Below are 61,077 nucleotides of genomic sequence, written 5' to 3' on the forward strand. Positions count from 1 at the left end.
TCCAGTGTCCTCAATGTCTTTACAAAAACTACTATCTCAGGTGATGTATAAAACGTTCATGAAATAAGATTACATGACCCAAACATATGTCTTTATGATTATCTATCTATTCACTACATGACCAAAAGAATGTGAACACCTGCTCGTTGAACATCTCATTACAAAATCATGGGCATTAACATGGAGTTGGTCTCCGTTTGCCTCTACTCTTTTGGGAAGGTGTGCTAGAGGGAAAACCTGCAGGAAGGTTTCGCTCCAGGAAAGGGGTTGGTTTCTTTCACCAGCTACCACAGCCACAGCCACAAAGTCAAAGTTGTATATATGAAATCAGCTTTTTGGTCTTAATTTAAAGGTCAGGGTTAGGCACAAGGTTAAGGATACGGTTAGGTTTAAAATCACACTTTAAATAAAATAAATTGTAGAAATAGGCGGGGGGGCTCTGGTAACTAGTGACGACGCGAATCTATTTACAGTAACAGCGCTGTCCACTAGTCTAGCGGAGAAAGAGAATGTTGCAATAAACTTGTTTCCTTCACCGATACAGTAATAAAACCAAGACGTGTATATTTACGTGTTCGCTCCGGTAACTAACACGCCTTTGGTAATTATCGCTTGTTTAAATCAATAGAATTATATATAAATACAGCAACTATTTGTCCACAAACTGTAGAGTACGACGTTGAAATCAGACTACTGCCCCTCGCTAACACCGCATCCTATGGTATGATTGGGCGACATCCTAGCCCCAGCCAATAGCGTTCAGACTACTGTCAACCCAGATATAGGAAAATAAGAGTAGATTGAGTAGAAAATCCTGTCTTTGTCTGGTTGAGTAGAAAATCCTGTCGAAGTCTGTCACATAGTCACATCCTGAACTCTGTGATTCACATAAACCTATATCCATTGGTCACATGAATGTAGTCTTTATTGTAAATCAAAACAGACAATGCATCATTTAGGAGATTTGTTTTATTTTTATTTTGTTTTATTTCGTCTGTAACAAATGATCTCCATGACAAATCAGACAAAATTCAATGTTTTAATTGATTAAAGAAACATTTGAGTACAAAGATCTTATAAAACTCAACCACTATTTAATTTCCTTGTGCACTGACACACTAATAACCTCTATACAACTTCATTACTATACAATAAGTATGCCCTCATTTGCTTTATAGATGGAAATCTGTAATAATACAATAATAAAGCATTCAATCAAGCTGAAACATTGAGATGCTGTGAACAGGTCCCATTTTGGTCTTAATGATATATATCAATGCATGCCTCATCCATATTACTGACTATCAAACCATTACTATGGACTACAATATATGTACAAATATACTTCCCACAGGGCAATATAACATCAGTTCATGGTCAAGAGAGAACCTGAAAATGATAAATGAAATACAGAAATAAAACATTAACTGACTTTATAAATATTTCCTGTATATAGTACGCTTACTAACTTGATCGTGTAGTTCATAATTCCTATTCTTATTTCTCGTGTTTCTTTTCTATTAATACATTGTTATTGAAAGCCCATTGTTGGGTTTTGAGTTTGCAAGAAAATAATTTCACTGTGCTTGTGCATGCGACATTAAAACTTGAATAGTGTTTGATTTGGGTCTCAGCCTATAACTGAACAACCTATAAAGATGGCCCATAATGACACCAGAATGTGAATAATAAGGTCCAGGGGTGAAGGTTGCTGAGAAGAAGGAGAGTAAAGTTGCATCTGTGTGTGATTGTAGGAAGCAGGACATCAAAACTAAGCCTGTAGACCATGAAGACAGGAGACAGGTTGATAACATATTGAAGTCATTTAGGGTTCAAACCTAAAGCTAATGGTGAAAGAATTGCATAATCATAATAGCTACTATAGTAACGGTCTTGTTGTACAACAACTGTCCTTGTGTGCAGTTGAGATTGTCTGAAATCATTCTGACTGATTATCATCCTCACCTTAACTCTATTCAGAAATCCTCTAATCACCGTTCAGCTCTCACTCTCTTTCAACAGAGATACATCATAAACAGTTGTCCTGTTCAGAACAACTGTGCATTTTAACACGTTCAATACAACACAATGATAGCTTAGAACATTTGTTATCAAGGTAGCAAACACACTAACCATTTAAAAAATCTTTCTCTCTAGAAGCATCGTTTCTTACAATTCCCTTTCCAAAGACCCATCAGAACTTAGTTAGCACATCCTCTCCCCTACAGTCTGGATCCTGATTAGCACCATAATCTGCTCAGTATGGACTGAACATGAACCATGCAGTTTATTTGTAATCTGTTCAGTATGGACTGAACATGGACCATCAGTAATGCATTTTATTTATAATCTGCTCAGTATGGACTGAACATGGACCAGCACTAATGCATTTTATTTATAATCTGCTCAGTATGGACTGAACATGGACCAGCACTAATGCAGTTTATTTATAATCTGCTCAGTATGGACTGAACATTGACCAGCACTAATGCAGTTTATTTATAATCTGCTCAGTATGGACTGAACATGGACCATAAGTAATGCAGCTGATCTACGATCTGATTTGGACAGTTATTTGGTCACAAATATGAATGAGAACCAACATTTGTACACCCCACATTGCACAAAGCCTACTGTCATTTTCTGAAACTACTCTCGACTGAGATGTTTAACGAAATACAAAACTGAATCTAGAAAATTGCACAACGTACAACTTTGTACAAATTTTCCCATGCAAAAAGAAGCTGATCAGTACCCAAATATATAAACAGAAAGCAAACTGAAATATAAACAATACATAAATATCAATACAAAATATTACTATTTGAGATTTAACAAGATCTATTGAAGTACATACACACCAATGTCTTTGAGCACTCTTGGTCAAATATCACTGGCAGACAATGTGGCAAAGTGTACTGCCAGAGAGTACTATAGCTGAGATATGGTCGAATGATGGTTATTGCCTGTTATGAATTTGTTCATCACTTGTAACTCTTTACTCAAAGCCAACAGATTAGATATGTTATATCTATATGACACATTGTCAACAGATTCAAAATGGATGATAGTAAGTCAGGATCATGTAGAGTCATATAATGCATTGACTACATTACCATTATCCCTGTTAGCTCTAAGCAAAGTGTACAAAGAAACGATCAGTGACTGAGATGAATAACCTTGCAAAATAAAAATACAACTTCTAATGTATCAAAATTCTCCAAACTGAACACTGATGGTTTGCTTAATGAAGACATCTGATTTACATTCAAGTAGTCTTCTTAAAGAAAACACAATTGAATTCATAGACGTGGCATTACATTACACTGCATTAAACAAGGTGGAAACGTCATACTTATTTCTAGCACCATTTGGAATAAATTATACATTTTCAAAAGTGCAGAACTTTCATTGCTAGATTTCACTTTTACTTCTCTAGCTGAGACAACGGACAGCCATTTGTAATTTTTCTGTGCATCAAAAGTTGAACTGAGTTGACCCTTTGACTTATAGACCGATGCTTAATGTGTTGTTGATGCGTTTCATCCGTCTGTCTGTCTGTGTGTGTGTGTGCTGGCCCAGGGGTCGGGCCCTAAGCTTGGCTTTCCAACAGCACTCTGTGAATCTCCTGGAAGGAAGGCCTCTCCTTGGTGTTCCTTCTCCAACAACACAGCATGATCTTATACAAAGAGTCAGGACACAGCACTGGCTGGGGCAGGTAGATCTACAACAGATAGACAAGACAATCAGGTACAATACAGTAGAACATAGGCAGGTACATCTGCAGCAAAAGAGAGTGAGTCAGTTTGAGTGTGTCTCTCACCTGTCGTTTCTGGTCCCTGAAGAACTCCCCAGTGTTCTCTATGACCTGTTCATCAGTCAGCTGGGAGTAAGGCTGCTCCTTACAGAAGGTCAGGGTCTCCCACAGTGTCACCCCAAACGCCCACACGTCACTGGCTGTGGTGAACTTACCCTGGGAGTGAAGAGGCAGAACAACAGACATTAGGCTACATGCGTTATTGAGTTTAGATGATTTGTAGGGGCTTAAAAATGGGATAGTTCAACTGATAACCAAAGCCCTCATTCACAGGCCCATTACAGTAAACATACACTGAGTATACCATAGATTAGGAACACGCCCCCCCTGCCCTCAGAACAGCCTCAATTTGTCAGAGCATGGACTCTACAATGTGTCAAAAGCATTCTACAGGGATGCTGGCCTATGTTGACTCCAATGCTTCCCACAGTTGTGTCAAGTTGGCTGGATGTCCTTTGGGTGGTGGACTATTCTTGATACACACAGGAAACTGTTAAGTGTGAAAAACCCAGAAGCGCTGCAGTTCTTGACACAAACCGGTGCGCCTGACACCGACTACCATACCCCGTTCAAAAGCACTCAAATCTTTTGTCTTGCCCATTCATCTTCTGAATGTCACACATACACAGTCCATGTCTCAATTGTCTCAAGGCTTAAAATGTCTTCTTCAACCTGTCTCCTCCCTTCATCTACACTGATTGAAGTGGAAAAAACATTATGAACAGACTATGTTTGATCCCACACTTGGGACTCTGACTCTATTGGTTACACAGACTTTTGGCCTCCCATCCTGTTCTAACCACCTCTTGTCGGCTTAGTATTCATGTTACCTGATGAAATTGCTGTACAATATGATCTTGTTGCCATCTAATGCACATTCAAAAGTCATAAATCAGCACTGCAGAGCTCTTCCTGTCCTATGCCCTGCCTTGATTCATGTCTGGAAATGTGCATGTACACCGTGGCCCATCTACTGTTGCTAGCCTCAATTCTGACTTGTGGTCTGTGTTAACCTTTCTGGTTCGAACCTTTTCCGGCAAGACAGATCTTCCAAAGGTGGGGGACTGGCAATCTTAACCAAGCATCACCTTCAGTGCTCGGTTGTCTCCACCAAGTTTGTCCCCAAACAATTTGATATGCTGGTTTTAAGCATTAAACTTTCAAATAGCTCTTTGTTGACTGTTGCTGGGTGCTATCGTCCTCCATCAGCACCAGCCTGTACCCTACCTGCCCTAAGCTCTCTCCTGGCCCCTTACACTAAGTCTGAATTTGTCCTGCTAGGTGACCTAAACTGGGACATGCTTAAACCACCTGACCAAGTCCTAAAGCATTGGGACTCCCTAAATCTTTCTTTAATGAGCAAGCGTTCCTTCATGATCTGGCCTCTGTAAATGGGAATAGAATCAGCTTGATCCCCTCTGTTTAAGACACTTGGGCCTTCTTTTTTTGGATATTTTCAGCAGTATTATTAACAAAGAGGCCCCCATAAAGAAAATTAGAATTAAAAACAGGTTCAGCCCCTGGTTCGACCGGGATCTTGCAGAGTTACTCCACCTCAAGAATTGCATTTGGCGAAAGGCTCGGCACACACATACTCAGGGTGACTGGCTATCGTTCAGGCAAATGAGAAATAAGTGCACTCAGGCTATCCGGAAGGCCAAAGTTAGTTACTTTAAAGGAGCAATTCTCTCTCTGTGGGTCTAACCCCAAGACGTTCTGGAAAACGGTTAAAGACCTGGAGAATAAACCCTCCTCCTCACAGCTGCCCATGTCCCTTAAAGTTGATGATGTGGTTGTTACTGACAATAAGCACATGGCTGAGCTCTTTAATCACAACTGACCACATTAAGTCAGGATTACTATTTGACTCAGCCATGCCTCCTTGCAGGTCCAACATTTCCTCATCTCCCACCCCTTCTAACGCGACTAGCCCCGATGCTGCTCCCTCTTTTTCCCCTGCCCCGCTCCAAACCTTTTCCCCACAGGCGGTCACTGAGTCTGAGGTGCTAAAGGAGCTCCTTAAACTTGACCCCCAAAAAACATCTGGGTCAGATGGTATAGACCCTTTCTTCTATAAGGTTGTCTGTCTCTCCTCTCTGGGGAGGTTCCCATTGCTTGAAAGGCAGCCACATTTAGTCGTTTATTTAAAGGGGGAGATCAAGCTTATCCTAACTGTTATATGCCTATTTTTATTTGCCCGATTATCAAGTGTTGGAAAAACTGACTCGCTTTCTTGATGTCTATAGTATTCTCTCGGGTATGCAATCTGGTTTCCACTCAGGTGATGGATGTGTCACTGCAACCTTAAAGGTCCTCAATAATGTCACCATTGCCCTTGAATCTAAGCAATGTTGTCCTGCTATTTTTATTGACTTGGCCAAAGATTTTGATACGGTAGACCATTCCATTCTTGTGGGCCGGCTAAGGAGTATTGGGGTCTCCGAGGGGTCTTTGGCCTGGTTTGCTAACTACCTCTCTCAAAGAGTGCAGTGTATAAAGTCAGAACATCTGCTGTCTCAGCCAGTGGCTGTCACCAAGGGAGTACCACAAGGCTCGATCCTAGGCCCTACGCTCATCTCAATTTACATCAACAACATAGCTCAGGCACTAGGGAGCTCTCTCATCCATTTATATGCAGATGATACAGTCTTATACTCAGCTGACCCTTCCCCGGATTTTTTGTTAAACGCACTACAACAAAGCTTTCTTAGTGTCCAACAAGTGTTGGACACTAGTGTTCTCTTAGTGTTCTCTGCCCTTAACCTTGTTCTGAACACCTCTAAAACAAAGGTCATGTGGTTTGGTAAGAAGGATGCCCCTCTCCCCACCGGTGTGATTACTACCTCTGAGGGTTAAGAGCTTGAGGTAGTCACTTCACACAAGTACTTGGGAGTATGGCTAGACAGTGCACTGTCCTTCTGTCAGTACATATCAAAGCTGCAGGCTAAAGTTAAATCTAGACTTGATTTCCTCTATCGTCATCGCTCCTCTTTCACCCCAGCTTCCAAACTAATCCTGATTCAGATGACCATCCTAACCATGCTAGATTACGGAGACGTAATTTATAGATTGGCAGGTAAGGGTGCTCTCGTGAGGCTAGATGTTCTTTACCATTCGGCCATCAGATTTGTCACCAATGCTCCTTATAGGACACCTCACTGCACTCTATACTCCTCTGTAAACTGGTCATCTCTGTATACCCGTCTCTGTAGACTCACTGGTCGATGCTTATTTATAAAACCCTCTTAGATAGGGGGAGGCCTGAGATATTTACTGCAGCCCTCATCCTTCACATACAACACCCGTTCTGCCAGTCGCATCCCTGGGTCTCTCCTCTTTTCAGTTCGCTGCAGCTAGCGACTGGAACGAGCTGCAACAAACACTCAAACTCGACAGTTTTATCTCAATCTCTTCATTCAAAGACTCAATCATGGACACTCTTACTGACAGTTGTGGCTGCTTTGCATGATGTATTGTTGTCTCTACCTTCTTGCCCTTGTGCTGTTGTCTGTGCCAAATAATGCTTGTACCATGTTTTGTGCCGCTACCATGTTGTGCTGCTGCCATGTTGTGCTGCTGCCATGTTGTGTTGCTACCATGTTGTGTTGCTACCATACTGTGATGTCATGTGTTGCTGCCATGCTATGTTCTTGTCTTAGGTCTCTTTTCTGTAGTGTTGTGTTGTCTCTTGTCGTGATGTGTGTTTTGTCCTATATTTTTTTACAATTTTTAATCCCAGCCCCCGTCCCTGCAGGAATCTTTTTGCTTTTTGCTAGGCCGTCATTGTAAATAAGAATTTGTTCTTAAATGACTTTCCTAGTTAAATAAAGGTAAAAAGAAAAAGTGAACTAAGGTATCTATTCCACATAAGACCACCAGGGGGCCACCACGTCTCACCAGCTTCTCCCTCCCTCCCTCTCTCCCTCCCTCAGTCCTACCAGCAGTATGCTCTCCCAGGACATCCATCGTATGGGCAGCACGGCCCGACCCTGGATGCGGTAGTAGTCTCCACTGTACAGGTTCCTGCTCATGCCAAAGTCAGCAATCTTGATGGTGTAGTTCTTCCCCACCAGACAGTTCCTCGTGGCCAGGTCTCTGTGGACAAAGTTAAGCGAGGAGAGGTACCTCATCCCTGAGGCAATCTGAGTGGCCATGTAGCGCAGGTCACTGTAGCTGGAGCAGAGGAGAGGCAGAGATGGAGAGAGAGAGAGTCAGCACCAGGAGAGGTGAAGAGATATACAGGATTACACACACACCCCTGTCCCAGCCTCCATCCCCTTTTCCCTACCCGACAGTGGTTACTTTGCTGATGAGTGCTATCTGTCCCTCAGGTTCATGGCGGGACAGGAACTGGTTGAGGTCACCGTTCTCCATGTACTCTGTGATCATGCAGAGGGGGTCGCTGCAGATACACACGGCCAGCAGACGGATGATGTTGGGGTCCTTCAGACGTGACATGATCTTAATCTCCTTCAGGAAGTCATTCCTGATTATAACACAGAGGTCAGTGGTTAGAGGTCAGTAGGGAGACTGAGAGCTTTGAATGATAAATATGAATTAATCCCAAAACACACACATAAAACATGTGCTGGAAAAATCACTCAAAACATGTCTACGTTGTCAATACATTTGGGAGCAGCAGAGGCAGACATTCACTGTGTTCTCTAATCAGGAGTGTGCTTCCCCCTCACCTGGCGTTTTTGTTAGCATCTGCTCTGAGCATCTTAACAGCAACCAGTACTGGCTGGTTGTCACTGATGTTGAAGGAGAAATCCTCATCTATAAACTCCTTCATGCCCTCTGCCTCACACAAGTGGACCTGTAGGGAGACGGAACATGGAGACTCTTATCAACACACTACATCTAGTGGTCACTAATGATGGTTCTAAAGAGCCTGGAGACTCTGATCAACACACGACATCTAGTGGTCACTAATGATGGTTCTAACAATGGTTCTGAAGAGCCTGGAGACTCTGATCAACACAAGACATTTAGTGGTCACTAATGATGGTTCTAACGATGGTTCTGAAGAGCCTGGAGACTCTGTTCAACACAAGACATCTAGTGGTCACTAATGATGGTTCTAAAGAGCCTGGAGACTCTGATCAACACACGACATCTAGTGGTCACTAATGATGGTTCTAACGATGGTTCTGAAGAGCCTGGAGACTCTGATCAACACACTACATCTAGTGGTCACTAATGATGGTTCTGAAGAGCCTGGAGACTCTGATCAACACAAGACATTTAGTGGTCACTAATGATGGTTCTGAAGAGCCTGGAGACTCTGATCAACACACGACATCTAGTGGTCACTAATGATGGTTCTAACAATGGTTCTGAAGAGCCTGGAGACTCTGATCAACACACAACATCTAGTGGTCACTAATGATGGTTCTAACAATGGTTCTGAAGAGCCTGGAGACTCTGATCAACACACTACATCTAGTGGTCACTAACGATGGTTCTGAAGAGCCTGGAGACTCTGATCAACACACGACATCTAGTGTTCACTAATGATGGTTCTAACGATGGTTCTGAAGAGCCTGGAGACTCTGATCAACACACTACATCTAGTGGTCACTAATGATGGTTCTGAAGAGCCTGGAGACTCTGATCAACACAAGACATTTAGTGGTCACTAATGATGGTTCTGAAGAGCCTGGAGACTCTGATCAACACACAACATCTAGTGGTCACTAATGATGGTTCTAACAATGGTTCTGAAGAGCCTGGAGACTCTGATCAACACACTACATCTAGTGGTCACTAACGATGGTTCTGAAGAGCCTGGAGACTCTGATCAACACACGACATCTAGTGTTCACTAATGATGGTTCTAACGATGGTTCTGAAGAGCTTGGGAACTCTGATCAACACACGACATCTAGTGTTCACTAATGATGGTTCTGAAGAGCCACAAAGGTTGTGCAAGATTTTTCTTCAGCCTAAATCACCAGAATAATCTAATTAATGACCCTGATCAATATTGTGCATAAGAAATGAGAAGTGCATAAGAAATAAGTTGAATTAATGTAAATCAAACATGGCATTGATTACTATGTAATGTCCAGAGAGCACAAACCTCTCCAAACTGTCCCTCGCCCAGCTTCTCTTTGAAGGTGAGCAGTTTCCTGGGGAACTCTTCCACTGCCACGTCCTTCCCTGACAGCAGGTCCATGGTTAAAGCAGGGACCGCGTACGTGTTGCCCCCGGTTACGCCCTGCAGGTTGACGATGTCTGCCTCTGCATAGTGAGGGACTCCGTCCTGGGCAACTGTTGCAGTGGGAGCCTTGGAGGCTGTCACTGCTGTGCTGGTCGAAACTGATGCCAGAGAAAAGAGTTGAAGGTAGATTCAGCAATATGACATCATCATACACAATGGGGTGACTTCATGCTTACAGAATGAGCAGACATGATCATTTTTCAACCTCCTTAATTCAACTCTCTCATGTCTTTTCTGGTCATTTAAACTCTGCCTTGTGTGTCTGGTCTACTCACCGGCATCCTTGGAGGTGTGGGAGAACTCAGGTAGCATGCGTATGAGTCGTGATGGTTCCTGGTAGTCAGGGCCCAGGGGGAAGATACGCTCGTAGGTGGAGCTAGACTCCTGCTCGCTGGGTGCTGACGATGATGTTGGGTTGTTGTGGCTGTAGGCGAACGTCTCGCTCTGTAGTGACAGACTAGCAGTTAGTTCATCGTCCAGCATCCGCCGCGAGGCCTAGAATAAAGGATGCTGGGGTAAAGAGACACATCTGACCAGCCTTGATTGATCAACACGTGGTAGGATTTATTTACCCAACTTTTAATAATATTTTACATTTCCGGGTAGTAACAAGCAGTCACAATAACTAACGTTCACAATTCAGAGAAATGGAGCATCAAAATGCTTTTTTGACTCAGGAAAAACTCATTTGTATGTATGTGTGACCAGGTGGCATCTCTCACCTTCTCCAGCATCTTCTGCCAGACCTGCCTCCAGAGGATGATGACAATGATGGCGACAAGGATTAGAATGATGGCCACCAGGCAGACAATCAGAATTCTGGTGTTGCTGTCATCTATTTTGTGGGTGGGGTCATCCCCTGGGGAGGGGATAGAGGAAGACATAATTTGATTGGATTACATAATTAAAGCAGGAAATGCTTTGCATGAAATGCATTGCTCACGGGTGGGAGTGTGTGTTACAGCTTGTGTTTGTGTGATGCATGTGGAGTGGGCACTGACCTGGTTGAGTGCTAGTGGGGGGGCTGCTGCCGGTCTTGGGGGGTGCCAGGGTAGTATTGTACATGGCTGTGTCTGGAAGAGCAGAGACAGACGTGAATCACAACAAAGAACAGATAATAGTTTACAGATTCATATTGAAAGGGGTGTTCTCTATACATGAGCTGGAGGTGATCTGAGGTGTGTGTACCGGTACACATGTTTACCTGACTGGAAGGTGATTTCGCTAAACATCATCCAGGCTTCAGCAAAGTAGAACTGGCACTTGATTGCGCTGGCCATATGATTGGCCAGAGAGATGGTGACGAAGCGGGCGCTGAGATTGACGTCATCCACCACGGGACTAAAGGAAAGGGGCGTGGCCTCCCAGTCAGCCTCAGAACGGAAGTAACACACCACCTGGCGGAATGCCTTGACATGCTTCATGAACATGTTGTTACAGTGCACCTAGAAACAGAGAAAGAGAGAGACAGAAAGAGAGAGGGGAGAGCAAGAGGGGTATATGTTGTTACAGTGAAACAGGTTATTACAGTCAACCTGCAGGAAAAACGTTTTAGGGCGATGGAAAGATTTGGAAATGCAATGCCTGTTATTTGGGAGGTGGTGAACACTTGAAATACCAGCTGGAGTAGCAAGAAATGGGACTCCCGAGTGGCGCAGCGGTCTAAGGCACTGCATCTCAATGCTAGAGGCGTCACTACAGACCCTGGTTAGATTCCAGTCTGTACCACAACACGCGCACAATTGGCCCAGTGTCGTCCGGTTTAGGGTTTGGCTGGGGTAGGCCGTCATTGTAAATAAGAATTTGTTCTTAACTGACTTACCTAGTTAAATAAATAAATAAAGGTTACATTTTAAAAAGAGGTTGTCTGCCTCCCCCCAATCCTTTCACACACACCTTCATGGTGGTGAAATTGCGAGTGCGGTCAAACTCGAACATGATCTCCACGTATCCATTGGGAAAGCTCTCATTGGTCCATCCCACGTAGTCGTAACCAGGCCACACATTGTAGACGTGGCTGTGGGTGAAGTCATCTAATCCACACATTCCATCAGTCAGCTGGCCCAGGCCCTCCGTCATACTGGGGATGGAGAAGGAGATAGGAGATGAAGATAGAGCTCAGTGTTGGGAGTATTTTGCGGTAGTCAAAATACAAAGTAAAAATCTCTAGAAAACCTTGTTTCTGTGGTGAACAAGAGAGTCTGTGGCTGAACTATCCTTTTAAGGAGACCTGGCGACATGTAAACAACTACTTGACAACCTTGCTTCCCTCCACCCACCACTAGGTGGTAGCATCATATTATCCACCACCCTCAATATCTCATCTTGGCTGTGGTATCAAAACAGCCATTTTCTCTTCTTGGACTACTTTAACAGACTCAAACTCAGAGAGCGAGAGGAGAAAGAAAGAGAGAGAGGGAGAGAGAGAGACTTCCTGACTACTATAGCAGAGACAAACTGATGGCAGTGTCATGGAGGATATTGTTTAGCACACAGTGACTCAAACACTAACACAGAACGGAAGGATACCCAAATAGTCATTTATGCTCCCAAGAAGTCAGGTTTAATTCCAAAAACACTTAATCAAACTCTCCCACGCGTTCATGGATCAGAAGCCATCCGTGGGTGTAATTGTTTGTGTGTGTGTGTGTGTGTGTTCCTAACACTCCATTGCATAATTGCACAGAGAAAAATGACGTGTGTGTGTGTGTGCGTGGCATAACCACAGTGATGCATGCCACGGTCTACATCCTGCCAGAACTATGGCAACCAGGCAACAACAGGGCCAGTGTGGAACCAAGGCTCAGAGGTTGGTGAAGGAAAGACAAAAGGAGGAGGAGGAATAACAGAGAATGAGGTTGGATGAACCCGAGAGAGGAGGGATATATTGAGAGGCGGAATGAGAAGGAGGAAAAAACAAGGACAAGGAGATGAAGGAAAAGAGAAAAGAGGAGCAGCAAGATGACGAGGGAGGTAGAGAAGGAAAAGGAGTTATGCACACCCACCTGTAGATGACGGCTCCATCATACACCGAGTCATTGAGGTGGACAGGCTGGCCCTCCAGACTCATCTGTTCTCCTGCTGGGGCGTTGTAGGACACCAGACCATCTGACATAGAGAGAGACTGCATTAGCCCACTGAGCTAAAGCCTAGGCAGCGAGTTTGCCCAACTCTGTCTACCCATGGCTCAGAGTAGGGAGCTCCTCCTCCTATCCCTTTCTCCTCTCCATCTGTCTTACCAAGCCACTCACAGCCGTAGAGCTCTACCCTCATGCAGACGTTCATGGAGTGGTCTGAGACGGGCATGAACCTCACGAAGCGGGCGATGATCGGAGGCTCCAGGTCCTTCAGCACAATGTCATATGCATTCCTGTTTCCCTCTATCACCTACAGCCATGAATCAATCAACCAATTAGCCTAAATAATAAGAAATAAATCACACATTCCAGTTCCCCTTAACCACCGGAGAGTGACGTCACAAATCACCAAAAGTACCATTATCAATGTATTAACATTTTTATATTCCTGTCCTCCTTGTCAATCATTAATCATGTAAATCAATAATCACCTGTTTGCCCTGTCTGTTCCTCCAGGAAATCCAGCGGCTGCCGTCACGGCTATATTTAATCTTGTACATCTGGGCGAACTCGTTGCCGATGCCCCCTGCATGGCGGCCCTGGGTGCCCACCAGGGTGATGAAGTGGAGGGAACGCAGGTCTATCTGGAGGAACTCCTTTAGACTGTCTGGTTCAACCGTTATCTCTGGACACCATGCACCATCACCCTCCTCAAAGTCTAACCTGAGGGTGGGAGATAAAGGGGTGGAGAGGATGGGACAGAGAGGAGGGGGTGGAGAGGGTGGGAGATAAAGGGGTGGAGAGGATGGGACAGAGAGGAGGGGGTGAAGAGGGTGGGAGATAAAGGGGTGGAGAGGATGGGACAGAGAGGAAGGGGTGAAGAGAGTGGGAGATAAAGGGGTGGAGAGGATGGGACAGAGAGGAAGGGGTGAAGAGGGTGGGAGATAAAGGGGTGGAGAGGATGGGACAGAGAGGAAGGGGTGAAGAGGGTGGGAGATAAAGGGGTGGAGAGGATGGGACAGAGAGGAAGGGGTGAAGAGGGTGGGAGATAAAGGGGTGGAGAGGATGGGACAGAGAGGAAGGGGTGAAGAGGGTGGGAGATAAAGGGGTGGAGAGGATGGGACAGAGAGGAAGGGGTGAAGAGGGTGGGAGATAAAGGGGTGGAGAGGATGGGACAGAGAGGAAGGGGTGAAGAGGGTGGGAGATAAAGGGGTGGAGAGGATGGGACAGAGAGGAGGGGGTGAAGAGGGTGGGAAAGAGAGGAGGGGGTGGATAGGGGAGGAGAGAGGGCAGGAGAGGGAGAGAACAGGAATAAAAAGGAGAGTAGAGAGAAAGGGAGGCGGTGAACACAGATAGAGAGAAAGGGAACAGAGAGAGAGAGATGGAGGGAAAGGGAAGAGAAAAGGGAGAGAGAGGTCAGTGGAAATTGTGGTGGGTGGATGTCAGTTCATACAGTCTGTTAAACAAACACATTTGTCGTAAATTAATGTGAAAGTGTTCATGTAGGGTTGAGCTGGCAGGGGAGAGGGGAGGCTAGCCAGAATAAAACTATGCTGTCCAGAACAGAACCTAGATTACATCAGTCTAAAAATGAGAGCAGGCCACCCATTCTCCAACAAGCACACATGCACATGCAATCACTCTCTCTCTGTTTCTTATTTTTCTCTCTCGCTCTTTCCAGGCTGAACCATGTGGGTTTTTTACACACATGGAGCAGAAACTGATACCCAGTAAACTGAAAACACACACACACAATCTTGAAAACTGTTTGTGAGTGTATATGAATGTGCATGAGTGTTTGTGTGTGTAGTTGTGGGGGAGCCTGCATGTGTCCAGTCCACAATCGAAATTGAGAGGTATTTATGGATGTATATGTGTGTTTGTGTGTGTCATTGGCGACTGGTGCCACTTAAGATGAGGGAGGATGATAATTGTTGTCATGAGCATGGCCTTATTTCTATTACAGCATAATGGATGACTGTCATTCATATTCCATTCACCCAGATCAATGTAACATCAATAGGTTTAGGCTATTACATGATACTCTAATTTCCCCTATACACATTGTCGTGTCTCTGGCATCATTAAAGTGAAGACTGTTATTTTATCAAATCAATTCTCTGTAATTATTATTAAACTAATCATGTAAATGTAATTAACTACGAAGTTGGGGCACCAAGGAAAATCTTCAGATTACAAAGTTATAATTTTCCTAATATAACTCTTCTAATTAATAAATAATTATTTACCTCACGTTAGTCTCATTCCAAACATTGTAAATTGTTGGTTATCTGCACAAACCCAGCCTTTACTATGAATCATCCATACACCAATTGTCTTAATCATTTATTTACTAACTAATTAAATAATCACAGAAATGCATAAACAAACAAACAGTAGATATGGTTGCAAGGAAATGATAGGGGAGGTTGCCTAGTGGGCTGAGCCGATATGACGGCTTGGTGAACAAACGGACGTGGGTGTGGACTGAGAAGGGCGGGAAAGACACAAATGAAATGCTAATCCTCTCCACACGAACGCTCACTCATTCGGGAATAATTGCAATCAATATATATTTACGCTCAGTGTGTCGTCGTGATCTCTGTTGGAACTGTCCGTCTTTCTTCAGAGTACCATTCAGAAATGTTCTCATGGTATAGATGTTTCGGCAGTTGTCGGTCTTCCCATCCCAGGTTGACATCATTTCTAGCTGCAGACTAGTAATTAGTATCTAAGATTTGCTCTTATTCTGTCAGGATCGATAGTCTCAGAGTTGAACCATTTCCCGCGTGTAGCCAATGCTTCACGTGGTATGGTTAGGAATTCAACAACCATTACAACCTTAGCTTAAACTGAGATTTTTGTGGTCGCTACTCAAACCTTTGCCCCCTCAGCTGACTGAGGTATGCACGGTCTGAAGAGGTTTTATTCGTAACAGTAGAAAAGTGCTGTTCTATGACACCAAATCATGTCTGTGCTCACGGGGCAGGCCAATGACTTAGTTAAACTTTAAAGGGAATACAATTATCTTTCATTGAAGGTTTAACATCACCTTACATTATTTCACAAATAGTTTAATCTTTCCTCTTTCATTTTATACAAGAATCAGATGCAAACCATAATTGAGAAAAGTACATATACAGAGATATAGTCATGTGTGTTTCCTGTCCTCTCTGAGGTCACCAAATGAAACACACTCGTCATACCCATCCCTTAAGTGTCCACGGACCATTCCCACAAGTGGACATTTTGTATCAAATCCTCATTTTGGGGATTTATGAGTTCGCCATGTGAAATCCTTTGTTCTCTCTGTGTCTCTTTCTGCATGGCCAGGGGGAGAGAGTCTCCTCCAGGAACTTAGAACCTGAGATAACAGAACCTGGGTGTAGGAGAGAGAGAGGGGCCACTAGCTAAACCCAAAAAGGGCCACGTCATGACACCATCATGAGGTTGCTACAACCTAGCCTATGAATGAAAGTTTACAATGTAGCTGGGTGCACAGGTAGAGAGTAATCAAGGTGACAGACAGTGACACATTCAATGCCGCCTTGCACACTCTTGCCTGCATCTCGATTTTGGGAGTAATCATTAGTCCAACAGTTGAAAATATGAATTTCTATTGGACAAATTCAGGTATTTTTTTATCCCTGCGTCTTTCCGTTAGCTTCCGTTTAAGAAACGTTTTCAACAGAATCGGCGTAGAGTTCACTTTCATAGCAGTCACATAAAAACAGCATATATTTTATATATATATATAAAGTGGGGCAAAAAAGTATTTAGTCAGCATAATTTGCAAATAAATTCATTAAAAATCCTACAATGTGATTTTCTGGATTTTGTTTTCTCATTTTGTCTGTCATAGTTGAAGTGTACCTATGATGAAAATGACAGGCCTCTCTCATCTTTTTAAGTGGGAGAACTTGCACAATTGGTGGCTGACTAAATACTTTTTTGCCCCACTGTTTAGTTTAGTTTAGTTTATTTTATTTTTACAGGGACAGTGCACATTAATTTTCAACCGCAGTCCCTGGGCAGGTTATTAAAAACAATTACAATATAGACAATAGCACCATAGAACAAGCAAGACATAGCAACATAGGACAAGCAAGACATAGCATACAGACAGAGCAACATAGAACAAAAAGCAGCAAAGTGTTTCCACACCTCACAAGCTACAGACAACAGACAACATGGAAAGCGGCAACACACAGCTAGGGACCATGTTCACAAATCTGATGGACCTTTAGCCAGGTCTTCAAGCATTTTGTGAAAGTGTGATATGTGGTGCAGTTATGTGTGTCTGATGGCAGTGTATTCCAGACATGGGAAGCTCTCACAGAGAATGCAGATTTACTAAAGGTGCTTTTCCTTAGGGGAACTATACAGTCACCTCTCATGGCAGACCTTGTGGATCTGCTGCCATATGTCTGGGTTTTCTGTTTAACAAAAATATTGAGTGGAGGGGGAGCCAGGCCATTAAGGATCTTGAATACAAGACATGCGTCGGTGTATTGCACAAGATTTTCCCAACTCAAGCGCTCATGCTTTCTAAGGATGTGACAATGATGATGGCTATTGGGCTTCCTATCAAGCACTTTGAGAGCCTGTTTGTAGACAGACTGAATAGGTTTTAATGTTGTACAGCAAGCTTGGGCCCAACTAGTCAAGCAGTATGTTAAGTGGGGGAGTATCATAGAATTGAAGTACAGTTTTGCTACCTCTGTAGTCAAACAATTTCGTATAAATCGGAAATTAGCTAGGTTGAATTTGGTTATTTGAATTACCTTTTTCACATGCTTTTTAAAAGAGAGGTTGGAATCAAGTATGATGCCAAGGTACTTAAAATCGGATACCACCTGTATATATAATTCCTTCCCACAACCATCTATGTGCTCTCCTCTCACCTTGTCTCTTTGCTTGTGGACTTGTGCACAACACATCAGTTGTCTGTAACCAGGCAAAAAAATACCTTTCCAACGAAACCCTCATATCATGACCGCTACACAAATCCTACATCGTTGTCACATCATAGTAAGCATAGCTACTAGAACTAACTCATTAGTAAACCCACTACAATCATGCAGTACAGTGTACTGTCAGAAGGCAGATTAGCAGTTACACCGGTGGGCCGGTGGCAATGAATTAATAAAACCAAAAGCTTACCTTGACTTAGAAGAGTTCCCGTGTTGGATAGCCATTGCCTGCTAGCTAACACAGCATACCTCTCTTTTTGAGCCAGGTGTTTGAGTAGGCTAAACTAGCTAGCTGCATATGCTAGCTAAATGAAAGTTTTAAAAAATACAACCAAATATAGTTAGCGCTCTCTCTCTCTCTTGCTTCTCCTTAATTTAGGAATAAATGAATTTGTTCAAAACTGTTCAACTATTGTCTTCCTCTCTCTTTGAGTCAACTACTCACCACATTTTATGCACTGCACTGCAGTGCTAGCTAGTTTTAATTGATGCTTTCAGCAATAGATTCATTATCTGATCTTTTGATTGGATGGACAGCATGTCAGTTCATGCAGCAAGAGCTCTGATAGGTTGGAGGACGTCCTCTGGAAGTTGACGTAATTACTGTGCAAGTCTATAGAAAGGGGTGAGAACCATGAGCCTCGTAGGTTTTATATTGAGGTCAATGTACCTAGAGGAAGACAGAAGCTAGCTGTCCACCGGCTACACCATGGTGTTACCCTACAGAGTGCTGTTGAGGATACTGTAGACCTTCAATTTAAAACAGTGTGTTTTAATCAGTTATTTGGTGATGTGAATATATTTAGCATAGTCTTATCTAAAAAGGATAACTTTAATGTTTCACTATTTTATTTGTATGAAATTCACTGAGGAGGATGGTACTCCCCTTCCTCCTCTGAGGAGCCTCCACTGTGGGTGTGTGTCCGCGCACATGTGTGTATACAGTACCTGCCGTATCTAGCAGCTGTAGACTCAGACCACTGACTGGAGGCAGAGATGTCTTCATCCTGAATTTGTCCTCCGGACATCCCCAGAGGGTACCGACACACACCTACAACACAACTCAGCTTTTAGTACAAGCATGCATGTGCGCACCCATGCAAATCCACACATATATGCAAAGCATATACAGTTGAAGTCTGAAGTTTACATACAACTTAGCCAAACACATTTAAACTCGGTTTTTCACAAACCCTGACATTTAATCCTAGTAATAATTCCCTGTCTTAGGTCAGTTAGGATCACCACTTTATTTTAAGAATGTGGAATGTCAGAATAATAGTAGAGAGAATTATTTATTTCAGCTTTTATTTTTTTCATCACATTCCCAGTGGGTTCAGAAGCTTACACTCAATTAGTATTTGGTAGCATTGTCTTTAAATAGCTTAACTTGGGTCAAATGTTTCGGGTAGCCTTCCACAAGCTTCCCACAATAAGTTGGGTGAATTTTGGCACATTCCTCCTGACAGAGCTGGTGTAACTGAGTCAGGTTTGTAGGCCTCCTTGCTTGCATATGCTTTTTCAGTTCTGCCCACAAAATTTCTATAGGATTGAGGTCAGGGCTTTGTGATGGCCACTCCAATACCTTGACTTTGTTGTCCTCAAGCTATTTTGCCACAACTTTGGAAGTATGCTTGGGGTCATTGTCCATTTGAAAGACCCATTTGCGACCAAGATTTAACTTCCTGATGTCTTGAGATGTTGCTTCAATATATCCACATAATTTTCCTTTCCTATTGATGCCATCTATTTTGTGAAGAGCACCAGTCCCTCCTGCAGCAAAGCACCGCCACAACTTGATGCTGCCACCCCCGTCCTTCACGGTTGGGATGTTGTTCTTCGGCTTGCAAGACTCCCCCTTTTTCCTCCAAACATAACGATGGTCATTACGACCAAACAGTTCTATTTTTGCTTCATCAGACCAGAGGACATTTCTCCAAAAAGTACAATGTTTGTCCCCATGTGCAGTTGATAACCAGTCTGGGTTTTTCATGGCGGTTTTGGAGTAGTAGCCTCTTCCTTGCTGAGCGGCCTTTTAGGTTATGTTGATATAGGACTTGTTTTACTATGGACATTGATACTTTTGTACCCGTTTCCTCCAGCATCTTCACAAGGTCCTTTGCTATTGTTCTGGGATTTATTGGCACTTTTCGCACCAAGTACATTCATCTCTAGGAGACAGAACGCGTCGCCTTCCTGAGCTGTTTGACAGCTGCGTGGTCCCATGGTGTTTATACTTGCGTATTATTGTTTGTTCAGATGAACGTGCTACCTTCAGGCGCTTGGCAATTGCTCCCAAGGATGAACCAGACATGTGGAGGTCTTCAACTTTTTTTCTGAGGTCTTGGCTGATTTCTTTTGATTTTCCCATGATGTCAAGCAAAGATGCACTGAGTTTGAAGGTAGGCCTTGAAATACATCCACAGGTACACCTCCAATTGACTCAAATGATGTCAATCCGAAGCTTATAAAGCCATGTCATTGTTTTCTGGAATTTTCCAAGCTGTTTAAAGGCAAGGTACAGTCAACTTATTGTATGTAAACCTCTGACCCACTGGAATTGTGATCAAGTGAATTATACGCAAAATAATTTGTCTGTAAACAATTGTTGGAAAAATTACTTGTGTCATGCACAAAGTAGATGTCCTAACCTACTTGCCAAAACTATAGATTGTTAACAAGAAACTTGTGGAGTGGTTGAAAAATTAATTTCAATGACTCCAACCTAAGTGTATGTAAACTTCCGACTTCATCTGTAAGCCAGGAATCATCTACTATATTCAGCTGCGGGGCAATTTCTTTGGTCGGGGTGCCAGAACATAATTACAAATAATTTGTTGACTGCAAATTGACCGCAAGAAGCCCAAACAGATATAATATTTGATTAAAACATATTCATTTCAAACCTTGCTTACATTTGTATATGATCACGTCCCTATTATGCATGGAAATACTTGGGAACAGATTCCCCCAAATGAAAATCACTTGGAGCTCATTTCCTGGTGTTTTTACAGTTTATGTCCAACAATGAAAATGTAACCCCCCAAAAAAACGTTCTTTGGGGAGCCAAATAAAACCACACACAACCAAATTCGGCCCGCGGGCCGCAGGTTGGGATCCCTAATATAGGCAATAGCTCAAGAAATATTCAGGTCTGGACCACCTCCGCTACACCAAGTTGTGTGGTAGTAACTTTTACAGGCTGACTACACTGCTCGCATTGCGTGCGCGAGCGTTGCAAAATACATGTAGAAATCTATATTATTCAATTATTGCATCCACACTGCTCGCGTGCGCCAACGAGCGTCTGCGTTGCCAAGGGCTAAAATAGAAGTCAGTTCTATTTCTGACGCAGATCGCGCTGCAAGTCCTGCCTCTCCCATCTCCTCATTGGTTTATAGAAGCAGGTACCCACGTGCCATCTCCTCATTGGTTATACCCACGTGGGTGACTGAAAGACGAACGAGGTCGTGGCGGTAATGCACCTAATTTATGAATGTTGCCAATCGCAATATAAAGTCAAAAGAAGAAAAAGCCTAGGAGGAGAGATGACTAAATCAAATCAAATTGTATTCGTCACATACACATGGTTAGCAGATGTTAGTGCGAGTGTAGCGAAATGCTTGTGCTTCTAGTTCCGACAACTAGAAATGATTCAGTTGACCATTTGATGTGTGGATTAATTGTCGGAGTAGAGGACCTTGTGTATTTCAGGTAAAATAACAACTCAATGTTTATAGCCCAGGACAAATTATCTAGTGACAGCAAGCTAGCTAAATTGGACAAATTAGCTAGCAACTGCAAGCTAGCTAGCTAAATTGCAATAAATGTTTAATGCTTTTCGACCTGTCCCCAAATTAATGTAATTGGTTAAGAGTTTGTTTTGATATTTTAACCTGCGTGTCGTGATCGCGTTTGGTGTGGGGGGGGACAAAATACAAATATGCACGATGGCGCACGGGCGCTGCCGGTTTGGGTTCTGTGTTACTGGTGGGAGTGCTGAGCTCTCAGACAAACCCATAGTCTTTATTGACCAGGCTTTTCTGTCTAATCACAAACATACACCCGCCTACTACTTTCTTCTACAATAAAAACACGTTTATGTTTTGTCTTGCCTATTCACCGTCTGAATGGCACACATACACAGTCTGTGTTTCAATTGTCTGAAGGTTTTATAATCTCCTCCCCTTCATATACACTGATTCAAGTGGATTTAACAAGTGGCATCAGTAAGGGATCATAGCTTTCACCTGGTCAGTCTGTCATGAAAAGATCAGCGGTTCTTAATGTTTTGTATACTCAGTGTAGATGGTATCTATTCACTTTTACAAGCCTGAAATAGAATATCCTTTACTTTTGTTGCTGTTTCTAAGAGTAAAAATAAAAGGTGATTTTCCATCAATATAATCCCAGCAGGGCTGAGTGTATATTGAGTATTTATTGAGGTTTATGGTTTATAATCACTGCTTCAACTGTCTTCTCTACTCAGTAGAAAACTGATGTTAACAATTAACTTGAATACAACCCAACCAATGTCTTAGATGATTATGCAGAACATTTCAGCAAACTGTATAGATGTCCTGTTTGAGTGTGAGTGTGTGGGTGTACAGTGTGAGTGTACAGTGTGAGTGTGTAGGTGTACAGTGTGAGTGTACAGTGTGAGTGTACAGTGTGAGTGTGTGGGTGTACAGTGTGAGTGTACAGTGTGAGTGTGTAGGTGTACAGTGTGAGTGTACAGTGTGAGTGTACAGTGTGAGTGTGTGGGTGTACAGTGTGAGTGTACAGTGTGAGTGTACAGTGTGAGTGTGTGGGTGTACAGTGTGAGTGTACAGTGTGAGTGTACAGTGTGAGTGTGTGGGTGTACAGTGTGAGTGTACAGTGTGAGTGTGTGGGTGTACAGTGTGAGTGTACAGTGTGAGTGTGTGGGTGTACAGTGTGAGTGTACAGTGTGAGTGTACAGTGTGAGTGTGTAGGTGTACAGTGTGAGTGTACAGTGTGAGTGTACAGTGTGAGTGTGTGAGTGTACAGTGTGAGTGTACAGTGTGAGTGTGTGGGTGTACAGTGTGAGTGTACAGTGTGAGTGTACAGTGTGAGTGTGTGGGTGTACAGTGTGAGTGTACAGTGTGAGTGTACAGTGTGAGTGTACAGTGTGAGTGTGTGGGTGTACAGTGTGAGTGTACAGTGTGAGTGTACAGTGTGAGTGTGTGGGTGTACAGTGTGAGTGTACAGTGTGAGTGTACAGTGTGAGTGTGTGGGTGTACAGTGTGAGTGTACAGTGTGAGTGTACAGTGTGAGTGTGTGGGTGTACAGAGTGAGTGTACAGTGTGAGTGTACAGTGTGAGTGTACAGTGTGAGTGTACAGTGTGTGCGCACAGGGTTGACTGGTCAGTAGGAGAGGCAGAGGAAATGCAAGGGGACACTTGGTGAGAGAGAGAGAGTGTTTCTGTAGTGTATAGTATGATGGATGGTCACAGAGAGTAGAGGAGGTGGTGCAGGCCAGGGGGACTCTCCCTTCAGCATGGCCCCTCAGCTCAGCTCTGTCTGAGACACAGGAAAGTCTTTGTGAAACTGCCAGAAACAGCACACAGAACACACAACGCTCAAGGCCCTTTCTGTCCTCCCTCGCTTTTTTATCCTTCCTTTCTGTCCTCTCTCTCTCTTACAAATATTTGCTTAAAAGTCAAGATGGGGAAACCTTGCAGAGTTCGTCCTGGCAGTGATGGTGAGATTCAATTCAGAAAGAGATCAGTCCCAAAACAAAAAATTATTCCTGATGTGAGACTGCCTTTTTTCTCCTCTGCAGATCCCTGATCCTCCCTTCCATCCTCCCCCTTTCTTTATCTTCCCCTGACCTCCTCCATCACTCCCCTCCCTCATGCCCCAACAGACATCAGCCATAATTTACATTTACATTTAAGTCATTTAGCAGACGCTCTTATCCAGAGCGACTTACAAATTGGTGCGTTCACCTTAAGACATCCAGTGGAACAGCCACTTTACAATAGTGCATCTAAATCTTTTAAGGGGGGGGGGTGAGAAGGATTACTTTATCCTATCCTAGGTATTCCTGAAAGAGGTGGGGTTTCAGGTGTCTCCGGAAGGTGGTGATTGACTCCGCTGTCCTGGCGTCGTGAGGGAGTTTGTTCCACCATTGGGGGGCCAGAGCAGCGAACAGTTTTGACTGGGCTGCGCGGGAACTGTACTTCCTCAGTGGTAGGGAGGCGAGCAGGCCAGAGGTGGATGAACGCAGTGCCCTTGTTTGGGTGTAGGGCCTGATCAGAGCCTGGAGGTACTGAGGTGCCGTTCCCCTCACAGCTCCATAGGCAAGCACCATGGTCTTGTAGCGGATGCGAGCTTCAACTGGAAGCCAGTGGAGAGAGCGGAGGAGCGGGGTGACGTGAGAGAACTTGATAATCATCACACACTTCTCATATTTCCAGTCTATTAGTGGTAATCTTGGTAATAGAATTGCAATCAAATGTGATAACATCTGCAATTGTATTTGGAAACATTTAATTGGCTCTCCAGGCAGTTCAGATACTCGATCCTGGACCCCCAGGTTTGGGAAACCCTTCCATAAGTGAGAAAAACATCCATAACAATTTTACTGCAGTTTACTCACCTCTGGTAAAATAATGTTTCAAATAAAATCACGCTGCAGATTATAGTATATTTGATAATTTTTCACAGATCTGTGCTCTTTTGCGTGTTGAAAATATTTCCCTAATGAGTGGTGGAGGTTGGGCTAGTTGACCATGGTATTTCACCACTGGTCTGAGTGAACGAAGAGAAACATGAGTCCATTCACATACAGGTGTCCACTGCAAACAGAGGCAGGGAGAAAGAGAACCAGAGAGAGAAAGAGAAATAGGGGAAGACGAGTCCTGAATTTGCAGACATTGATAGTTTATTGATTTCAGACTAGAGTAACTGAAAAATCACATTATTTACATGTCTTATTACTTAATATTGCGTGAATGAAGCTCATGATATTATTGTCACAGCAGGACACAAATACAACAGAATGAAACTCTGAACAACAACATTATCTGCGATTCACTTGGTGAAAATAAGTAAACGGATCTATAATAAATATAATGTTCCATCAACTACAGACAGACAGATCCAAATGCTCAGCCCACAGACAAAGGAGGAGAAGGCAGAGAAAGTGTTTGATATTTCCTGGGATATAGTTGGTGAAAATAAGAGTCATTACCAGTGGCAGACTGGTAAGTCACCAAGTCAGACTCCATCCTAAACTAAATCATGCATAAAGCATATATATCAGTGGGGAGAACAACTATTTGATCCCCTGCTGAATTTGCAGGTTTTCCTACTTACAAAGCATGTAGAGGTCTGTAATTTTTATCATAGGTACACTTCAACTGTGAGAGACAGAATCTAAAACAAAAATCCAGAAAATCACATTGTATGATTTTTAAGTAATTAATTTGCATTTAATTGCATGACATAAGTATTTGATCACCTACCAACCAGTAAGAATTCCGGCTTTTCTTTAAGAAGCCCCCCTGTTCTCCACTCATTACCTGTATTGACTGCACCTGTTTGAACTTGTTACCTGTATTAAAGACACCTGTCCACACACTCAATCAAACAGACTCCAACCTCTCCACAATGGCCAAGACCAGAGGATGTTATGACATCAGGGATAAAATTGTAGACCTGCACAAGGCTGGGATGGGCTACAGGACAATAGGCAAGCAGCTTGGTGAGAAGGCAACAACTGTTGGCGCAATTATTAGAAAATGGAAGAAGTTCAAGATGACGGTCCATCAGCCTCGGTCTGGGGCTCCATGCAAGATCTCACCTCGTGGGGCATCAATGATCATGAGGAAGGTGAGGGATCAGCCCAGAACTACACGCAGGACCTGGTCAATGACCTGAAGAGAGCTGGGACCACAGTCTCAAAGAAAACTATTAGTAACACACTACGCCGTCATGGATTAAAATCCTGCAGTGCACGCAAGGTCCCCCTGCTCAAACCAGCGCATGTCCAGGCCCATCTGAAGTTTGCTAATGACCATCTGGATGATCCAGAGGAGGAATGGGAGAAGGTCATGTGGTCTGATGAGACAAAAATATAGCTTTTTGGTCTAAACTCCACTCGTCGTGTTTGGAGGAAAAAGAAGGATGAGTACAATCCCAAGAACACCATCCTAACCGTGAAGCATGGAGGTGGAAACATCATTCTTTGGGGATGCTTTTCTGCAAAGGGGACAGGACGACTGCACCGTATTGAGGGGAGGATGGATGGGGCCATGTATCGCGAGATCTTGGCCAACAACCTCCTTCCCTCAGTAAGAGCATTGATATTGGGTCGTGGCTGGGTCTTCCAGCATGACAACGACCCGAAACACACAGGCAACTAAGGAGGCAACTAAGGAGTGGCTCCGTAAGAAGCATCTCAAGGTCATGGAGTGGCCTAGCCAGTCTCCAGACCCGAACCCAATAGAAAATCTTTGGAGGGAGCTGAAAGTCCGTATTGCCCAGCGGCAGCCCCGAAACCTGAAGGATCTGGAGAAGGTCTGTATGGAGGAGTGGGCCAAAATCCCTGCTGCAGTGTGTGCAAACATGGTCAAGAACTACAGGAAACGAATGATCTCTGTAATTGTAAACAAAGGTTTCTATAACAAATCATACAATGTGATTTTCTGGATTTTTTTTAGACTCCGTCTCTCACGGTTGAAGTGTACCTATGATAAAAATTACAGACCTCTACATGCTTTGTAAGTAGGAAAACTTGCAAAATCGGCAGTGTATCAAATACTTGTTCTCCTCACTCAATATATAGAGAGGGGGGGGGTAGAGAGAGAGAGAGAGAGAGAGAGAGGAGAGGAGAGAGAGAGGACCCCTGTAACGTCACCATTGGCTAATACACTCTTACAGGTCATGCACGCACACAGCATACACACACCGATCCAGCTCCAAGTGGCTTCTTTCCCTCTCTCACCACTTATTTTTTTTCTATGTGCCCTGGCCAGTGAAAGGCAGGCTTGTTCCATCGTGTTTGCTGTCTAACCACAGGCTCCAGGCTCTGATATTATAGTAAATTTAGTTTGTGACCGTCTCGCGTAAACTCTCATAACCTTTCTATTGTATTAATATGAGAGCAATATCGCAGAGGCTCAAGATAGGCTAAAACAACTGGATGACCTGACCTTGGTGGGAGTTGAAGATATATATTGTGTGTGTGTGTGTGTGTGTGTGTGTGTGTGTGTGTGTGTGTGTGCATGCAGAGGATCCAGCTATCCCACTGGAGTCTGTGGTTAATGCATTCCAGACATTCTGACAGCAGGAATGTACATGGAAAGGGGCTTGCCATGTGTATTTGCTGGGATTGTTGTTCACCACTTAGAAGTGGTGGAGTGCAGAGTACCAATGGATCGGAACATGGCCAAAGTTACTTTAAATTCATTCAACAAAATGTTCTAAATCCAAAATATGCCCCATTGTGGGACAATCATTTTGAAGACAAGTGAGGGAGAAATCATCATTATTTCCATATTTCAAATCCTCTAGACTAGACAAAGACTTCCTAAACGCAAGAGAATGGATGAGGGAATTGTGTGTCTGTCCAATAAGCTATATCTTTATGTCCTTTGTCACTCAACAAATTTGCTATGAGTTTTGTTGACTCCAGCACAGGTCTTACTGTGTCTAACTACCATTCTGTTGCATGGATGAAGAAAAATAAATATCAGAATGCAGAAAATTTGCATGGCTGCATTTAGTAGCACTGAGAGGCAATGTGATGACAACTTTCCACTTTTTAAAATCCTTGAACAGTGCTGTTATACCATCTCTGTCTTTCCTATTTCCACTCTGAGTGGGCGACAAGATTTTCACTGTAGACTGGGAGCCATATAGAGACTCTGGAATAAGGCTTTAGTAGAGATAGATGGAGGAGAAATAGAGAGGGACTATAAGGCTGGAGTAGAGATGGAGCAAGAGAGAAAAACTGTATAACGCTGGACTATACATGAAGTAATAGAGATAGGTGAAAGCTGGACACTGTCAAGATGATCCACTCTGCTGTATATCTGGTAAACCAGATCAGAGACTTCTATCAACTGTCATAACGAGATGTAGAGAGGCCTGAAAACAACCACAGCACCCACCACTGCCCTGTCCCTTTGGAGAGAACACCCTCTTCTTAAAACCTACTCTCTCGCTCAGCCTGCCATTATAGCAACATGCTAGGCTTAAAGATCAGCCACATTGTAGGCTGTAAAATACACACATGAATGGAGAGAAGGGCGTGTCAAGTGTGTGTGTCACTCCACTGAAACATATGTTAAAGTTGTTATGTATGATCATGAAAGTCCACGAAAACGAATTGTCATTTCGCTGCACCAAGCTACAGATAAATACAAGTTTACAGCATATGAAACATAGCCTTTGTTTACTTTTAGGCGCCCCAGACGAGTTAGTGAAAAATGTTCTGGTGTGTTTGTAGTTTGCCGTGAGCAGGATGTAATTAAACAGCAATGTTAATGTGGAGGACTGACTGTACAATTATCTCCCTCAGAGTATAGACTGCCACGCCACAGCTGTAAAAGACCTCAAAGCACACACGCACGTGCAGACGCGCAGGCTCTCGTGTACACACACACACACTCCTAGGTCTATTGCTTGGCCCTGTGCCCTGCTCTTTTATACAATTCTAAACTTATATTTAATGAAAGCAGCTCTATGATGTTGTGACACATACTACAGTCCAAGGTCATTGCATTTCTCAGGACTTGATGATGGCTGTTGCCAAGGTGTTAGTGCTCCATCTCTGCACACCAAATGTTGCCACTGGGTTTCCTAGTAAAATATAATTGGTCGTCTCATTGACATCACACTTTCCCTCAGTGAACCACCCCTAGAGTGGGAACAGAACAGTGGAGAGACCCATGGACAACAGAACAGTGGAGAGACCCATGGACAACAGAACAGTGGAGAGACCCATGGACAACAGAACAGTGAAGACCCATGGACAACAGAACAGTGGAGAGACCCATGGACAACAGAACAGTGGAGACCCATGGACAACAGAACAGTGGAGACCCATGGACAACAGAACAGTGGAGACCCATGGACAACAGAACAGTGGAGACCCATGGACAACAGAACAGTGGAGACCCATGGACAACAGAACAGTGGAGACCCATGGACAACAGAACAGTGGAGAGACCCATGGACAACAGAACAGTGAAGAGACCCATGGACAACAGATCAGTCGAGAGACCCATGGACAACAGAACAGTGAAGACCCATGGACAACAGAACAGTGGAGAGACCCATGGACAACAGAACAGTGGAGACCAATGGACAACAGAACAGTGGAGACCCATGGACAACAGAACAGTGGAGAGACCCATGGACAACAGAACAGTGGAGACCCATGAACAACAGAACAGTGGAGACTCATAAACAACAGAACAGTTGAGACCCATGGACAACAGATCAGTGGAGAGACCCATGGACAACAGAACAGTGAAGAGACCCATGGACAACAGATCAGTGGAGAGACCCATGGACAACAGAACAGTGAAGAGACCCATGGACAACAGAACAGTGGAGACCCATTGACAACAGAACAGTGGAGACCCATGGACAACAGAACAGTGAAGAGACTCATGAACAACAGAACAGTGGAGACCCATGGACACCAGATCAGCGGAGAGACCCATGGACAACAGAACAGTGGAGACCCATGGACAACAGAACAGTGGAGAGACCCATGGACAACAGAACAGTAGAGGGACCCATGGACAACAGAACAGTGGAGAGACCCATGGACAACAGAACAGTGGAGAGACCCATGGACAACAGAACAATGGAGACCCATAGACAACAGAACAGTGGAGACCCATGGACAACAGAACAGTGGAGACCCATGGACAACAGAACAGTGGAGAGGCCCATGGACAACAGAACAGTGAAGAGACCCATGGACAACAGAACAGTGGAGACCCATGAACAACAGAACAGTGAAGAGACCCATGGACAACAGAACAGTGGAGACCCATGAACAACAGAACAGTGAAGAGACCCATGAACAACAGAACAGTGGAGACCCATGGACAACAGATCAGTGGAGAGACCCATGGACAACAGAACAGTGAAGAGATCCATGGACAACAGAACCGTGGAGACTCATGGACAACAGAACAGTGGAGACCCATAGACAACATAACAGTGGAGAGACCCATGGACAGCAGAACAGTGGAAACCCATGGACAACATAACAGTGGAGACCCATGGACAACATAACAGTGGAGACCCATGGACAACAGAACAGTGAAGACCCATGGACAACAGAACAGTGGAGACCCATGGACAACAGAACAGTGGAGACCCATGGAGAGCAGAACAGTGGAGACCCATGTGGACAACAGAACAGTGGAGACCCATGGACAGCAGAACAGTGGAGACCCATGGACAACATAACAGTGGAGACCCATGGACAACAGAACAGTGAAGACCCATGGACAACAGAACAGTGGAGACCCATGGACAACAGAACAGTGGAGACCCATGGAGAGCAGAACAGTGGAGACCCATGTGGACAACAGAACAGTGGAGACCCATGGACAGCAGAACAGTGGAGACCCATGGACAACATAACAGTGGAGACCCATGGACAACATAACAGTGGAGACCCATGGACAACATAACAGTGGAGACCCATGGACAACAGATCAGTGGAGAGACCCATGGACAACATAACAGTGGAGAGATCCATGGACAACAGATCAGTGGAGATACATGGACAACAGAACAGTAGAGGGACCCATGGACAACATAACAGTGGAGAGACCCATGGACAACAGATCAGTGGAGAGACCCATGGACAACAGAACAGTGGAGAGACCCATGGACAACAGAACAGTGGAGAGACCCATGGACAACAGAACAGTGGAGAGATCCATGGACAACAGATCAGTGGAGATATATGGACAACAGAACAGTGGAGACCCATGGACATCAGAACAGTGGAGACCCATGGACAACAGAACAGTGGAGACCCATGGAGAGCAGAACAGTGGAGACCCATGTGGACAACAGAACAGTGGAGACCCATGGACAACATAACAGTGGAGAGATCCATGGACAACAGAACAGTAGAGGGACCCATGGACAACATAACAGTGGAGAGACCCATGGACAACAGATCAGTGGAGACCCATGGACAGCAGAACAGTGGAGAGACCCATGGACAACAGAACAGTGGAGAGATCCATGGACAACAGATCAGTGGAGATACATGGACAACAGAACAGTCGCACTCACATCAAAGAGACAGAGGTAGCAGTTAAGGCCACCAAATGGAAACTGATAAGAGAATTATGTTCTTCAGGTACATAACCCAATTTAATTATATTACTCTCAGTCTGCAAACCAGAATGTGTAAGATCCTGGTCGAATGAAACAGACGGAGGCCCAGCTAAATAGTCAAAAAGGTTTATTCACGGAACGTTCTAAAGTCAAGAATACAAAACAATTTATTTTATACTGACTTCCCACGCCCACACACAAACATACGCACACACACAAACATACGTACACACATACACACAAACAAACGCACACACATGTCCTGCTACGCACACACTGTCTGTCTCACTACCCAGCCGACAGAGATAGTGACCTTGTCCTTGACGTACTCCCCTCTCTCTCCCAAATCTCTAGTCAGGTCGGCACCAAGCTCAGACAGTCTGTGTTTAAAATACCATAAAGACATTGTTTTTACCCTAATTCTGACTAGGACGACACATTTATTGATTATGATTTTATACATTCTAATCAATTCCATACAATTATATGTTTCAGGGCGGAATATTCTAATCATTCAATTAACAGACAATTCTCACTTATCAGAAACACACACACACACACACACACACACACACACACACACACACACACACAACGTTCTCCATACCATTCCCATGCCAACACTCACCTGGGTTAACCTGTGAGGTGACGTCTCCTAACAGGTAGAGCAGGATGATCAGCGGAAAGTGTCGCCCCCACAGGCACTTCATCCCAAAACACACACACACACACACTTTCACACACAGAGGGTCTTCAAACCTGAAATCAATGAGAAAACAACCGTCAGAATATGTCATACAAGTTTAAGTATTTGGACTGTGGTGAAATGAAACAGAGGTTTTAGGGTCTGTATTTGGATCCATGTGGTATATTCAGGCAGTTGGTGCAGTTTCATGTCTTTCCTCCAGGGAACCAGATCATCTGAGAGGTTCAAGGGAAAGCTGCAGCTTTTACTGGAGGAATGGTTTTCATTTGCTCAATAAAGACAATAATTGCTGTCTGAAAGTGGAATTTCCATTCATTCATTATCTTACCACGAGTGAAGAGTGAAAGCATATTAAAATGGCGCGGATAATTTAACATTACAGTAGCCAGCTCTGAGTAATAAAACTGTACATAAAACTATATCCCTACATCTAAATGTAAATACTTTAACATTCTTTAGTAGTTCTCCATCCCCTGGCTGTGTGTGTGTGTGTGAAACATTCTTTAGTAGTTCTCCATCCCCTGGCTCTGTGTAACATTCTTTAGTAGTTCTCCATCCCCTGGCTCTGTGTAACATTCTTTAGTAGTTCTCCATCCCCTGGCTCTGTGTAACATTCTTTAGTAGTTCTCCATCCCCTGGCTCTGTGTGTAACATTCTTTAGTAGTTCTCCATCCCCTGGCTCTGTGTAACATTCTTTAGTAGTTCTCCACCCCCTGGCTCTGTGTGTAACATTCTTTAGTAGTTCTCCATCCCCTGGCTCTGTGTAACATTCTTTAGTAGTTCTCCATCCCCTGGCTCTGTGTGTAACATTCTTTAGTAGTTCTCCATCCCCTGGCTCTGTGTAACATTCTTTAGTAGTTCTCCACCCCCTGGCTCTGTGTAACATTCTTTAGTAGTTCTCCATCCCCTGGCTCTGTGTAACATTCTTTAGTAGTTCTCCATCCCCTGGCTCTGTGTGTAACATTCTTTAGTAGTTCTCCATCCCCTGGCTGTGTGTAACATTCTTTAGTAGTTCTCCATCCCCTGGCTCTGTGTGTAACATTCTTTAGTAGTTCTGCATCCCCTGGCTGTGTGTGTAACATTCTTTAGTAGTTCTCCATCCCCTGGCTGTGTGTGTAACATTCTTTAGTAGTTCTCCATCCCCTGGCTGTGTGTGTGTGTGTGTGTGTGTAGCATTCTTTAGTAGTTCTCCATCCCCTGGCTCTGTGTAACATTCTTTAGTAGTTCTCCATCCCCTGGCTGTGTGTGTGTGTGTGTGTGTGTAGCATTCTTTAGTAGTTCTCCATCCCCTGGCTCTGTGTAACATTCTTTAGTAGTTCTCCATCCCCTGGCTGTGTGTGTGTGTAGCATTCTTTAGTAGTTCTCCATCCCCTGGCTCTGTGTAACATTCTTTAGTAGTTCTCCATCCCCTGGCTCTGTGTGTAACATTCTTTAGTAGTTCTCCATCCCCTGGCTCTGTGTAACATTCTTTAGTAGTTCTCCATCCCCTGGCTGTGTGTGTGTGTGTGTGTGTGTAGCATTCTTTAGTAGTTCTCCATCCCCTGGCTCTGTGTAACATTCTTTAGTAGTTCTCCATCCCCTGGCTGTGTGTGTGTGTAGCATTCTTTAGTAGTTCTCCATCCCCTGGCTCTGTGTAACATTCTTTAGTAGTTCTCCATCCCCTGGCTCTGTGTGTAACATTCTTTAGTAGTTCTCCATCCCCTGGCTCTGTGTGTAACATTCTTTAGTAGTTCTGCATCCCCTGGCTGTGTGTAACATTCTTTAGTAGTTCTCCATCCCCTGGCTCTGTGTGTAACATTCTTTAGTAGTTCTCCATCCCCTGGCTCTGTGTGTAACATTCTTTAGTAGTTCTCCATCCCCTGGCTCTGTGTGTAACATTCTTTAGTAGTTCTCCATCCCCTGGCTCTGTGTAACATTCTTTAGTAGTTCTCCATCCCCTGGCTGTGTGTAACATTCTTTAGTAGTTATCCATCCCCTGGCTCTGTGTGTAACATTCTTTAGTAGTTCTCCATCCCCTGGCTGTGTGTAACATTCTTTAGTAGTTCTCCATCCCCTGGCTCTGTGTAACATTCTTTAGTAGTTATCCATCCCCTGGCTCTGTGTGTAACATTCTTTAGTAGTTCTCCATCCCCTGGCTCTGTGTGTAACATTCTTTAGTAGTTCTCCATCCCCTGGCTCTGTGTGTAACATTCTTTAGTAGTTCTCCATCCCCTGGCTCTGTGTGTAACATTCTTTAGTAGTTCTCCATCCCCTGGCTGTGTGTAACATTCTTTAGTAGTTCTCCATCCCCTGGCTCTGTGTGTAACATTCTTTAGTAGTTCTCCATCCCCTGGCTCTGTGTGTAACATTCTTTAGTAGTTCTCCACCCCCTGGCTCTGTGTAACATTCTTTAGTAGTTCTCCATCCCCTGGCTCTGTGTGTAACATTCTTTAGTAGTTCTCCATCCCCTGGCTCTGTGTGTAACATTCTTTAGTAGTTCTCCATCCCCTGGCTCTGTGTGTAACATTCTTTAGTAGTTCTCCATCCCCTGGCTCTGTGTGTAACATTCTTTAGTAGTTATCCATCCCCTGGCTCTGTGTGTAACATTCTTTAGTAGTTCTCCATCCCCTGGCTCTGTGTGTAACATTCTTTAGTAGTTCTCCATCCCCTGGCTGTGTGTAACATTCTTTAGTAGTTCTCCATCCCCTGGCTGTGTGTAACATTCTTTAGTAGTTCTCCATCCCCTGGCTGTGTGTAACATTCTTTAGTAGTTCTCCATCCCCTGGCTGTGTGTAACATTCTTTAGTAGTTCTCCATCCCCTGGCTCTGTGTAACATTCTTTAGTAGTTCTCCATCCCCTGGCTCTGTGTGTAACATTCTTTAGTAGTTCTCCATCCCCTGGCTGTGTGTAACATTCTTTAGTAGTTCTCCATCCCCTGGCTGTGTGTAACATTCTTTAGTAGTTCTCCATCCCCTGGCTCTGTGTGTAACATTCTTTAGTAGTTCTCCATCCCCTGGCTGTGTGTGTGTGTGTGTGTGTGTGTGTGTGTGTGTGTGTGTGTGTGTGTGTGTGTGTGTGTGTGTGTGTGTGTGCTAGATAGGAGAAAGGAGGCAGGAATAAATTAAGGCAGCATTTCAGAGAGGGAGACAGAGAGAAACAGAAAGACAGAGGGACAGACGGACAGACAGACAGACAGACAGACAGACAGACAGACAGACAGACAGACAGACAGAGTGAGTGAGAGACAGAGGCAGAAAGAAAGAGAGACAGATCGAGGGACAGAGAGAGAGAGGGAGAGAGAGAGAGACACACAGAGAGAGGTCCAGCACGCCTCCTCTCTTCAACAGACCCAAACAGCCAATGGTCTAATCTTCTCTTACCTTAGAGGAAATGTCGATGTCCACTCACAGTGATCTTTTAGTGATTTACTCTAGTCTCATGTGGTTGTCTGACCTACCACTATTAATGATCCAGTAAAAGGTGTGGGGGGAGAGAGTTGGGGTGGCACATGTAAAAGCTTTACTGTCATTCTAACTGATTGTTACGTAATTACAAACAGTCTAAGGATGTGGCAATCTCAGTGTTAATAGCTTCTTATGTAACAAACACTATTTAAAGAAGGAGAACGACTGGAGCAGAATCATTAGTGGTTGTTCTATCTTTGTTAATATAAAAGTGAACATTTCTCTAGTAAGATTGTAATCTTTGGACAGCAATAGTTGGAAGTACCATGTAACAATGTGGAAATGCAATGTCAATACACTGCACCTATGCAACTACCATGTAAATTCATAGGGTTTCGGAACCTTAGGTAAAGTGGCAGTGTGGTTTTGAAGAGAAAGGCAGAGGGGTGAAGAGTGTACTATGGACTGTAAAGAGTTAAGCTGGAGAGATCAGAAAGCCAAAGGGGAGGTTCCCTGGTCGTCATCCTAGGCCAAAAGGGCACGTGTGTGTGGGACATTTCCGGCTGTTCATCCCTGGCCAAACAACTTTCTCTTGGCAGTGCGAGGCTGCGTAGGAGTGGCTGATAGATCAACATGTCAGGGTCAAGCAGCACAGCCCCCCCCCTAACCACACACACACACACACACACACATGCACAGGCACACACACACAGTCTTGTATAACTGACCTTGTGGGGACACTCAATTCAGTCCCATTCAAAATCCGATTTTCACTACTTCCCTTACTCCAAACCTTACCCTAAACCTTACCCTAAATCTAGCTCCTACCCCTAACACAAATTCTAACCAGAACCCTAAACCCTATAGAAATAGCATTATACCTTGTGGAGACTAACAAAATGTCCCCAGTTCTTAAAATGTTTTGTTTGTTTACTATACTTGTTGGGACTTCTGGTCTCCACAAGTATAGTGAAACATGACCACCCACCCACCCCCACACACACACTAAACCTCGCTGTGCCCTCTGCAGTAAACATTTACCCATACTAACCATCCTCCACACACTCACATAGCTCTACACCCAGAGACCACACTTGCACACTCACACCACCTAGGAACCTCACAACAACCAGGCCATTGCCATATATCAGTGTTAAAACCTGGAGTTTCATACAATATAACAGAGTTGTATTCTGGCTGTGGGATACATATTCAGATCTGCTGCCCAATACCACTGCCAAGATGGAACTCTGATGACACCCGACGTTACAGAACGACTTCTTTATCTATATACAGTTCCTATATATCAATAGACATTTATGATATCTTAAATTCCAGAATATAAGGAATCCTGCTTTCATGCAAGTCGTCAGACATTCGGCATACGATTTCTAAGCCATCCTTACTTTCACAAATACAATAACATCACTGTAATTGTGTTATTGTAATCAGCTAATCACAGAACAAAACAGCTGTAAAACTGTACAAACTCTCAACAGCTCCCCTTCACCAACACCCATCGACCTCTGAATGGCCTCATTGTGCATTCACCATCATCAACAAAATCATCTAGTTAGTTTCTCCTTCAGAAGTGCTCCATTTCCTGTTATATCAGATTACAGCCATATCACACTAAGATACTGGCCTCCTTATAAGGGTAAATATATAGGTGTTAATGCTGGGCTTAAACAGTTAATGAAACACAAACAGCTGGTGGCTTGTGTCATGTGTTGGGGAGGGAGAGTCAGAGAGGTATTTACCATGTGGCCAGAGAGAACAGCTCTCATGTATAAAAGTGGACATAGAGTTAGCGTGAAAAAAACCCAACAGATTCTCCATTTACCAAGGCCATGTTCTGTGACTTTCAACACCGCACTGTCATAAGATTCCACCTTTCCAACAAGTCAGTTGGTCAAATTTCTGCCCTGTTAGAGCTTCCCCGGTCAACTCTAAGTGCTGTTATTGTGAAGTGGAAACATCTAGCAGCAATAACGGATTGGCCGAAAAGTGGTAGGCCACACAAGCTCACTGAACGAAACCGACAAGTGCTGAAGCGCGTAGCACGTAAAAATGGTCTGTCATCGGATGCGACACTCACTACTGAGTTCCAAACTGCCTCTTGAAGCAACGTCAGCACAAGAACTGTTCGTCAGGAGCTTCATGAAATGGGTTTCCATGGCCGAGCAGCCGTGCACAAGTCTAGGATAAAAATGTGCAATGCCAAGCGTCGGCTGGTGTGGTGTAAAGCTTGCCGCCATTGGACTCTGGAGCAGTGGAAACACGTTCTCTGGAGTGATGACTCACGCCTCACCATCTGGCAGTCCAACGGACAAATCTGGGTTTGGCGGATGCCAGGAGAACGCTACCTGCCCGAATGCATAGTGCTAACTGTAAAATTTGGTAGAGGGGGAATAATGGTCTGGGGCTGTTCTTCATGGCCTCTTAGTTCCATTGAAAATAAATCTTAACGCTACAGCATACAATGACATTCTAGACGATTCTGTGCTTCCAACTTTGTGGCAACAGTTTGGGGAAAGCTCTTTCCTATTTCAGCATGACAATGCCCCCGTACACAAAGTGAGGTCCATACAGAAATGGATAGTTGAGATCAGTATGGAAGAATTTGACTGGCCTGCACAGAGCACAGAGGTTAAGAACACATACATATTCAAGGGTTTTTCTTTATTTTTTACATTGTAGAATAATAGTGAAGACATCAAAACTATGAAATAACACACATGGAATCATGTAGTAACAAGAAGTGTTAAACAAATCTAAATATATTTTATATTTGAGATTCTTCAAAGTAGCCACCCTTTGCCTTGATGACAGCTTTGCACACTTGGCATTCTCTCAACCAGCTTCACCTGGAATGCTTTTCCAACAGTCTTGAAGGAGTTCCCACATATGCTGAGCACTTGTTGGCTGCTTTTCCTTCACTCTGCGGTCCAACTCATCACAAACCATCTCAATTTGGTTGAGGTCAGCGCATTGTGGAGGCCAGGACATCTGATATAGCACTCCATCACTCTCCTTCTTGGTAAAATAGCCCTTACACAGTCTGGAGGTGTGTTGGGTCATTGTCCTGTTGAAAAACAAATGATAGTGGGACTAAGCGCAAACCAGATGGGATGGCGTATCGCTGCAGAATGCTGTGGTAGCCATACTGTTTAAGTGTGCCTTGAATTATAAATAAAGCACTGACAGTGTCACCAGCAAAGAACCCCCACACCATCACACCTCCTTCTCCATGCTTTACAGTGGGAAATACACATTCAGAGATCATCCGTTCACCAACACTGTGTCTTTCGGTTGGTACCAAAAGGACACATTTTCACCGGTCTAATGTCCATTGCTTGAGTTTCTTGGCACAATCAAGTCTCTTCTTATTATTGGTGCCCTTTAGTAGTGATTTCTTTTCAGCATTTAGACCATGACGGCCTGATTGACACAGTCTTCCCCGAACAGTTGATGTTGAGATGTGTCTGTTTCTTGAACTCTGTGAAGCATTTATTTGGGCTGCAATTTCTGAGGCTGCTAACTCGAATGAACGTATCCTCTACAGTAGAGGTAACTCTGGGTCTTCCATTCCTGTGGCAGTCCTCATGAGAGCCAGTTTCATCATAGCGCTTGATGGTTTTTGTGATTGCACAAGAAGAAACATTCAAAGTTCTTGAAATTTTCCGTATTGACTGACCCTTCATGTCTTAAATTAATGATGGACTGTAGTTTCTCTTTGCTTATTTGATCTGTTCTTGCCATAATATGGACTTGGTATTTTACCAAATAGGGATATCTTCTGTATACCACCCATACCTTACAACAACACAATTGATTGGCTCAAACGAATTAAGGAAAGAAATTCCACAAATTAACTTAAGGCACACCTCTTAATTGAAATGCATTCCAGGTGACTCCCCCCACTCACGAAGCTGGTTGAGAGAATACCAAGAGTGTGCAAAGCTGTCATCAAGTCAAAGGGTGGCTACTTTGAAGAATCTCAAATATATTTTGATTTGTGTAACACGTCTTGTTACTACATGATTCCATATGTGTTATTTCATAGTTTTGATGCCTTCACTATTATTCTACAATGTAGAATAATAGTAAAAATAAAGAAAATCCTTGAATGAGTAGGTGTTCTAAAACTTTTGACCGGTAGTGTAAGTACAGTGGTGGAAAAAGTACTCAACTGTCATACTTCAAATTCCTTAAATAAAGCCAACCAGATGGCACGATTGAATTGTTTAAAAAAAATGTACCGACTACCAAGGGCACACCAACACTCAGACATAATTTACAGACACATTATTTGTGTTTAGTAAGTCCATCAATTCAGAGGCAGCAGTAATGACAACACGTTATATTGATGTGTGTGTGAATTTGACCAGATTGCTGTTCTACTTGACCATTCCAAAAGTACTTTTGGGTGTCAGGGAAAATGGATGCGAGTAAAAAGTACATATTTTCTTTAGGAATGTAGTAGAGTAAAAGTTGTCAAAAATACAAATAGTAAAGTACAGATACGCAGAAAAACTAATTAAATTGTACTTCAAAAGTACTTTTACTTAGTAAGAGCTGTATTCTCCATCCAGGTAGGTATCTGCATGGAGCGTAGCGCTGTTGTCTCATAACAAGGCTTTGCTATGGTAACATCAGAGCAGGCTCTGACACACAGGACACAGGGTTATGGGCTGTCTCACATTCACCATTATGGAAAACTTCTGCTCATTCTCATTTCATAGCAGCATGGAACACTTATCCACTCACCAGTATCGTTTTAAACTCAAATTCCTTTTTCATGTGAAAAGTTACGATAGTTATCGAGTCCAAATGTAAATGTTTTTGCAATGTCTGTAAAAGTTTGCTGACATGTTAGGAGCTGAGATCAAGCTTTCAGTAATGATCAGTGAGTAACTCCTCTTGACAATGTTTTATTCTGATGCAGCAAACACTAGTAGTGTTTCTACAGTCCAATGGTTGAGCTACTGTTCAGTTTCACTCACCTCTCACTGACAGGCTGTCAGGACTGGAGAGAGAGGGAGGTAGACAGGGAGGGGGGAGAGAAGAAAAAACGAGAGCACAGGTGCATAAGCCCAACCACTCACCTCACTATTTAAAATTGTTCCTGACTAAAATGAGGTGGAGAGCATCTTGATCAGACTATTCACCCCCCAGCTCTTCAGGGTCCAACTAACTCTATCATTCTGCAGCTATAATAGAGGCCCTATAGACAGCAGAGAGATTTGTTGGATCTTCTGATCTGGAGGTAAATTCAGGGGAGTAGAGGGAGACAGGGGAGGAACAGGAAGAGAGGCGGAGGTAGCTGGACAGAACGAGGTACATGAGGAGGCACAGGGGGAGTTAGGGGCCCTCCTAGGCCTAAGGTGAGGGGCCGGAGTGGGGCAGAGTGGACAGACAGGACCTGTGTCTTGCCATACACTGTCCCTCACATTCCTCCTCACACAGCCTGCTCAAGTGGGCTTGCTGCTAGGGGTCTACTGGCGTGTGTTAGTACACAGCCTGCTCTATGGGGCTGCTGGGGCCAACTATAGGGCTAATTTTACTCAGGAATGGGTTTCATACACTCCTATAGCTCCTGCAGGAATCAACCTAGACTTACTAAGTAGGGCCTCCCCAAAACCAGCTCTCAAAGCCTATATTACTCACTGGGCTCTGGTTGGAGTTGAATGTACCATACTGTGCCTAGTGTGCACATATGCAACCTAAGTTATACAGTTGACTTCTGATACATGCAATGGGCTTGACAGTGTGCACTAAACTGGAGCATGCAGGGAATAGAAGTCATGGGTAGAGGATAGGGTATAGGGTTAGAGGCTGGGGATTGATATTTAACAAAGCAAGTGAATGGTTGTACTTTGGTCCACTGCATCAAACTCACCCAGAACCCCCTGTTGGCCACATGTTTGTCTTAACCTTTTTTCTTCACTTTTTTCCCTCTTCCCAGCATAGGGCGCTAGTCGATTCAGGCGCAGCTGGGAACTTTATGGATCGCGGACTCGCCCTTAAATTAGGGGTTCCGCTGGTGCCGATAGATTCTCCTTTCCCCGTGCACTCCCTAGATAGCCGGCCATTAGGGTCAGGGATGGTCAGGGAGACCACGGTCCCACTGGACATGGTGACGCAGGGGAATCATAGGGAGCGTATCAGTTTTTTAAATTATTGATTCGCCTGCGTTTCCAGTGGTGCTGGGGACTCCCTGGCTGGCCCGGCACAATCCTAAAATTTCGTGGAAACAGGGGGTTCTCCAGGGGTGGTCAGAGGAGTGTTCTGGAAGGTGTTTGGGAGTTTCCATCGGTGCTACGTCGGTGGAGAGTCCAGACCAGGGTTCCACGGTGTGCATTCCCCCCCGAGTATGCCGATTTGGCAATCGCTTTCAGTAAAGTGAAAGCGACTAAATTACCACCTTATCGACCGGGAAGGGATTGTACGATAGATCTCCAGGTAGACGCTGCGCTTCCCAAGAGTCACGTGTACCCGCTGTCCCAGGAGGAGACGTTGGCAATGGAGACATATGTCACGGAGTCGCTGGGACAGGGGTACATTCGGCCCTCCATTTCACCCGTCTCCTCGAGTTTCTTTTTTGTGAGGAAAAAGGAGGGAGGTTTGCGTCCGTGTATTGATTATAGAGGTCTAAACGCCATCACAGTGGGTTATAGTTACCCTCTACCTCTCATCGCTACGGCGGTGGAATCATTCCACGGAGCGCAGTTCTTCACAAAACTGGATCTCAGGAGCGCGTATAGTCTGGTGCGTATTCGGAAGGGAGACGAGTGGAAAACCGCATTTAGTACCACATCAGGCCACTATGAGTACCCCGTCATGCCGTATGGGTTAAAAAATGCTCCAGCCGTTTTTCAATCCTTTGTAGACGAGATTCTCAGGGACCTGTGCGGGCAGGGAGTGGTTGTTTATATCGATGACATTCTGATCTACTCGGCCACTCACACCGCGCATGTGTCTCTGGTGCGCAAGGTGCTTGGTAGACTGCTGGAGCATGACCTATACGTCAAGGCTGAGAAGTGTGTGTTCTCCAAACGAGCCTTCTCTTTTCTGGGATATCGCATTTCCACCTCGGGGGTAGTGATGGAGGGCGACCGCATTAGGGCCGTGCGTAATTGGCCGACTCCAACCACGGTAAAGGAGGTGCAGCGGTTTTTGGGTTTTGCCAACTACTACCGGAGGTTTATCCGGGGTTTTGGCCAGATAGCGGCTCCCATTACCTCACTGCTGAAGGGGGGCCCGGTGCGGTTGCAGTGGTCAGCAGAGGCGAACGGAGCGTTCAACAAGTTGAAGGCGCTGTTCACTGATGCGCCCGTGTTGGCGCATCCGGACCCCTCTCTAGCATTCATAGTGGAGGTGGACGCATCCGAGGCTGGGGTGGGTGCCGTGCTATCGCAGCGCTCGGGTACGCCACCAAAACTCCGCCCCTGCGCTTTCTTCTCAAGGAAGCTCAGCCCAGCTGAGCGTAACTATGATGTGGGGGACCGGGAGTTGCTAGCGGTGGTTAGAGCTCTGAAGGTGTGGAGACACTGGCTTGAGGGGGCTAAGCACCCTTTTCTCATCTGGACCGACCACCAGAACCTGGAGTATATTCGGGCAGCTAGGAGACTTAACCCACGTCAGGCAAGGTGGGCCATATTCTTCACCCGGTTCCGGTTTACTTTGTCTTATAGACCGGGCTCCCAGAACGTAAAGGCTGACGCACTGTCCCGCCTTTACGACACGGAGGATGGGTCCACCGAACCTGCTCCCATCCTTCCCGCCTCAAAGCTGGTAGCACCAGTGGTATGGGAGGTGGACTCGGATATCGAGCGGGCGTTACGGGCTGAACCCGCTCCTCCTCAGTGTCCAGCGGGGCGAAGGTACGTGCCGCTTGGTGTTCGGGACAAGCTGATTCGGTGGGCTCATGTCCTACCCTCCTCGGGTCACCCTGGGGTGACGAGGACAGTGGGGAGCCTTCAGGGAGGTATTGGTGGCCTACTTTGGCTAAGGACGTTAAGGGTTATGTCTCCTCCTGTTCAGTGTGCGCTCAGAGTAAGGCTCCTAGGCACCTTCCTAGAGGGAAGTTACAACCCCTCCCCGTTCCACAGCGGCCATGGTCACATCTGTCCATAGATTTCCTGACCGATCTTCCGCCGTCTCAGGGGAACACCACGGTTCTTGTGATTGTGGATCGGTTCTCTAAGTCCTGCCGTCTCCTCCCGTTGCCCGGTATCCCTACAGCCCTACAGACTGCGGAGGTGTTATTCACCCATGTCTTTCGGCACTACGGGGTGCCGGAGGACATCGTTTCTGATCGGGGCCCCCAATTCACGTCTCGGGTATGGAGAGCGTTCATGGAACGCTTGGGGGTCTCTGTCAGCCTGACCTCCGGTTATCACCCCGAGAGTAATGGGCAGGTGGAGAGAGTGAACCAGGAGGTGGGTAGGTTTCTGCGGTCGTATTGCCAGGATCGGCCAGGGGAGTGGGCACGCTACATTCCCTGGGCTGAAATGGCTCAGAACTCACTACGCCACTCCTCTACTAACGTGTCCCCTTTTCAGTGTGTGTTGGGGTACCAGCCGGTCCTGGCACCATGGCATCCGAGCAAGACCGAGGGTCCTGCGGTGGAGGAATGGGTACAGCGCTCCAAGGAGACCTGGAGGGCCGCCCAGGAATCTCTACAACAAGCGAGTGGACGGCAGAAGAGGAGTGCTGACCGCCACCGCAGTGAGGCCCCCGTGTTTGTACCGGGGGACAGGGTCTGGCTATCGACCCGAAACCTACCTCTCCGCTTGCCCTGCCGGAAGCTGGGTCCGCAGTGTGTAGGGCCCTTTAAAGTCCTGAGGAGGATAAACGAGGTGTGTTATCGATTACAACTCCCTTCCTATTATCATATTAACCCCTCGTTTCATGTGTCTCTCCTCAGGCCGGTGGTAGCTGGTCCCCTGCAGGACAGTGAGGTGCTGGAGGTCCCTCCCCTCCCTCTGGACATCGATCGGCGTACACGATCCGGGCCATTCTGGACTCAAGACGCCGGGTGAGGGGCCTGCAGTACCTCGTGGACTGGGAGGGGTACGGCCCGGAGGAGAGGTGCTGGGTACCGGTGGGGGACATCTTGGATCCATCCATGTTGAGGGATTTCCATCGCCTCCATCCGGATCGCCCTGCACCTCGTCCTCCGGGGCGACCTCGAGGCCGGTGTCGGCGCGCTGCGGGAGCCGCGCGTCAGGGGGGGGGTACTGTCACGAGTGGCGCTCGGCGGTCGTCATCACCGGCCTATTAGCTGCCACTGATTGTCTTTCCTCCCCCTCCTTGTATGTTTATTGGTAGCACCTGTTTAGGTATGATTAGTTTGTCTTTATTAGACAGCCGGCCCGCCTGGTTGTTGTGCGGGATTATTTCAGTGTAACCTTCGGCTCTGTTGTAGAGGTACGTGTTAGTGCCTGGTCGTGACTTTTCCGTTGTACATTTTCATTCCCTGTGTTTGGGGCCGTTACTATTGTGAGCACCCTGTGGTGCGTTGGTGCAATTAAAGACGCACAGCATTGCACTCTCTGTCTCCTGCGTCTGACTCCACACCCACGACACCCGCAGCATTACAGACAGGGGCAAACTAAATGCTTGATCCTATTTCTGTAATAAATCCTGAAGGGGAATTCAACCTTATGGTCCAACCTATCATATATGCATTAATAACAGATGAAGCTGGGAGTCTCAGAGCATGTCTGTCTGACAAAGTCAAACAGTCAACAGAAAACTCAGATCAAAGTCATCTTTAGAATAACAAACGAATGTCAGACAGCAAAGCCTTCTCAATGCTTTCACGGAGGCCACAAAGGAAAACAATCAGGCTTGAACCGGTCAGAGAGAAGTCAAACAAAGCACTCAAGGGCCATATCTGATACCTCGAGAGTCTGAGGTGTGGAGGTCAAATCACTGATGGGGTTATCAGAGAGAAAGAGTGAGACAGAGAGAGAGATGGAAAAAAATTGAGAGACCACTGTTCTTTTTTATAAACTCAAAACTGCCAAATAAAACACAAACGGGATCCTAAAGAATAAGTACAGATATAATAATTGTCTAAAATGGTTTAACCGTTGAAGAGAGAGAGAGAAAAAAAAAAAACTATTTTGAAAAAAATGTCAACACTACATGCACATTTTTTATGATTTTACTGTGTTATAGTTCATAAGGAAATGACTCAATTGAAGTACATTTATTAGGTCCTAATCTATGGATTTCACTTGACTAGACAGGAGCGCAGCCAATCAGAAAGAGTTTTTCCCCACAAAAAGGCTTAATTGCAGAAAGAAATACTCCTCAGTTTCATCAGCTGTCCAGGATGCTGGTCTCAGACAATCCCGCAGTTGGAAGAAGCCGGATGTGGAGGTCCTGGGCTTGCATGGTTACAGGTGGTCTGTGGTTGTAAGGCCAAATTCTCTAAAACAAATTTGGAGGCGGCTTATGGTAGAGAAATTAACACTCAATTCTCTGTCACCAGCTCTGGTGGACATTCCTGCACTCAGCATGCCAATTGCACACTCCTTCAAAACTTGAGACATCTGTGCCATTGCGTTGTGTGACAAACTGCACATTTTAGAGTGGCCTTTTATTGTCCCCAGCACAAGCTGCATGAGGTCTAAATCAGCTTCTTGGTAAATCACACCTGTCAAGTGGATGGATTATCTTGGCAAAGTAGAAATGCTCACTAACAGGGATATAAACACTTTCATGCACAACATTTGAGGGAAATAAGCTTTATGTGCATATGAAACATTTCTGGGATATTTTATTTCAGCTCATGAAATATTGAACCAACACTTTACATGTTCTGTATAGTTCTATCTGCACACAGTGCCCTGTCTTGTGCTCCCAGAGTAATACAGTGGGGCAAAAAAGTATTTAGTTAGCCACCAATTGTGCAAGTTCTCCCACTTAAAAATATGAGAGAGGCCTGTAATTTTCATCATAGGTACACTTCAACTATGACAGACAAAATGAGAAAAAAAATCTAGAAAATAACATTGTAGGATTTTTTATGAATTTATTTGCAAATTATGGTGGAAAATAAGTATTAAAAGTGGGAGAACTTGCACAATTGGTGGCTGACTAAATACTTTTTTGCCCCACTGTACATTATGTAACTGTCAAAAGGAAAGACTCATAAACTAAAGTTTTCCTTGTATATTTTTCTACCATAGAAGAGTCTGCTCTCCCTGTATAAAATATGGACGTATTCCCCTTCAATGGACTCTTTGTTGAAGTGACACATCTGGATAATTAAAGGGAGGTGAGACGTGGCAGTGTGTGTGTGGACTGTGTGTGTGTAGGCTGGTGGATTATTCCTACTGATGAATAGGCTGTCTGACTGACCCTCACACACACACACACACACACACACACACACACACACACACACACACACACACACACACACACACACACACACACACACACACACACACACACACACACACACACACACACACACACACACAGCTGGTCAAAGCACTGCATGAGTATTCCTGTTAATTTTAAAAAATTTAGACCAATCATGGGAATTAGCAGTAGAATACACAATGGTACAATTTGATAAGTTGTTTAAGGTTTGGACATTACAATGTGTGTAAAACAAAAATGGCTGTGAAACACCACAGGAACCCTCAATCCCACATCCCCATACAGTTTAACCTCCCATCCACCTCTTCCCAGCTTCACCTCATCCCACCTGCCAGGAAAACAGTGAGACCTCTCCTAGAGAGCGAGCAGGCCTTTCTAATCGACCTGGCCGGGGTATCCTGGAAGGATATTGATCTCATCCCGTCAGTAGAGGATGCCTGGATATTTTTTTTAAATGCCTTCCTAACCATCTTAAATAAACATGCCCCATTCAAGAAATTTAGAACCAGGAATAGATATAGCCCTTGGTTCTCCCCAGACCTGACTGCCCTTAACCAACACAAAAACATCCTATGGCGTTCTGCATTAGCATCGAACAGCCCCCGTGATATGCAGCTGTTCAGGGAAGCTAGAAACCATTATACACAGGCAGTTAGAAAAGCCAAGGCTAGCTTTTTCAAGCAGAAATTTGCTTCCTGCAACACTAACTCAAAAAAGTTCTGGGACACTGTAAAGTCCATGGAGAATAAGAACACCTCCTCCCAGCTGCCCACTGCACTGAAGATAGGAAACACTGTCACCACTGATAAATCCACCATAATTGAGAATTTCAATAAGCATTTTTCACGGCTGGCCATGCTTTCCACCTGGCTACTCCTACCCCGGTCAACAGCACTGCACCCCCAACAGCAACTCGCCCAAGCCTTCCCCATTTCTCCTTCTCCCAAATCCGTTCAGCTGATGTTCTGAAAGAGCTGCAAAATCTGGACCCCTACAAATCAGCCGGGCTAGACAATCTGGACCCTTTCTTTCGAAAATTATCTGCCGAAATTGTTGCCACCCCTATTACTAGCCTGTTCAACCTCTCTTTCGTGTCGTCTGAGATTCCCAAAGATTGGAAAGCAGCTGCGGTCCTCCCCCTCTTCAAAGGGGGGGACACTCTTGACCCAAACTGCTACAGACCTATATCTATCCTACCATGCCTTTCTAAGGTCTTCGAAAGCCAAGTCAACAAACAGATTACCGACCATTTCGAATCTCACCATACCTTCTCTGCTATGCAATCTGGTTTCAGAGCTGATCATGGGTGCACCTCAGCCACGCTCAAGGTCCTAAACGATATCTTAACCGCCATCGATAAGAAACATTACTGTGCAGCCTTATTCATTGATCTGGCTAAGGCTTTCGACTCTGTCAATCACCACATCCTCATCGGCAGACTCGACAGCCTTGGTTTCTCAAATGATCGCCTCGCCTGCTTCACCAACTACTTCTCTGATAGAGTTCAGTGTGTCAAATCGGAGGGTCTGCTGTCCGGACCTCTGGCAGTCTCTATGGGGGTGCCACAGGGTTCAATTCTTGGACTGACTCTCTTCTCTGTATACATCAATGAGGTCGCTCTTGCTGCTGGTGAGTCTCTGATCCACCTCTACGCAGACGACACCATTCTGTATACTTCTGGCCCTTCTTTGGACACTGTGTTAACAACCCTCCAGGCAAGCTTCAATGCCATACAACTCTCCTTCCGTGGCCTCCAATTGCTCTTAAATACAAGTAAAACTAAATGCATGCTCTTCAACCGATCGCTACCTGCACCTACCCGCCTGTCCAACATCACTACTCTGGACGGCTCTGCCTTAGAATACGTGGACAACTACAAATACTTAGGTGTCTGGTTAGACTGTAAACTCTCCTTCCAGACCCATATCAAACATCTCCAATCCAAAGTTAAATCTAGAATCCAATTTGTAAGTCGCTCTGGATAAGAGCGTCTGCTAAATGACTTAAATGTAAATGTAAATGTAGAATTGGCTTCCTATTTCGCAACAAAGCATCCTTCACTCATGCTGCCAAACATACCCTTGTAAAACTGACCATCCTACCGATCCTCGACTTTGGCGATGTCATTTACAAAATAGCCTCCAATACCCTACTCAACAAATTGGATGCAGTCTATCACAGTGCAATCCGTTTTGTCACCAAAGCCCCATATACTACCCACCATTGCGACCTGTACGCTCTCGTTGGCTGGCCCTCGCTTCATACTCGTGGCCAAACCCACTGGCTCCATGTCATCTACAAGACCCTGCTAGGTAAAGTCCCCCCTTATCTCAGCTTGCTGGTCACCATAGCATCTCCCACCTGTAGCACACGCTCCAGCAGGTATATCTCTCTAGTCACCCCCAAAACCAATTCTTTCTTTGGCCGCCTCTCCTTCCAGTTCTCTGCTGCCAATGACTGGAACGAACTACAAAAATCTCTGAAACTGGAAACACTTATCTCCCTCACTAGCTTTAAGCACCAACTGTCAGAGCAGCTCACAGATTACTGCACCTGTACATAGCCCACCTATAATTTAGCCCAAACAACTACCTCTTTCCCAACTGTATTTAATTAATTAATTTATTTTGCTCCTTTGCACCCCATTATTTGTTCTACTTTTGCACCATGGCCTTTTTTGCCTTTACCTCCCTTCTCACCTCATTTGCTCACATTGTATATAGACTTGTTTATACTGTATTATTGACTGTATGTTTGTTTTACTCCATGTGTAACTCTGTGTCGTTGTATCTGTCGAACTGCTTTGCTTTATCTTGGCCAGGTCGCAATTGTAAATGAGAACTTGTTCTCAACTTGCCTACCTGGTTAAATAAAGGTGAAATAAAATAAATAAATAAAATATATCCCACCAGTCCCAACCACTCCCCAGTACTGGAAGTCCTCAGCCTCCCCCAGCCACCCCCTTTGCCCACCATCATCAGGTCCCCCCCCCCTCCCCCCAGACCTAACCCCCCCTCCCTCCAGAACCCACCAGTCAGAAATATTAACTTATCTCACAGGTTCACATCCCCACAAGACCTCCAGGCCCAGGCCCTACACCCAAACAAGGGCAGATCCACCTCTGGCCCCGACACAGTCAGAAATATTAACTTATCTCACAGGTTCACAGTGGTAAAACCTATGGGAGAGAAATATTACTGTGCTTCAAGGCTTTCATGAATGTTTTTACTTTTCATGAATGTTTTATTTTGAAGATTGGATCAGAAATGTTCTCACTATCATCATGCTCTGTTACTCCCTCTTGCTTTTATTTAACTCCAAATGTATGTTCATGTAAAGTGAAGTTAGTGGGTTGAAGTTGTACAGAGCAGCAACTTAGTATGCTGTTCCTAAATACGAAGACCAGAACGCTGCTTCTGGTGCTGGGAAAAATAACGTTCTGCAAAACTATTGGTTCCCCCCAGGCTCAGAACAGGAAGTGGCCAAGGACAGATACTCCCGTCAGAAAACCACAGACTGGGCTTTGTGCGGCTGGAATTGGGAAATGGTTATTCAGCTACAGATATCATGAACTGGCTGCACTGGACAGAAACATTTATGTTGACTGTGTGGAGACAGACACATATCAAGACATGAGCACTGTCAGTGAACTGAAACGGTCTGTGAACTGAAACGGTCTGCTACTACTGATCAAACCATGCACACTGTATTTAGTACAAGGTGGGACTGAAAAGAGAGGGGATGTGGGTTTTATGCTGATTGCACAGGGGTTTTGGATGTGCAGAAACAAATCATCTTCTCCTGGAAAGACTTCCTCTCCTTCCCTTGTCCTCTCACGGTCATACAGAGGGCTGATGGTCCTTGCACCATGGGAGAACCGGTAGAGTCAACACACAGAGGTGCCCTGCTCTGGTCCCCTCCTCTGCTCGCCTGCCTTGGTCCCCTGGCCCTCTGACCTGGCCCTCTGACCTGGCCATGAGCAAGAGGAGTAGTGGAGAGAGGAGAAGGGTAGAGAGAACGACTGGAGAGAGGAGAGTGGCTGTGGAACAAGCCCAGGCTCAGAGTAAAAGTGAACTGCGATGTGAATAACATTTGCGCCAGACTTTTCATGGGGTGATCAGCTCAATAACGGCAAAGGACGACAGCAAAATGGAAGCAAAGTGAAAAATGTTTATGCAACTAAGATCATTTGATGGTGTAGGAACAACTGTTGAATATACTTGTAAGTCTATGCACAGTATTCTGTGCATGGAGGAGAGCTTAATGACAGTAAAGGAAGAGGAATGGAGAGGTTTGATTTACTGTGGAACCAACTGGGCTCTACAGCACAACCTGAGACCATTGAGTAAAGTCTGCAATGTGTGTAATTCTGTCTCTGCGTGTGTGTGTATGTGTGTGTGTGCGTGCGTGCATACTTGCCTGTGTGTGTAGGGTCTGCCTTCCCTCAGCCCGACTGTGTAGTGCGCCAGGCAGGGTAGTTATCTTTTATAGTGGCCAATTACAGTGAAGTAAAGCTGTACAGACCAATGATAGCAGCATGAAATCACCAGTCAGCCTTGATTAAAGGGGCATCCCTACAACTTAAACACACTACCTGTCACTATACACAGCCTGCTTTGAAACACAGTCAACCACTAGGATGTGAGGTCCTGAATGTGCCTAGTTACACATGAACGAGGAGAAGGCTGAATTAATAAATACAGAATAATATAAACTGTGACCCCTTATTGTTTCTCCTTCCGCACCCCCCTCTTCCTCTTGTATTCAGGTTGTGTAAACCAATTTTTTTGATACAGAATCTAACCTTTCCTAACCTATCATATGATGTTGCTTCAGGAAGTGTCATGATTGTGCATATCGGAGCTGAGATCTTTACCTCTTTCCCTGTACATTAATATACCATAGAGCTTGACTGAAAGATATCTGCCTCTGAAACAGACTGAAAGACAGAGAAGAGAAAAAGCAGAGAGATTATCTGAAAGCTATAATTTGCTCCCAACTTCAGTCAGTGTTGAGATCTGGTAGTGATTAATGGGCTAAGAGGGTGACACCCACACACACACATGACCGGGGACAAACTCCCTGCTCTCCAGGATACCTACAGCACCCGATGTCACAGGAAGGCCAAAAATATCATCAAGGACAACAACCACCCGAGCCAATGCCTGTTCACACCGCTATCATCCAGGAGGCGAGGTCAGTACAGGTGCATTAAAGCTGGGAAAGAGACACTGAAAATCAGCTTCTATCTCAAGGCCATCAAACTGTTAAAAAGCCATCACTAGCCGGCTTCCCCCAAGTTACGTAACCCTGCACCTTAGAGGCTGCTGACCTATATAAATAGACTTGAAATCACTGGCCAGTTTAATAAAATGGAACACTAGTCACTTCAATAATGTTTACATATATTGCAGTACCCATCTCATATGTATATACTGTATCCTATACTATTCTACTGTATCTTATTCTATGCCACTGACATTGCATGTCCATATATTTTTATATTCTTAATTCCATTCCTTTACTAGATTTGTGTGTAATTGTTATTTTTTACTTGTTAGATATTACTGCACTGTCGGAGCATTATGCTACAACCGCAATAACATCTGCTAAACATGTGTATGTGACCAATAAAATGTGATTTGACACACACACGCAGGCCACACAAGCACACACATGCGTGTACACTGCACACACGCACATGCAAAAATACAATTATATCCACAAACTATTCTTCTCTGGAAAACATAAAAATCTAAACATTTGATTCATTCAAGGGTATGAAAGTACAAGCTATGGCTGGTAAGAGCAATGCAACCTGGGCAGACAGGCGGGGCAAATGAACAGAAAGTAAAACAATGCAGAGAGCATTTTATTGGCCATGCGTTCATTAGCTGGAGCTGTGTATGTGTGTGTATGCAGCCATACGCTAGACAAGCTACCATGACCAGCCACATCAGCTTCTGATTACAGCCTCTCTAGTTTCCCCTTAAGCCCATAACATAACATGCCATAGCAGAGATTTCATTTGGATGGGAATGCATGAAATCCTAATCAAATGTAGTTGTTTTTTAAAATCCAAAACCAGAGCCAGGTGTAGGCATATAAAAAATAGGCTGTAAAGTTTCAGACTGTGACACAAGCGTGCCACACATGCACGCCACGCACACGAGAGGTGGGAGGGAGAGGAAACACTGGAGAGCACAAGACTCCATTATGTGCATTTATGTGTAATGCTAATGTGTGACACATGGCAGGGAGGGGAGAAGGGAAGATTATATACAATGATGGCTGGTCCTGTGCTACCTAGGATGAAGTCCAAATCAACAACACAATTGTAGGGTTCTGTGTGACACACACTCAAACACTATACACTCTCAATTGGTGTCACTCCCAGCCCTGATACTAGTGACCCTCTCCCTGACTGTATGGCTGGTAAGACTATCTGGACTGTATTCAGCGTTAATGATACCCAGCTGGGCTTAACGAGACCTGAGAGAGAGAGCGAGAGACTGAGGGGAAGCGTCAGAGAGGAAAAGAGAGAAAGTAGAGAGAGAAAGACAAAGCAAGAAAGAGAGAAAGAGAGAGAGGGAGAGGAGAAAAAGGAGAGAGGTTTTAAACTGAACAGTATTGGATGGAGTTTTTAGAGTTAAATGAAGCCCTGTGGAAACTCAACGGTCAGGTCCAAGAAGTTATTTTCCATTTCCCCCCTTAACAGCAGCAGTCAGTCTGCTGGACCATGGTGCTTAAATCCTCTCAGAGCCCCAGACCCACTCTCACTCTGCCTTTCCCCATCCATCTCAATTCTTTACTACTCAACAAAATCTGTTCATGTCAATATTACCACTTAAAGTACAACTTCTGCTGCTTCAATAAATTACCCAACTACTGCTGCTTCAATAATTTACCCAACTACTGCTTGCTTCAATAAATTACCCAACTACTGCTGCTTCAATAAATTACACAACTACTGCTGCTTCAATAAATTACCCAACTAATGCTGCTTCAATAAATTACCCAACTACTGCTGCTTCAATAAATTACACAACTACTGCTGCTTCAATAAATTACCCAACTACTGCTGCTTCAATAAATTACCCAACTACTGCTGCTTCAATAAATTACACAACTACTGCTGCTTCAATAAATTACACAACTACTGCTGCTTCAATAAATTACCCAACTACTGCTGCTTCAATAAATTACCCAACTACTGCTGCTTCAATAAATTACACAACTACTGCTGCTTCAATAAATTACACAACTACTGCTGCTTCAATAAATTACACAACTACTGCTGCTTCAATAAATTACACAACTACTGCTGCTTCAATAAATTACCCAACTACTGCTGCTTCAATAAATTACACAACTACTGCTGCTTCAATAAATTACACAACTACTGCTGCTTCAATAAATTACCCAACTACTGCTGCTTCAATAAATTACACAACTACTGCTTGCAAATGTAACACTACTACTGCTACTACAAATATCTCCATGGTCACACTTTATTTGAATCGTCCCATACAGATGGTCATACTATACAAACAAACTATCCATTGATAAGCAACTGGTTTAGAATTAGGGTTAACGTAAAGATTAAGTTTAAGGTTAGGATAAGGGTTCATGTTAGGGCTATAGGGTTAGTGGAGTTAGTTGAAATGTTGTTGACAGTTATTGAACGTCTACTGAACATCTACAAACATCTCCTTGGGACTATCCAAATAATGTGTTACTGCTCCACTTCTACTTCTAAAAACACCACCATAAGTACTGTTCTATTTCTACGCTATGTCTGAGTGGTTTCAAGCTGTCAAGACATTTCTCCCAAGACACTCCACTCAGAGACAGTTTGGATCATTATGTTTCCTTGAATATCGTGAGAGAGTGATAGAGAGAGAGAGAGAGAGAGAGTGAGAGAGTGATGGAGAGAGAGAGAGAGAGAGAGAGAGAGAGAGAGAGAGAGAGAGAGAGAGAGGGAGTGAGTGAGAGAGTGAGAGAGAGCGAGCTGAGATATTTCTCTCTAACGTTTTCCTGTTGTTTTCAGGTTCTTGCCAATCCATCCATCTGTGTGAGGCGTTAAGAGACCAGCTCCGTCTCATCGGTCTTCCCTCTGTTTTTCTCTTTCCTCTCTCCATCCACTCAAGGCATATTCCCACTCAGAGCAAAGTCATTATGTTTTATTCATCTCTTTCTTCACTATGTTCTCATCATGTGGACCTCAAAACTGAACCAGCAAGAGACAAACAACTTCAGCCTAGTTTGCTAAGCATTGATCACGAACCAGTTTAGACGTTTGGGTGGTTGTGATATTCATGTACACTGGTACTTAGAGTAGGACAAGACTGAGTGTGACTGTGCATACTAACCAGTAGTTCACCCTGTCTTTAAATATAACACTTTATTCGTATAGTCCATCTGTAAACGCTCTACAGACTATCAGTAACATTTTAACCAACTATCGCTGGGCCAACTGTGCGCCGCCCCATGGGCCTCCAGGTTGCGGCCAGTTGTGACAGAGCCTGGACTTGAACCCAGAATCTCTAGTAGACCTCCGCGCCACTCGGGAGGCCCTATGCTGGACAATTTGTATCCCCATAATGCAACACACTTTGAAAAGGCGGTGACCACTGACTTGACAAAAGTGATCCGCTCGAACTCACTCAAGGCGACACTCAACTCCTCCTCCACATTTACTGGATTGGTTGAATAGTGCAGAAGAGAACCTCCCAGACATTTTTTTCCTAATTATTTGTAAGACCAGTATGTAGGGGATCTATACTGAACAGAAATATAAACTCCCCAGTGGGTTGGCCTGGCTCACAAGTGAGTGGGCCTATTCCCTCCCAGACACCCCCCCCCCATGACCTATTCCCTCCCAGGCCCCCCATGTCCTATTCCCTCCCAGGCCCCCCATGACCTATTCCCTCCCAGGCCCCCCATAGCCTATTCCCCCAGGCCCCCCATGACCTATTCCCTCCCAGGCCCCCATGACCTATTCCTCCCAGGCCCCCCATGACCTATTCCCTCCCAGGCTCCCCCATGACCTATTCCCTCCCAGGCCCCCCATGACCTATTCCCTCCCAGGCCCCCCATGACCTATTCCCTCCCAGGCTCCCCCATGACCTATTCCCCCCAGGCTCCCCCATGACCTATTCCCCCAGGTTCCCTCATGACCTATTCCCTCCCAGGCTCCCCCATGACCTATTCCCTCCCAGGCCCCCCATGGCCTATTCCCTCCCAGGCCCCCATAGCCTATTCCCTCCCAGGCTCCCCCATGACCTATTCCCTCCCAGGCCCCCCATGACCTATTCCCTCCCAGGCCCCCCATGACCTATTCCCTCCCAGGCCCACCCACATGCGAAATCCATAGATTAGGGCCTAATGAATTTATTTAAAATGACTGTTTTCCTTCTATGAACTGTAACTCAGTCAAATCTTTGAAATTGTGGCATGTTGCATTTATATTTATATTTATGCTCAGTATAGTTTAAGTTGTTTCTTTTACCCCTGCTAGGTTAGTTTACCTATACCCTAACCCTAGTTTACCTATACCCTAACCCTAGTTTACCGATACCCTAACCCTAGTTTACCTATACCCTAGCCCTAGTTTACCTATACCGTAGCCCTAGTTTACCGATACCCTAACCCTAGTTTACCGATACCCTAACCCTAGTTTACCTATACCCTAGCCCTAGTTTACCTATACCCTAGCCCTAACCCTAGTTTACCTATACCCTAATTCAAAGGGTGTTTTCACACATGGTCCCTTTCGGCCAATTTTAGTGAACTACGTGTGGTTTGCTTAATTTTTTTGTGCAGTGTGAACACTCAAAAGGAACTCCGGACTAGAGGTCGACCGATTAATCGGAATGGCCGATTAATTAGGGCCGATTTCAAGCTTTCATAACAATCGGCATTTTTGGACTCCGATTACATGGCCGATTACATTTCACTCCACGAGGAGACTGCGTGGCAGGCTAACTACCTGTTATGCGAGTGCAACAAGGAGCCAAGGTAAGGTGCTAGCTAGCATTAAACTTATCTTATAAAAAACAATCAATATTAACATAATCACTAGTTAACTACCCATGGCTGATGATATTACTAGTTTATCTAGCTTGTCCTGAGTTGCATATAATGAATGCGGTGCCTGTTCATTTATCATTGAATCATAGCCTACTTCGCCAAACAGGTGATTTAACAAGTGCATTCACGAAAAAAGCACTGTTGTTGCACATATGTGTACCTAATCATAAACATCAATGCCTTTCTTAAAATCCTTACACAAGTATATATTTTTAAACCTGCATATTTTGTTAATATTGCCTGCTAACATGAATTTCTTTTAACTAGGAAAATTGTGTCAATTTTCTTGCATTCTGTGTAAGCAGAGTCAGGATATATGCAGCAGTCTGAGCCTCCTAGCTCGTTGCGAACTGTGTGAAGACCATTTCTTCCTAACAAAGACCGTAATTAATTTTCCAGAATTGTACATAATTATGACATAACATTGAAGGTTGTGCAATGTGACAGCAATATTTAGATTGATGGATGCCACCTGTTAGATAAAATACAGAACGGTTCCGTATTTCACTGAAAGAATAAACGTTTTGTTTTCAAAATTATAGTTTCCGGATTTGACCATATTAATGACCTAAGGCTTGTATTTCTGTGTGTTATTATATTATAATTAAGTCTATGATTTGATATTTGATAGAGCAGTCTGACTGAGCGGTGGTAGGCAGCAGCAGGCTCGTAAGCATTCATTCAAACAGCACTTTCGTGCATTTGCCAGCAGCTCTTCGCTGTGCTTCAAGCATTGCGCTGTTTATGACTTAAAGCCTATCAACTCCCGAGATTAGGCTGGCAATATTAAAGTACCTATTAGAACATCCAATGCCCATGTGAATAACCCCTATGATGTAACTGGAATGAGATAGATGTTCTTCTTCTTTGTTTTTGTTTTATTATTTCACTGCCATACTGTGTTTGATCTTGTCTAGCCATCTTGTCTCAAGAGGACCACAATGGAAAAAAGTCCCAGACTATGTGTGTTATCCTTGATGATTTTATTAATGTGCATGTATGGCTTTTACATTTTATGTGTGCTTGTTTTTTTTAAATGGTCAAATTAATAAACTAAACTAAAAGGTATATGAAATACAAATGGTATAGAGAGAAATAGTCCTATAATAACTACAACCTAAAACTTCTTACCTGGGAATATTGAAGACTCAAGTTAAAAGGAACCACCAGCTTTCATATGTTCTCATTTTGAGTACATTTTTTACATTTATTTTTTAAAGAGGACTGAGATCAGTTATTTTAAAGAGGAAAATATGTGAAAACACCCTTTAAGCCTAACCCTAACTTTAGCAAGCAGTTTGTTATCAACAGATAGTTTGTTGATAGTATGACCATCTGTAGAGCACCTACAGATGAACTTTCCAGACTATCCAAATAAAATGTGACCCACAATAATACATGGAATACTTTTTCTCTGGAATATCCAAACTATCCAAATAATGTTTGACCCATAGGAGTACATCAAAATGGTACACTATGGAATATGCTGCCAGCGAGGGGTCTGATCTGTATGGGCTCAGTCAGACATGGACCTACGGCAGGCAGGCAAGTCCATGTAAGCACTGGGTGCCTCTGCTGTGTTTTGAAAGGAGTTGAAATTACACCCTGACCCTGCTGGTTCAGTAGTGTGTCATTACATCTCTACCTCTGTATCTGGACAGACTCTGAGGCCCCAGGGGGAAGGAGGGAGAGAGGGAGGCAGGGATAGAGAGATAAAGAGAGCGAGGGAGGAGTTGCTAATTGAAATTATATGTCTATTCCTCTGATAATTTAAGGCACATGTTGAGAGCTGGAAGAGAGATGTCAAGACTGGCTATTACCATCATTGAGGTCATGAACCTGGCTCAACACACACTCTCAAATACCCACTCACACCCTGCCAGGAATGGCCAAGGGGTCACACCACATACCTCACCACCTTGACCTCCTCAGAACAACTGTCCTTTATGACACTGTGGTCATCTACACTAACCTGGTTCAGATGGCTCAGCCCGGCTGGAGCAAGGTGTCGGCAACAACAGACTAGTGACTATTAGATCCTGTATGAGTCATGACTATGTATATATTGATATTTATTTGGGATAAAACTGCCTGCTAAGTGATTGTGTTACGTCCCCACATCAAAATGGTTGAATTTAGCCTCTGTTTGGATTGGATCTGTCACCCAAAAACCACCTACGTAATACCTATATCCTGCCTGCATGACACAAGAGGACAAGGATAGACACACAAAGATGCATGGTATGTATGATAATACCAAGCCAAAATAACGTATCAGGGCCAGGAACTCAAGTGGTCTACAGTTGCTCAACTTTTCCATAACACAGTAAACAAATGTCCAGAAAAACAAAGCACAACAAATTCTCTCTGGGGTTTGAACTCGATGCACGAAAGTGAAAAAGCCTCAAGCTATTTCTGCATTAGTTCCACTGCTGCTTCTCCAGACAATAAAACAAGACTTACAATATCCCTCTATCAATGCGGAAACACAACATATTTTTTGCAGTCAACATTTTTAAAGAGATGTCGTTTTAAATCAACTAGACACAGTTAATACAGTATGGATGTAAATGGCCTGTGTATAGCAGCTGGATTGCAGCGGTGCTTTACACAGTGAAGTGTGGATCTGAGATAGGCTGCATCTCATCTCTCTGCTATCCTCTATTCTAGTCTGCCATGTAAACAGTAGCTCTCTCTCACTCAAGAAAAACCGGGATACTGGGTTCATAACTAGACTATAAACACGCTGAGACACCTAGAGGTACTGACACAATTCTAAGAAAGCAAACGTATCACTATAGCTTCCAGTGGAACCCTTCACCCTTGAAACACATTTTTAAAAAATATATTTTTGAGAAAAAGTTTGAAACGTACTTTTAAAGAGTTTTGTCCTTTCAAACCATTTGTTCAGAGGAAGCGGTGGAATATTCCAGTGAGTGTCCGTGTCCCCAGTTCTGTCAGAATCCAAGCCTTTTCGATCTTTTCTTCCTCGCTCCGCTCAGTTCCCTCTCATACTCACCGGGCTGATGCAAGACACCCTTGAAAACAAAAAAAAACGGAGCTTGGAGCGGAGGCAGAGAAAGAGGGGGAATCACATTCTGAGAATTCTTGGGGGCATGCCAAAGTCCCAGAATTTCACATGCTACAAATAAAAATGCTTTTTTTCTCCTGAAGGATAAAGTTAATTTGATAGCCTGAGGGAGCGATGAAACCACTTTAATTCACGGCAGCAATAATTAATTAAGCAAAAAAACGTAAATTCAACGTTGCATATTCTTGTTGTGTGGAAGAAATGACATTTGATACTGTTGACAAATACAGTGCCTTCAGAAATGGTTCATACCCCTTGAATAATTCCACATTTTGTTGTGTTAAAGCCTGAATTCAAAATGTCTTAAATATGTTCTCACCCATCTACACACAATACCTCATAATGACAAGGTGAAAACATGTTTTTGGAAATGTTTGCACATTTTTTTGAAAATTAAATACAGAAATATCTCGTTTACGTAAGTATTCACACCCCTGGGTCAATACTTTGTTGAAGGACCTTTGGCAGCAATTAGAGCTGTGAGTCTTTCTGGGATTTTCTCTATGAGCTTTTCAACCCTGGATTGTGCAACATTTGACCATTATTCTATTCAAAATCCTTCAAGCTCTGTCAAAGTGGTTGTTGATCATGGCTAGACAACCATTTTAAGGTCTTGCCATAGATTTTCAGTCAAAACTGTAACTCGGCCACTCAGGAACATTCACTTGCTGTCTTCTTGGTAAGCAACTCCATTGTAGATTTTGCCTTGTGTTTTAGTGTGAATTAATCTCCCAGTGTCTGGTGAAAAGCTTACTGAACCAGGTTTTCTAGGATTCTGGCTATGCTTAACTACATTCTTTTTCTTTTTTTATCCTGAAAAATGTTCTAGTGCTGAACGATTACAATCATATCCATAACACAAACAAGCCACCACTATGCTTGAAAATATGGGAGTGGTACTTAGTAATGTGTTTTATTGGATTTGCCCAAAACATAACACTTTGTATTCAGGACAAAA

At 44.3% G+C, this 61,077-nt stretch overlaps 1 protein-coding gene across 3 annotated transcripts; it reads right to left on the bottom strand.

Annotated features, from left to right (window-relative positions):
• Nucleotides 1-954: 954 nt before the first annotated feature.
• On the bottom strand, nt 955-60,055 carry LOC115108550 (discoidin domain-containing receptor 2-like). 3 transcript variants are annotated; one of them, XM_029633037.2, is made up of 17 exons: nt 59,903-60,055; nt 32,069-32,199; nt 19,042-19,144; nt 13,612-13,843; nt 13,283-13,430; nt 13,049-13,151; nt 11,940-12,123; nt 11,248-11,488; nt 11,045-11,116; nt 10,766-10,878; nt 10,319-10,538; nt 9,903-10,141; nt 8,509-8,636; nt 8,106-8,303; nt 7,756-7,990; nt 3,824-3,973; nt 955-3,724 (listed from the first exon to the last, which is right to left on the bottom strand). In XM_029633037.2, exons 2-17 carry the CDS (start codon nt 32,148-32,150, stop codon nt 3,593-3,595), a joined length of 2,580 nt encoding a protein of 859 aa, XP_029488897.1. In that variant the 5' UTR covers nt 32,151-32,199; nt 59,903-60,055; the 3' UTR covers nt 955-3,592. The 3 variants fall into 3 exon arrangements, with proteins under 3 accessions (XP_029488897.1, XP_029488898.1, XP_029488896.1); XM_029633038.2 differs by having other exon boundaries at nt 10,319-10,487; nt 10,766-10,902; XM_029633036.2 differs by having other exon boundaries at nt 10,766-10,902.
• Between the last annotated feature and the right edge of the window lie 1,022 nt (nt 60,056-61,077).

This window comes from Oncorhynchus nerka, linkage group LG24 (genome assembly GCF_034236695.1).
Source record: "Oncorhynchus nerka isolate Pitt River linkage group LG24, Oner_Uvic_2.0, whole genome shotgun sequence".
Lineage (NCBI taxonomy): Eukaryota > Metazoa > Chordata > Actinopteri > Salmoniformes > Salmonidae > Oncorhynchus > Oncorhynchus nerka.

Excerpts from the sequence above, each read along its gene's own strand:
- LOC115108550 (XM_029633036.2), bottom strand. The coding sequence starts at position 32,150 with ATGAAGTGCCTGTGGGGGCGACACTTTCCGCTGATCATCCTGCTCTAC. Across the intron at positions 10,142-10,318 it reads CCACACCTCCAAGGATGCCG|TTTCGACCAGCACAGCAGTG; the intron begins GTGAGTAGACCA and ends CTCTGGCATCAG. Across the intron at positions 3,974-7,755 it reads CCTGGGAGAGCATACTGCTG|GGTAAGTTCACCACAGCCAG; the intron begins GTAGGACTGAGG and ends CTTCACTCCCAG.